Source organism: Pseudoliparis swirei, chromosome 8, assembly GCF_029220125.1.
Source record: "Pseudoliparis swirei isolate HS2019 ecotype Mariana Trench chromosome 8, NWPU_hadal_v1, whole genome shotgun sequence".
In the NCBI taxonomy this organism is placed as follows: Eukaryota; Metazoa; Chordata; class Actinopteri; order Perciformes; family Liparidae; genus Pseudoliparis; species Pseudoliparis swirei.
In genome coordinates, this window is record NC_079395.1 from 7164556 (window position 1) to 7234234 (window position 69679).

General features: G+C 41.8%; 6 protein-coding genes, 2 long non-coding RNA genes and 1 pseudogene across 13 annotated transcripts; 4 read left to right on the forward strand and 5 right to left on the reverse strand.

Annotated features, from left to right (window-relative positions):
• Nucleotides 1-1928: 1928 nt before the first annotated feature.
• LOC130197598 (uncharacterized) lies at nucleotides 1929-8449 on the reverse strand. The gene is made up of 2 exons (XR_008832506.1): nucleotides 8170-8449; nucleotides 1929-3679 (listed from the first exon to the last, which is right to left on the reverse strand). It is a non-coding gene; the product is annotated as an uncharacterized LOC130197598 (long non-coding RNA).
• Nucleotides 8450-8631: 182 nt separating this feature from the next.
• On the forward strand, nucleotides 8632-14779 carry LOC130197588 (uncharacterized). Of its 2 annotated transcripts, XM_056420339.1 has the most exons (4): nucleotides 8632-9977; nucleotides 11234-11303; nucleotides 11463-11881; nucleotides 14162-14779. In XM_056420339.1, exons 1-3 carry the CDS (start codon nucleotides 8967-8969, stop codon nucleotides 11777-11779), a joined length of 1398 nt encoding a protein of 465 aa, XP_056276314.1. In that variant the 5' UTR covers nucleotides 8632-8966; the 3' UTR covers nucleotides 11780-11881; nucleotides 14162-14779. The 2 variants fall into 2 exon arrangements, with proteins under 2 accessions (XP_056276314.1, XP_056276313.1); XM_056420338.1 differs by having other exon boundaries at nucleotides 11234-11881.
• A 6986-nt stretch (nucleotides 14780-21765) lies between these two features.
• Nucleotides 21766-26432, reverse strand: loxl5b (lysyl oxidase-like 5b). Its single transcript, XM_056420341.1, has 7 exons — nucleotides 25552-26432; nucleotides 25109-25217; nucleotides 24610-24747; nucleotides 24278-24434; nucleotides 23277-23372; nucleotides 23067-23182; nucleotides 21766-22944 (listed from the first exon to the last, which is right to left on the reverse strand). The coding sequence occupies exons 1-7, from the start codon at nucleotides 26372-26374 to the stop codon at nucleotides 22938-22940; spliced, it is 1446 nt and encodes a 481-aa protein (XP_056276316.1). The 5' UTR covers nucleotides 26375-26432; the 3' UTR covers nucleotides 21766-22937.
• Nucleotides 26433-28260: 1828 nt separating this feature from the next.
• LOC130197596 (uncharacterized) lies at nucleotides 28261-41708 on the forward strand. 2 transcript variants are annotated; one of them, XR_008832504.1, is made up of 5 exons: nucleotides 28261-28342; nucleotides 28571-28761; nucleotides 39015-39141; nucleotides 41089-41134; nucleotides 41620-41708. It is a non-coding gene; the product is annotated as an uncharacterized LOC130197596 (long non-coding RNA). The 2 variants fall into 2 exon arrangements; XR_008832503.1 differs by lacking the exon at nucleotides 41089-41134 and having other exon boundaries at nucleotides 41620-41705.
• Nucleotides 31748-34260, reverse strand: LOC130197593 (nicotinamide riboside kinase 2-like). Of its 2 annotated transcripts, XM_056420343.1 has the most exons (8): nucleotides 34139-34260; nucleotides 33948-34038; nucleotides 33075-33123; nucleotides 32719-32893; nucleotides 32565-32636; nucleotides 32369-32475; nucleotides 32121-32206; nucleotides 31748-32031 (listed from the first exon to the last, which is right to left on the reverse strand). In XM_056420343.1, exons 1-7 carry the CDS (start codon nucleotides 34162-34164, stop codon nucleotides 32121-32123), a joined length of 606 nt encoding a protein of 201 aa, XP_056276318.1. In that variant the 5' UTR covers nucleotides 34165-34260; the 3' UTR covers nucleotides 31748-32031. The 2 variants fall into 2 exon arrangements, with proteins under 2 accessions (XP_056276318.1, XP_056276319.1); XM_056420344.1 differs by lacking the exons at nucleotides 33075-33123; nucleotides 34139-34260.
• Nucleotides 36311-44587, reverse strand: LOC130197592 (caytaxin-like). Its single transcript, XM_056420342.1, has 10 exons — nucleotides 41912-44587; nucleotides 41607-41831; nucleotides 40672-40830; nucleotides 39546-39648; nucleotides 39316-39447; nucleotides 39092-39178; nucleotides 38739-38837; nucleotides 38224-38259; nucleotides 38070-38117; nucleotides 36311-36399 (listed from the first exon to the last, which is right to left on the reverse strand). Exons 1-10 carry the CDS (start codon nucleotides 41994-41996, stop codon nucleotides 36387-36389), a joined length of 987 nt encoding a protein of 328 aa, XP_056276317.1. The 5' UTR covers nucleotides 41997-44587; the 3' UTR covers nucleotides 36311-36386.
• Nucleotides 44588-51251: 6664 nt separating this feature from the next.
• On the reverse strand, nucleotides 51252-52999 carry LOC130197587 (tripartite motif-containing protein 16-like). Of its 3 annotated transcripts, none has more exons than XM_056420335.1 (2): nucleotides 51917-52984; nucleotides 51252-51862 (listed from the first exon to the last, which is right to left on the reverse strand). In XM_056420335.1, exons 1-2 carry the CDS (start codon nucleotides 52982-52984, stop codon nucleotides 51308-51310), a joined length of 1623 nt encoding a protein of 540 aa, XP_056276310.1. In that variant the 3' UTR covers nucleotides 51252-51307. The 3 variants fall into 3 exon arrangements, with proteins under 3 accessions (XP_056276310.1, XP_056276309.1, XP_056276312.1); XM_056420334.1 differs by having other exon boundaries at nucleotides 51896-52984; XM_056420337.1 differs by having other exon boundaries at nucleotides 51252-52999.
• An 8326-nt stretch (nucleotides 53000-61325) lies between these two features.
• LOC130198391 (zinc finger protein 121-like) lies at nucleotides 61326-66542 on the forward strand. Its single transcript, XM_056421543.1, has 3 exons — nucleotides 61326-61536; nucleotides 62992-63171; nucleotides 64865-66542. Exons 1-3 carry the CDS (start codon nucleotides 61326-61328, stop codon nucleotides 66190-66192), a joined length of 1719 nt encoding a protein of 572 aa, XP_056277518.1. The 3' UTR covers nucleotides 66193-66542.
• Nucleotides 66543-69041: 2499 nt separating this feature from the next.
• Nucleotides 69042-69679, forward strand: part of LOC130197591 (tripartite motif-containing protein 16-like) — a 1837-nt pseudogene continuing 1199 nt past the window's right edge.

The following is a 69679-nucleotide window of genomic DNA, read 5'->3' on the forward strand; positions in this document are numbered from 1 at the left end:
TAGAAGACAAGAAAAGGCCGTTTATTTTCTGAAGCTTGAACCTCTCGTGCTTAAAAATATACTCAGATGAATAATTAATTATCAAAATAGCTCCCATTTAATTTAGTGTCTATCAACTAATTAATTAATTACTATGTATTGTACACCTTATTATTGTTTGCAATGTATTGTATGAACTAATCTTTTTAGTATACAGTTTTACAATTAAGATTTACTCAAGTAAGATGCAACACAGTTTTTTTATTTGTATTAATTAAATCCTCCAGGTAGTTGCAGAATAACATACAAAATCAATAGGAAATGTAGGTATTATTTTAAATAATGGGCAGTTGTGTGTAGATTCTTGCCTGACTGGCTATTTCTGCCTCTTCATACATGCATAATAATGTGATTATATGAGAACTACACTTCACTGTAAGCTAAGATAAATGTCTTATCCTTTACTTTGAACAAAGAGTTCTTTTAGTCATGAGAATGCACTCAGGGGTCAACTCAAGTTTGATAAATAACTGGCTCAGACTGGACGTTGCCTCAGACGGTCTCTGTAAGAGCTGCGGCACTAAACAAGACACTGCCTCTTAGGGAAATAAGAGAGGTCGCATAGCTTGAGCCAAAATTGAACATTGTGTCAGCATAGTGTGTTAAACCACACCAACAGATGTGGCTGTTTCTGGAGGTGGTTCAACCAAGGTTTTGCATGAATGCCCATCTTTCTTTAATTAATGTCCACAAAGCATAGAAACACCTCCACTGACCCTCGGTGGCTCTTCTCACGGCAAGTCAACATCAGGACAAGTTTGCAAAGCATCTGTAAATACGACCACAAGGCGCTTTTTAATGATCCTCCGTCTATCTGATCGGGGATCAGATGTGAACCACGTGATGGTCTCAACAGCATCTCCAGAGAACATCAGGGGATGGTTTCCTTTGCCATCTGCTGTACGTTTCCAAATCTCCACAATAAAAGACACTGAGAGCTTCTTTTTGTTTGAGGCTGATTTTAAGTCATTATTTGAAGCAAATGTGAAGCAGTGGGAAGAACATGATGATTTTTACGTTAATTTCGTACCTTGGAGAATTGTATCATAACAGATGTGATATTAAACACAGTACTGTGTAATAAGTGTCTGTCAGGTCGAGCACGGCTTTGAGTTCTCCCTCGGTGCACTGATTTAAGTGCACCGCTATTCATCTCAGATGCAACAATGTGAAGGCTGGAGGCTTCAGTGGTCGTGTTGCACGGCAGGGGCCGAGAAGGAATGATTCAGCTGTTGTTTGTGAGTAGGAGAGATTTCTCTGAACAAATGGACGGCCGTGAACTTGAAGGTCAGGGGAATTGGAAAAATTGACGGTTTGGACCATCGCTTGCTCTGTACTAATGAAACCACACTTTAAAATTCCAGGAGGCTTGGAAAAAAAACAAGAATTGAATGAAGTTTTCTGCTGAATATGTAAGACAGCAAAGAAGTTTGCAGTTATTATATCTCGCCTCAATACACACAGCCTCTCACTCTCGAAATGTTACGTGATCAGTTTTAAATATCTGGATCTTTAAGAAAGAAAAACATCCTTACTGTGCTGTGAACATTTCTCGACTGTTTACTTCATTTTGCCTTTTGAGCTATTTTAACACAGACTTATCTTGTCCTCCACTTAAGATAAGATAAGATTAGATAAGATAAGATAAGATTAGATGAGAAAAGATAACCAAAGGAGATTTCTGGCAGATGAAAACTTCTCCCATGTGAGCTTAATTGTAAAACCAGTGTCACATGAAAGGGGAATTAGCAAACCGGCTAAATAAGTAAAGTTAAACAACTACATGTTTCATCCACGACTATTGTCACAGTGTAGGCAGTGAAAACAAATCGCTAATGCCAGATAGTCCGGCAATCATAGCACAGTAACACTACTAAAGGTCAGATACCAAAGGTTTAATGATTTTTATTGACAACCCCCTGCCCCAAATGTAATTTGCCAAGAATAGCAAGGTATAGCTCATAAACATACCGATTTTTGCAGATGCAAAGATATGCAGGTCATTCCCTTTCTTTACTATGCCTGAAATCAATAAAGGAAAAGAGCACAATCTACTTCAACTTGGTGTAAATGTCAAAAACTTGCACCATTTTGCTCCAACGTTTTCAAATGTCTTTGTTTGTGTTTTTTTATAAAACAGTTGGATCCTTGAAAGCTTCTCTGTGAGGCCTGATCTTAATAGTTTCTGCTACTTTATACTTCCAAAACATGCCATCACCCTTTTACACATAATGCATTGTTATAGATGTAAATACCAAAACATTAAATGAGAACAGTAGCATACCACATTAATGTTAACAGTATTAAGAAATCATATATATAATATAATTATTTAACACTCACAGGTTCCATTTCTTTTTTACTTCATTTCAATAAAGGTTTTGAATGCTTCTTTCACCGTTGCACAAATGTGATAAATGTAATGGATTTTGACAGTGGTCATTTAAAACCTTCTGCCCTGGACTAACGACTACATTCCTTGGCATAGCTGCTTAATGAACATTGGGATGTGGGTTTATCTGGATCAGTGCATGTTAGTGCTCCTGCTTAGATTAGAGTGAAAAGAAGTCTGACTGTATGTTCCTGTTGTAGAATCAGTGTCCTGGTTTAAATGGCAGGCCGGGCTTCCATTTAAAAAAGGTATGTTTTTGTTTCCCTCGTGTTATTTGGCATCCTTTAGTGGGACTTGTATCTGTCAAACAACATCTTGACTCACAAGCTGGTCTTTTGGTACAGAGTAAAATATCTCAACAACTATCTGATGGATTGGCATGACGTTTGACACACACATGTATGTTCCCCCTTACGGTGAATTGTAATAATTTCACAAGTGGCACCATTTTCTGGTAAAGATTGTAATTTGTCCAATTGTTTTGTTTTTTGTCATGGTGATAATTGTGAGCCTGTTACCATTTAGCTGAAAGCACAGCTGTGTAAAGTCTCATCGAGCTGCTAATGTGGCTAACTGTCCTAAAAAAAACTAAACAATTCAGTGTTTACATTTATGTACAGTAAATGTTCTCAAATCTAAATTCATAGATTTATCAAAACTCTCCAGAATTACCTCCATTGCTGCTCAACCTCAAGAAATTTGTGTATTTTGAATCTTGCATTTGGAAAGTCGTTGTACCTCATCGCTTGACTTATGGATATTTGCACTGCTTCTGTCTCGACGTTGTCTCCTCTTCAGCTCACATGGATCTGGTTTTAGAATTGCCGCATATTCATCTGAAGCTTCATTACAAACATGATCTTGTTTTCCCTGTAGGAAATCCTTGGTGACTTAAATCCTATCAACAGGGCTAAATTAATTATTTATTTCCCATTACTTTACTGTCAGCCACGGCAACAGCTCTCTGCAAGACATCCCAGCAGCTGGGCTGCTCGCCACCCACTTTGCCTGTCATTATCCTTTCCATGAGTGCTTTTTGACATTGCCATTTGGATTTCAGGGCTTTTTAAGCTGACTATCATGTCGCTGGACCCAAAAGCAAGGACACGGAGCAGTAATACACAATTATATCTAATACAAGGCCAAAGATGGAAGAGGTGTGGGATCCGTGATGGCGTCCTCTGCGGGCTGGAGGCCGGTTGGGATGATGAGGCATTTCTCCAGGAGAGTTCCAGGGGGAAGCAGAGACTGGGGATGGGAGAGCACAAGTTTACAGACAATAATATACTGAAAATCCAAGAGGCCATAGTAGTCGTTCTGGGAATGTGAACTGATGATCTGGCGAGGAGTTGAGAGAGAACTGAGGGAGATATGCTGTGGGGCTTGATGAAATTTTTTTTTAATGTGTGTGGTGGGTTGATTGGCAGCAGGAGGGGGAAAGGAAGGCCACGCCCGGGCAGATACACACACACACACACACACACACACACACACACACACACACACACACACACACACACACACACACACACACACATATATACAGGACAAACAGGGGACCATGACAGACTCCCGTGTGGTGCCTTTGATACTCCCCATAAAGACAAATTAGCTACACCACCCTGAGGTCTTTAACACTCTGTGTGCAGCTTGTGATTGACCACATGAAATTGTCTCAAGGTCTTGACGCAATAGATTTAGGAAGGAAAAAAATAATTCTTAAGAAAGTCATTTTGATTTGCTCCGTAATCCATTTTAGCGTCCCTTAAAGCATGAACACAGTGTCTCTCAGCTTCTAACGTCACACTAAAACCATTTTGTTCTCCCACAAAAACTCAAAGGATAACTTATCTTATGAATTGCATGACGAAGTATTTTTTATGGCACCATGACGCAATTAGGTTTCCTGTCTCAGGCATGGAAATTGTTTTATATTCCTCTTTGGTATAATGTCACCATTGTGTTCCCGAAGAGCAGGGCAGGCATTGACACACCGAGAGCTGATATGAGATATGACCTCACTGGCTGTTAGATCTAATGTGGCTTTCTGTAAAATAGTCTCGACGCTGTCACTAGTCACTACCCTGTGATGGAGGAATCACTTCTGACTGCAGTTTTTCGTCTTGCCTCAGGGAATCCAATCTCAATGTTTTTTTTAACTCTTTCACACTGCTACTGCAAATTGGCTTTATTTATGTGATTTCTAGCCTTTTTTCGATATTTTACATCACCATTTGCTCTTTTTCCCCCCCAAATAACTAATATAATCGAATTCCAAGACTAGATGGGAATGTAACTTCACAACATGCAATAATTGACTCCCAATTGGAGAACTATTGAGAGTGAAATCAGAAGTGTTCATCCTCATGAAAGCACCCAGTTTGCATGTGCACAATATCAAGGATACTAATAAATAACGGGTAAAGATATTTCTTAATTAATGTTCTTCATTAAAACATTGTAGAAGTTCAATGTATTTTAGAAGGTGAATATGGAGCAGACGAGTACTGCAGTGTCAGCAAGGTGCATTCACAAAAGGATTGCATGGCTTCTGCGTCCACTAAACCTGAACAAATGAGACACTAGCAACGAGTGAAATGTACGCATAACTGCGCTGCCAAGCAAATAGTATCTCCGTGCTCCAGTGCTATTTGCACATAATTAAAATGAGGTACAATGAATTCAATTAGCAACAACCTGACCCTTTCTATGCAAATATGCTTCAATTGTTTGCATATTCATGGTGTTGGTGGTAACTAAATTCATCAATTAAAAGTATTAATACAATGCAGGTATTTAATAACCGCAAAAATTCTCAAATGTATAAAAAAATATCTCTTAAAATGAAAGAATGTAATTCCTATACACCTCATTATCTATGTATAATTCCACCCACCCGCATAAATGTGTGTTTGCGGTGCAGTCGTGTGTATGCGCATAATGAAAGGAGTGAAGTTAAATGAGCCAGAGTTTGACCCAAGTCTGGTTTATAAGGCCCAATCGACTCAGGATGTCAAGCATAATGAAATGGTATGTCACACCTCACAACTGACCGCAACCGACGCATTGAACTGAACCACATTCATACTTTGCCACATGGATAATTGCAAACAGATGCAGAAAAAAGGGCAAATTGCACTTTGTTTGCACCTTTAGTGTAATATCTTTCGTGAATCTGACCTTCAGACACGACAGATAGCGGTTCATTCACGGTCCTATCGGTGGCCACAATATATCCTTTCGTATATTTGTACCTCTGTGTACATAAAAGCAATGATCTGAGTGGCTGCATGAATGAAGTGTCTGCATAGGACTCACTGCGGCTGTGTTTCTTTTGGGGAACGGAATCACTGTTTGCTTCATTATGCAGTGCTATAATTATAATGTACATGATGGGGAGCTTAAATTACTCATGATAATATAATGTTGAAAGAGCATGTGATCAGTGCATTGTTAGAATACTTCTGTTGGCTTTAAAGTTTGTAAACACAATGTCCACAGTAACAGACCCTAGTATATCTTAACACACTGTGGCGGTAAGTATTTTGAGGATCTGTGGTAGGTTTTCACTTAATAGTTATAATGGTTATGTTGCAATTGCATCAGCATAGTATTTTAAATGTGTAAAAAATCTTAACACAAGGCCATAGCAGTAGGCTGTAGACAGGACAATACAACACAGGCTAAATTAATAACGTATACATTAAACACAACAAAACACTCAATGTGAGGGAGGCAACAACTATAGATTGAAACTTAAATACAAATGTTCTTAAAAAGGTTTTACATGATATTTGAACATCTTGGTTATTCAAATATGTTTCAGTTGGTTGATTAATTATTTGACCTAGTCGGATGACTGCAGACCGACTGACAGACAATATGGCTTTAAACGCTCTGTGGATTTTTCATGTTGTGCCCTTGAAGTAACAGCTTCAAATCAATAGGACACACTGGAAGTGATTGTAATGAGGCTAAAAGTAAGCCTTGTTGATATCATAGATGAACATTGATCATATAACGTATTACTTGCAAACTAATGCATTTCTAACAATTTGCATACTGTGTAAATAGGCCACACATCACTGACATCATATTGAGCTCCGGTTATAGGCTAGAAGTATCCATATGTGCTAATGAGGTCATCTTAACCCTGGTGAGGACAGCAGAGCGGCAGAGCGGCCAAGTGTGGCTCCCATTCTCCACTTTGTGGTTGCCCTCCAGTCGTACAGCCAAGCGAGAGGTTTGCAGGCCAACACAAAAGAGTGTGATGTAAGAGCTTCATAAGCTCTGAACTTTCTGAGGCAACACACACACACACACACACACACATGTACAAAACCCGGCAATAGGTAATGGTGCTGGCAGTATGACAACTATAACTTTTGATATTCCTTTTGTAGCTCGGATACAAAGATGTGCCTGAGGAAGCCTGACTGTGAAATACTGAGATTATCGACTTTCGCGTCTTTTTGTCTTTCTCTCTGGACTGTGTACGCATATGTATGAGATAGATAGATAGAGTTGGAGGGAAGCCGTGTAAAAAATACTAAAATGTCCAATATTTGAGAAAAAGTCGAAAATAGTTTTTTAATAGTTCTCCAATCAGAATCAGAATCAGATCAGAATCGGCTTTATTGGCCACGTATATGTGCACATACATGGAATTTGACAGTTAACAGTTAACATCCATATCTGTTGAAAATGTCATCACTTCATCATTTTATCCTATGTGAAATTTTCATAAATAGCATATGAAAATGAGACCGAAAAAATGTTTTGTGAGGTCATAGTTACCTTTGACCACCACATTGTAATCAGTTCCTCTTTGAGCGGAGACGTTCCCAAAGTGGACATTTGTGCCAAAATTGAAGAAATCTGCTAAAGGCATTCCTGAGATATTGCGCTCGCAAAAATTGGAGGGACATGAGGTCACACTGACATTGACCTTCTGATCTCCAGAATCTGAACTTTATACTATATATATATATATATGTATGTATGTATATAGACTTAAAGTAATTTCAGCTGTGTTTCATCTACAATCTTTCCCCGCAGCTGGGACCCGACTGCTTATCCTCTTGCTGGTATGGATGAATCCCCTTCATCCTCCTCTGCTGTTATTCTCAGTAATTTCTTTTTCTTTTTACAACCCATTGTCTTTTTAAAAAGCTACAGTTTTTCATTTAGAATATAAATGTCTTTTCTTCGTGTCTGCGGATTTAGAGCCTCTACAGAGACGCGTTATGCTATTTCTGAGAGAGATCTTGATTGCTCATGCAGCTTATTGTTCCTGTGTTTAGCCTGACATTATGGTTATCTGTAGTGAGCAGAGATTGATTTAGAATGAAAAGGATGGAGAATGTAATATGGCCTGAATAGTTCAAATGGCATGTAAACACCATTGTATGGACTCGAGAGGAAGAAGGCTGTGTGATTTTCGATAGTGGCCTTCCTCAGCAAAGTTAAGTTTCTCTCAACTGTTGAGGTGAAGCCACTTTAACCGTGACAATGAGGGAGTGGGAATGACAGGAATGGCAAAGAGCAAAGAGGGGAAGGCATCGGTGGGGAGAGGTAGAGAAAACAGATACAGAAGAATTGTCAAAACATTTTCCCTTGTACAAAGGCAGTGGCCGTGTCCCCTTGACTCAGAGTGCTATCTACTGCCTCATATGTGTATGTTTGAAACCCCACCTCCCCCAGTGCTTCTCTCCTCTCCTCCCCTCCCCTTCCCTCACCTCCTCCTTCGGTCTCCGGCTGAGGAATCCCAGGCAGCGTTTAATTGCCGAGTGCAAAGGCTTTCGTTGGGCTAATGAGCTCAGCACCGGAGCTGGGACTCTTTTTTCATGCACTCTCTGAGACACAGAAATCCTTCACCGGAGCAGCCTCGCAAGGCGGCTGGATTTTTAGATGGAGGGGAAAAGAAGGAATTCCTAAATTCAGGTACAACCGACTGTGTGAGAGAATATACGAGAGGCAGGAGACGGAGAAAGAGGTGGAGAAAGAAAGGAGAGCGGGAGAGGGGAGGGGAGGAAATGGGAAATACACAGTCACACACACACACACATAGAGAGAGAGAGCGAGAGAGAGAGCGAGAGAGCGAGAGAGAGAGGAAGCCTGCAGCAGCAAATGAGACAGAACAACGAGGCGGGAGAGGTAGAAAGAGAGACGGAGAGGAAAGGAGGTGGAGAGGGGCCCCGTGTAGGAGAGAGGGCTACAGGGTGAGGAAGAAGTAGAGAAAAAGTTAGGAGAAGTAAGAAAAGGAGGTGTTTTAGGGAAAGGAAATAACTGGTGCAGAGATTAACAACTACAGGAGAGAAGTAGCAGAGAAACAACAGACAGGAAGGAAGGGGAGGGAGAAGTCTTGGGTCGAGAGGAAGGGAAAAAAAAAAGAGCTGAAGAAAAGTTTTCTTGTGGGAAGACTCAGATGAGGAAAACAGAGCGAGTGAATGACTGCGCTAGAGAGAGCAGAGAGGGGAGGTAACCAATTGTTTTCTCAGGCGTTTTCCACACAAGCCTCTTGACTTCTTTGGACATGTACACAGAAGGCTCACAAACAACGGGACACCACCGATTTCTTCAGCACATCAACACCAACGCCTCCTGCTCCCGTCAGCACTGCGTCCGCTATGAGCAGCCAGCGTACGGCCATCACGGCGGGCCGGGATCCCAACCAGCATCAGTCAGACAGACAGACCATAAATCACCGGACTGCAGGAGAGACACCCAGTCTCCTCGGCTTAAAGACGGAGGAGGGAGAGCTTTCGTCGCGGACAGAGCTGAGAGAAGCGGCCATCGCAGCCCACAGAGGAGGCCTGTGTTTGCAGGGCCCGGCCCTTACAGCCAGTCAGACGACTTGAGCCAAGTTTGCCCCTGGGAGTTGAACCCTGCCCAGTGGAGCTACCCGCCGGAGCCTGGGGCGAGACACTACCCGTCTGTCAGAGAACAGTGTGGCTGTGTGGTGCACGGCGACACCAGGGCACACCCCTTTAATTCCGGGGTACCACATCCTCTTCCCCATCTTCAGGTCAAAGGTCAAGGGTACAGGCACCGGAGGACAGTCAGGTATGTGTCAATGCAAGAGGAGGAAGAACAGTTTGGATGCAACTCTGAGAGCTATTATTCAGAGCCACACAATCCTCATCTGGGTCAATTACACATGCCAAATGGCCACTGTGGACCAAGGCCTGTCGTCTTTGAGGGAAGGGAGGAAAGAGATAGCCATCAGGTCCAGGGCAGACTGAAGGGTGGATCAGAGGAGGACTGTAATGGATGCTGTGGCTCTCACAAAGGTTTCTTCCCCACTGAAGTCCTACAAAAACACTTGAACCAAAGAAGACAGAAGGAGCCATGCCTCCCACCCTCTGGAACCAGCAGCCCAGAGCCCTCAAAACTGACAACCAACGGGGACCATCAGGTCCACGGTTCGGCTGTGGCGAAGCAGAAGAGGAGGCAGGACTCGGTGAGGGATCAAATCAAACAAGTGGTGACAGATCTGGAGGATGTGTTGGGGGGTTTGAAGCAAGTTCACATGGAGATGAAAGAGGTAGGAAGGTCTATTATTATAGATGTCTATTCTTTACATCAAGGAGACTTAACATGAAGGTCTGCATGTAGACGGCTCAGCCTTTTATCCATACTCCCCTGGATCATGTGGCATTTCAAAGGATTAGATTCAAAGAAAAATTGTCTATCTGTGTGTCTATGTTCATGAGAACATGGACACACAGATAGACAATGTCATGATAGGCTTGTGTATGTGTGTGTGTGTGTGTGTGTGGGGGGGGGGGGGGGGATGCTAACTGCATGTTTGTGACTCACCTATCGTCTCTTACCGAAGCTGTGATTGAGAACAAATTGCACTGACCTTTTGCAGAAAGCTGCAGACATTGGCAGCACAATAAAAAAAGCCTGCCTTAAGACTGTTACCATTTTGCATGCAGCTGTAAAATACCTTTGATTCACAGCTGAATGCATCTGTGCAAAGTCGGACATAAAATACCTTCATGATCGGGATTAGAGACAACTAAAAACCAGAAGATATCAAAATAAACATATACTTTGGCAGTGGTGGAAGAAGTACTGGGATCCAAATGTACCAAGGCCATAACGTAAACACTCGTGAAAAAGTAGGAGAAAGTTGTATCAGCTAAATGTACTAAAAGTAAAAAATAGATAATCATATATGATAGCATTAGATTGTTACTAGTGATCAATGCATGAATCAGAATGTTTCTGTTGTAGCTGACCGTAGCGCTAATGTTAACTACTTTATTTACAGATAGATAGTTTAATTCAGAGGTTTCCAATGAAGTCTTGTGACTCTCTTAAGGGTCGTAAGATACATCTGTGGGGTTGTGAGAGAAAAGTAGGAAAAAGCTAATTGCCACTACACAGATCTATATTCATTTCTGAAAGATATTCTCTGTATTCAGCTTTTTGTGAAAAGACTTACCTCTTCCATTACATGAAACCATCCCAGCAGTTCGAAGGGGATACGATACGTCTTCTTGACTGAACTGTGAACAACTCATCTGAAATATAACAAGGAGCCTGATTTAGACACTTTTTTTTGTGTGAAAGGGTTACAAGCCAAAAAAAGTTGGGAACCACTCTAGTTTTTGTATTTTTAGGAATGCATTGTATTTGATAAGCTTATCAAATGTTTTTCAGTAAAATCTTAATCTGAAAAGTAGTCGTGGAGTAGCAGTGGAGTGGAAGTGGGATTAAATGGAAATACGTGAGTAAAGTACTGTCGTTGAGTAAATGTTCTGAGGACAGAGTCTCTTTATTGTCATTCAGGTGGTCCAGCAGATCGATCGTCTCACAGCCAGAATTGACCTCAGCGAGGAGAAGCCCCGCATCACTCAGGGTGCGTCCATTAATTTTCACGGCTCAACTCAGTCAGGTGACCTGAGGGTGTCCCGGCTGCATGATCACGAGCCTGCTCCAGTCCAGGCGATGCAACACATTTACGAAGACCGCATCATTTTAAGAACTAACTCTCCCTCCCCTGTTCACTTGGCCTCAGTCGTCAAAACCAGCCGCTTCACCCCACCCACCATCACTAAGGACATCAACCATGATAGGCCAGGTGTAAACGGCCACCCGCCTCACCTCTATCCCCGCAGAGACTCCGACCACGTTGGCCAAACTCATCCAGAGCCCCACCCCCAGAGCCTCGACCCTACGGTCATTATTGGCAACAGCACCTCCAGTTCAAGAACTCAGAAGCCTCCTCTTAACCCTCAAAACGGGCGCTGTGGGAAGGGCCCGTACCCGCCTCCCAAGCCTGTGAGGACCCCTGCCTATCCCGCAAGAAGCTGCCAGAGCACCAGCATGGTTTGAGGGAGGGGGGTGATCTGCCCCAGTGCCATGGGGGCCTGAAACGTGAGACCCTGCTGCAGCGAGTGGAGGTCAGAACGGGACCAGGCAGGGGAACAACTCAAGGTAAGTTCAGATTTCTCTCTCTCTCTCTCTTGTTTTACACTGTTGATGTTTCCATCAGCGCTCTCATCTGATGACGTTTGCCATGTTTACCGTAAGCGTAGTTTTCAGTAAATGAGTTGCAGTGTTCCTCCCTGGTACAGAAAAGGGTTTATGTGTGTGTTTGATGTCTGTGTGTGGGCGGCGGTGGAGGGAAGTGGAGGGGGCGTAATGTGTCTGTTGTTGTTGATGTCACATGATTTCCCAGTCTTCACTACACTGCAACATGTGTCTGTCTTGGCAAGTGAAATGAGAAGGGAGTATTTACATTTTAGATTGGTAGCACGCGTTGTCAAAATCAGGCAGCAGGCTGAAAACATTTCTCACTTTTTTGAGTAGATTTGAGTAATATTTGATCTTGCAAAAAAGATTAGACATTAGTTATCAAACATCTGAAAACATCACTCAAAATGAAGGCAAGATTTACTAAAGCAGCTTAAACAAATGTGTTCTTACTTTAATTAGTGGAATCTGACAGCGAAAAAGCAAGATAAAATGTTTTTTGCAGTGTAATTTAGTCATCACTTCGAAAGAACAGAGTTGGCAGGAGCTCAGTCGTTTTTGGCGATGGAAGATCCTGCAGCCGCTCGACTATGACACTAAAGAGGCGTCCTTATATTTAAAGGATGATCATCACTCCGACTCAGAATTGGCAGAATTTACAGTTATCCGGGTTGCTAAAGCTTTTCTTCTCGTGTCACAGTCAGATGTTTCATTAAAGACTGTGATTTAGGAACAGACTTAATAACAACATGACCTATGGGAACAAGTCCTTCTTGCAGTTAGGGGGGAAAGAAGTACACACAGTCCCTTAAAAAAGTCCACCTTTACAGATGTGCAGATACAGTGGATGTTTCTGTACTTCCCTCTTGTGCAGAGTATGCGTAACTGCAATCTGTTTTTCTTTCCTTTGCGAGTTGGGCAAGCACAATCTGGTTTTAATCATAAAACCCTCTGGCCCCACGCCAGAACGGAGTGAGGCAAACTTGGTATATTTGTGACGTCCATATAAACATAAGCACCACTGCACAGTAAAGCGGCTCTTTACATTATGCTGCAGGGAGAGACACGCTCCAAGCGTCAGGTCGAGGCTGTCTGCCAGAGAGACGTGTCGGAAAAGTGCACGTACCTGAGCTTTGATTTATAAAACGAGAGTTTTATGAGTTGTAAGTGTAATGTAGCTTCTCCGTTCAACACTGCCCTTTCTTTTCACTTTCAAAGTCTTTCAAAACATCGATGCATTTGACATTTGACAGCCCTGAATCATCTGAATGAATCACCCACAGCAGGTTCAGTGTTAAAATGACGAGCACAACAGATTTTGTTGTACGTAACCAAGGCCCCCCCCCCCCCCCACACACACACACCCTAACCTTAGTCTTAATACTCAAACAGCTCTTTATTCAGCATTAGCTAATATGGTGTCCTTGGATACACACAAATGAGACATGCTCAAATGAATTAGCTGAACACAAGGCTGGGTTAGTTCCCTGTATAACGCCGAAAACATAAGAAAAGACAGAATTTATAAGCCAATTCCAAATTCATGTTAGAATCAACTTACCACATAGTAATTGGTGCACAGCAGTCTTGAGACAAGGTGTTATTCCTGCGTAGGAGTACTGGTTTCTGCAGCTCTGGGCTGAATGTCACTGGGACCCAAAGGCAACAGCTTATAACATTTCAACTTGTTTTTTTTACTGTTTTAACTCATACACTCTGTGTTCACTAATTTGTACTTTGTATTTACATGCTATGTGAATATGATTTGTGTTTCTGTTGCTGCATAATCAAACTGCCTTTTGATTGCAGAATGGAGTCAATATTGAACCACAGCTCATTTGTGCCTAAGGGCAGTTTTTAGAAGTAGGACTGAGACTCACTTGCAAAGACAAGTACTGGCATAAATGCCCTCACTTCCCACAATGTCCTCATCCTCAAGCGCTAAACCTACATTGGTCTTGACAAAGAAAGCAGTACACAAACACACAAGCAAACAGCTTATGCCACAGCAAAACTTGATGAGATCTGGTTTCCAGTGCTCCTCCCCAGGACGCACATACACAGACCGTCGCTTTCGGTTCAATCGAGATGAACACAGTTTCTATGGCTCCATCCATGAATCATGAAAAGCCTTAAGAAGAAGCACAATCTGTACATATTTCAGCCTGAGCTCACCGAGGTGCTCAGTTCAGAATTTAAATGATATCCCCCCCCCCTCTTTTATCATGATGTTTCCAACAGGAGCTGATGCCACTGAGACAAGCTGTCAGCCGGTGGAAACAGAGCACGGCCTGAAGGTGGGGACATTTCCAAAGGGAAAACTCCCCCCCAAGAGTCGACCTGCAGCTGTACATCACGCAAGCACAGAAGCATGAAGGAGTGGCAGTCAAACCTTCTATTTTTGCTTCTTCATGTGAAGTAGTGGCAAATAATGAGGATGATAAAACAAACTACTACTCAACAGCGCACCAATAGAAAGATAAAATGTATATTTATATGAATATTTCTATTTCTATTACGAATAAATATATTTTCAGGCAGCTTACACCATGTCTGCATCCTACCAAACTTGTTGTATGCTATATAAAGATGTATATCATTAAAATCATTGTACAGACATTTTACAAATAAGGAGCTTGGACAGGTTTCCTCACTGCTACAGTGCATGGTTATCAAAGTATGTCAGAAGCATAATAATCAAGGAGATTGAAAAGTTGGAGAAGCAGAGCTGAGATAACATTGCAAAACAATAGATTATTCTTCCCTTATTCACACAATCTGACGGCTCGAGTTGCGCATTGACCGCTGAATGTCCCACATGTCAATATGAAATAAAAAATGATTGATACCAGCATTTCATTGCCCCTGACTCTGGGACATTATTTATGCATTCACTGAGTCCGAGAGAAGAATCCCAAATGGTTGTGGAAGTTGTGGAAATACTTCTGGGGCTGATCTGGAGATGGCAGTGTGTGATCTCTCATGACCTTATTCTGTCAGGGCGGCCCGGGCCAGTCAGGCCACTGTCTGTGTCTCTTGTTTGTTTAAATCTTGTCTGAGATTTTCACCACTCTGCTCACACAAGCTGCTGCTGCTATTAGAGGACGCCGCCTCCCCTCTGACAACTAGTATAATCCTACACATCACAAAACATCCCCCACTTTCTGTCTCTTTTTGTGTGTGTAAAACAGGCGGGAGAGCTACGATGACAGGAGGAGGATGACACATGCACACTGTTAACTGTCCTGACCACTTTGTCACTCACCATCTGTGTCTGCAGCATATAGCAGTTACAGTTATTGTGTTATAATGGCAAGCGAGGTAGTAGAGAGTCAATAATCTTCTGAAGGTTAGATAGATGGGTGAATTCACGTGCCAGAGGCCTTTATTATTTGTTGAGAGCCAAATACATTTTTATTCTCGGCACCATGAGGCATTATTATTGTATAATTTCATAAAAATAGAGCTGTGAAGATTGTTTTAATGAACAATTAATCCTTTCATTACTTTTGAGTTTAGCTATTATGTAGATTACTGTTTACTAATTATTGTTGGGAAATGGTAATGAATTCAGAATCAGAATCAGCTTTATTGGCCACGTATGTGCGCACATACATGGAATTTGACTCTGGGTAAACGTACACTCTCGTCGTACCTACATGTTATTTACAATATCTATATATATTTCCCGAATCGGGCCCATAGGTCTACCACTGAGGATGCTGCCCCCCACTGTTGCTATGCTCGTTGAGCACTGTACGTATGCAGTTTATGATAACAGTGATTTATTTACCACTTGAAATTCATTCATGGAAGTAGACGTAAGCAACCGTGTCATTTCTAACCAGCAACCATCGATTTTTCGGCTGAAATAACAACTGTCACTTACAATTTGCTCAGTAGTAGCAAGCTAATGTCAACATAAAGCGTTGATGTCACATGATCAGCGTTATTCATTTAAAAAATAAAATAAAATATGTAAAAAATCATGCAGTGGCTGGAATAAATATATTTTATAAAAATCTTTGTCTCACTTTCAGCCAAAGAAGGCAGGTGTTTTCAACCAAAATCCACAAAGAAACCACAGTACTCAGCACCAAACAGCAGACAGAGTCAGTTAGCTAACGTTACCAGTGTTGAACAAAGTGGAACGTTTAGCAGGTAAGAGCCAGATATTTCCCTCAGGAGGTGGTAGAGACCAAAAAAGAGTTAAAAGAGAGTAAATATTGGACAGAAACTCCAATTAAATCAGAATGTAATTGCTGGATGTGTAAATAAACAAGTGTTTGCTCACAAATTCACCATAGCCTATCAACTTTACGGTGATCTCTTCTTCAAACCAAAATAAGGAATAGCCGCAGATGTTATGTTTAATGTAGTGTAATGTTAGAGAGCAGATAAATGAAATTACTCCATATCCCTCGGCCCAGTTTAGCTTGTGTTCTTGGTTCTGGAAAGGTTTAAATAAAAGTTTTTTATAGAAAGTATGTCTCGAAAGACTAGTACACACTTCTGCAACTTGTAGAGGAATCAATATTTTGACTTACCGTACTGATAGGAGAGCATGACAAGAGAACGTAATGAAGGTGTACCTCACCTTACAGTCTACAATGTTGGACCGAGGACATCGGTGGTAATGATGTAGGCCTACCATAAAGTCTCCGGTACATAAAGTCTACATACTATACTTTAATGCTTAGGGTGTGTGAGAGAGAGAAAGATGAGATGGAGAGAAAACTAATGTGGACTCTCTACTGCTTTTACTCTCACATTTATTCAGTCGAAAAAAAGACAAAATAAAATGTGGCTCTCGATGCATTTAAACTATGTAGGTCTACTTAAGCTGCATGGACTCAAACCAGTGATATCAAAGTCCTTTTTAACCATAATATTATATTTAATTCACAATAGCTTATTTAAATGCTAAATTGTGCTCGATTGGAACTTTCCGTCAAAGTGTATTTTCTTTATTTTGTATTAACATATTAGCATGTTACAGTTGTATCTTTTATTTATGATGGAATTTAAATACAAGTCAAAAGGTGTTGCCTAATGTCTGCCTAATGTCTTCCTATCTGCATATATCAATATATATTAATAGTTAAATGAATCTAAACATGTTAAAAGAGGGAATGTTTGTGGTGGGTGGTCAACATTGATTTGTGAGATTGATGCACTGTGAGACAATTTGGACTCTTGACCTCAGTTTTTTAAAATATCTACAGTTACAGAAATGCCCACACCTATTTACCTTCAAATATTATCAAACACAGTACGTCCTCACAGTGACAAGCGTTCACCAGCGAATATTTGTAATGTGTGCTTATTGAATTACTCGACTCAAGAAGAATTACGACTCTCCTAAATTCTCTGTTTTCTAGAGGGAGCAAAAACTAAATATTTTATAGTTTAGTCATAAACTGTGTCATCATATTTTCCAGATTCCAGACACAACATCACCATGCCTGTAATGGGAGAGGTCTGTTTGGGCAGTGAGAGAAAAGCCTTTAAAAAGTTCTTTCTTTCAAATCTTTACACCGAAATCTAACTTTTTAAACAAATAATCTCGTTCAGAACGCTGAATGAATACCACGTTGGAATTACAAGACAACCATCAATCCTCAGAGCGATCACTTTACGGTCTGCAGACGTGGATCTCAGATGTCTGCTGCAACCTAAAGCCTAGTAGACTTTGATAAAGGCCAAGTCTACTGTCCAAGTCTAAGCCTTTCCGCATACTTTGTCTATGAATCTTGTCAGACCGAAGGCTGAGCCGCTGGCCACTCTGTAAATACTGGAGTGACCGAGGAATTTCAGACAGAGTTTCAGACCAAGAACAACACAAACTTTTAGTACTGCCACCTCCTATTGGTCTCATCCACCCAATAATAATACATGAATAGGATGTTGTAAATACCATGAGTGTTCAATTCCTGTCCAGAGGAGTATTGTTTCATGGTTTAGATTCTTGATGGGAAACCACAGCAACTGCAGTCTGAATAACAGCTCGGTGCTAATGGATCCAACCAGCCTCCTAAAACACTGAGCCAGGCTGGAAGAGACAGGACTATGTATATGTTGGCATATATGTTGACCTATAATATTAATGTACACTTAATTGAAATTTAACCCATCCTTAGCTATTAAGGAGCAGTGGGCTGCAGTGAAGCACCCACTGGACATTTCGAGACGCATTGGCACAATGAGGAGAGCGGGGATCGAACCGGGTACGTTGTGGTTGTGGGATGACCACCCTCCCCATGAGCTACAGGCGACCCCCAAAATAACAGGGCAGAAAAGCTGCAAATAAGGGCAACTTAACACCAGTCAGAAAAGCAATTGCGTTACATGCCTGTTTTGTTAGGTAACCACAGACAACAGGGATGTCACGGTCCGTCACTGCCGCAAGATGAGAAGTTCAGAGATCAGCAAAAAAAACGTTTCTCATGGAGATGTTAAATTACTAATTACATTGTTTAAATTTTTCCTTTGCAAATTTGAAATAGATAAAAAAATAGAAATGGATCATAATTCCTCTGATCAATTTTGCCTGTTTGCACACAAACACAAACAGACACCTTTACACATTTCAGGTAAAAACTGTGGCTGTCAGAGGGTGGGGGAAATTATTACTTGAATTTTTTTTTCTTTACCCAAAAATACGAGATGATAGATTTTGTGAAGCCAATCCTGAAATACAAGAGAAAAGTTGCTTTCCCTTTCAACAGAAAACTGTGTACGATCATTTAGGGTTTTTCAGTTTTCTTTCTGTAGTCAACAATTCCTTAAGAAAAGCTCAAAATCACAGCAGTTTTATCATTTCTCTATTTTCCAGAGCTTCCTGTAGGCGTTTTAAAGTGAACAAAACAGATTAATGCACATGTTATGAAGAGCTTACAGTGCACAGTAGATCAACAATCAAAGAAAATCAACCCCTTTGTGCTCTCCCTCCAAATACCACCCAAGTCACGAATACCACCCAGCTTGAAAGAGAAACACAATCCATCATCAGTCCCACTCGAAGATGACTCCTTCTGTTTCAGCGCACAATGTCATTTCCTCTTTATAAATATCTATACGACACTGATGGTTGTGTAAATGACCCCCCGGGTGAGAAAGTAGCCCAGTATGTCTGCCCTACACACCCTCGTTGGTCTACGGCTGACCTCAGCACTGTTCTTAATCTCAACGGGATGACAGAACTGGAAAGGAATTTCTCTGCTCTGTGCCTAAACCAAACTGTCAAGACGCTCATTTTAGGCTGAGCACGTTCCTCTGCTACGCCCTGCCGGCTCTCACGTGGCCCTGCTTTGTTGAATTATGACCTGGAAATACCAAACCCTGGCCTTAGTAACCTCTCCAAACACTGTCCAACTACGTGCAGATGCATCCGGAAAATGTCTCTCCCTGCCACAGTATGTTCAGTGTAGGCTGCAGGCAGATGGCGAGACCCATCCCCTCCTCACCTTACCTACCTGTTCGCTGGATTGTGTTTTTTGAGGCCAAATGAGAAGGTGCCAGTCTGCCTTTTTCTTCTCGGGCTTTGCCAAGGCTTCTCTGTGCTTGTGTAAGGCTAACGAGAGACTACGTCCAGGTGTTGGTGTGAAGCTCCACAGCTGAGCAAACAGTTTCTGTCTTCTCTACAGCGTGACATGTTTAAAATGACATGCTGGTCCAAAAAGGAGGAGACCAGCTGGGTTCCGAGGAACACCGTCGGCCAAACACTCATCACCTGATCGGCTTGTTAGAACAGCTTAAAGTTAAACATCCCTTGAGTTTGTATTGGCTCTGGGGATAGCAATCTTGGTGGGACTTATAAGTGAATAAAAAAACAAAGTCAAGAGAGAGAAAAGTAAGTAAAACATCGAAAGATCCATGCCAAATGGTCGAACAAATAAGGAAATTCTGCAGAATCATTGATTTGATACAAATGGCAACGCAAGAGATCTTTCTTGGTTGGTTTAAATCAAGTGGGAGGCCAGAGATGGAACTTTGTGCCTCATCTCTAGTCTTCATAGTATTGAACAATCACATTAGAGTGGGCTTTGGTGGAAAGAGTTGGACTGCAATGGACGAAATGCAATCTCACAACCCACCGGCTATCATCTAACGATGATTTAGTTTTTTATTGGTTTACGATTAGCTTGTGAACTGGTTACTTGAGAAACAATGAGGTCGTAGACGTCATCTCTTAACTCCGACTCCATGCTAGTATCTGAAGTTGCTAATCAAACTGACACCAATGAGCAGAGCACAGAGAAGCAAGTCTTGGGCCGAGTATCCGTTGGCTACACCGGAACCACACAATTGTAACTGGTAGGCCTCAGAGGCGTATCCGTCATCAGACTGATACCCGAGGGGTCCTGAGATATATGTCTGTTCTGTCTGTCTCCCATTTTCGTCCAGACAGGAATATCTCAACAACTAATGGATGGGTTGCCATGATATTTTGTATAGACATTCATGGTCCCCAGAGGATGAGGCCTACTCACTTTATAGATACACTTGACCTGAATTGGATGGATTGTGATCATCAGGTCAAAAGTAGTCCAATACTTTTGTCTGTGACCTAACAACTGCAATAAAAAGAAGAAAAGATTGTTTTCCTGTCACCCTCAGCTATTCTTTGTGTTGCGTGCTAATTAGCAAATGATAGCATAATGTTGTTACCATTGAGCTTAAAGCGGAGCCGCTTGCATAATGCAGACTCTTGATGATGTAACCTCTGGTCACATCGGACTTTCAAATTAAGACAGATTTAACCCTCTGCTACAGCATTCCTTTGCTAAAATAATCACTGTCTGTAAATATTGTCCTGAAAATTCCCCGACAGACAAGAAGCACGTCGCCTCAATGGGAATCAGGGGATTTTCCAGACACTTTCAATAACATAGACAATCTACTCTGGCAGGGAAGCACCTCGGTGACTTCCAACTTAAACAATTTCAATTGTGCTTAATCTCCCCGGTACGCTGCTTTTTTAAACTTAGACTGAGCTCTGTTTGGTTGTAAATACCCAACATCTGTGCATTTAACAAGGCATACATTGTCTGGAGCTTGTATTTTTTCCAGTACACCGTTCTAAGCTGCTTCATGATTTATAAAGAGAGTGTTTAGGTGGAGGTAAAAGCATCTGAACACGCTGAAGCACCGCCACCTCTCAATCTATAAAGCTTTAGTGCTCCTCCTGTCATTCTTCTGCGGTTTGAAACAGTCTAGTGCTCGCTGCTCAAACACATTTGTCCTTGGTAAAAACATCTTTGGATGAATTGAGATATTCTCTGACGGGTTGCGTTAATCCTCCCACTCAGACAAAATATCCCAGTGCTGTCGCCTTAGACAATCCTCAATGGACTTGAATGATGTGATGGATTTAGTGCTAGGAAGGAGCTGGGAGAGGCACTTCTTTTTACATGCACAGAGACCAGAATGAGAAAAGGCCTCCATTCATGGTGCTCTGGCTGTGTTGTAGTAAATGCCATGGCCATATAAGATCCTGCGGCTTGTGTCTTCACAGAGGCTTGTCAGCAAACATGCGGCCAGCTTCTGCCCGCAGGCCTGTTTGTCTCTGAGGCCACGAGCTCCACGCATCCCTCAAAGTAAAGAACACCATTCAACAGGACAAGGACGGACCACCTATTCAGCCCTCCACAGTGTGATACTTTCTATGAACAAGATACTTTTAAAAGACTATTCTATAATAGATCTTGGCATTTTATGATAAAGCAGATAAAGTCCAGAACGTAACATTTTCAGAGATCGATAGATAAACAACGTTGATGCTGTGGCATTTAAGAAGATGAAACCTGCCTGTGGTTATCATTCAAAAGAAAAAGGAAGAAGTGTTATAATAACAAACTCCATCTTTATTGCATTAAATCCAACACGCCAAGAGAATATAATATACGCTTTTCAACAATGCTTTAACAATATTAGCAGTTTTACAAAACAGTTTCCCCCATTGTTTTCATTCACTTAGTTATACACAAAGCACACATTCTTCAACATACTATTTAACATAAAATGTGATATTTGCAAATTGCTGATGTGACCACAAAGTGGTTAAAGAAATAATTGATATTCTGCATTTTTCATATTGTCAACTCATGAGATGCCCAAAAGCAGCAGTGAATAGATCCGACAGTACAAGCACATACACCATCCTCCAGCTGTGAGTACTCAGTTTCACAGAAATATAATCCCCTAAAAATGCACTATTTGCTCCCATTTGAGTAAAACTTCCAAAGAACTACAGTGCCCGGCTGTTTTTGCCAATTATATCAATTGAAAATTAATGAAAATGTATTTTACCTGTTTTTACGCAGATTTCTCTCTTGAACCAGTGGACTTGAAAACACCGACTGCAGAAGTCATAAAGTATTGAGAGACAGAGGTTTTTCTTTACCTTTAGCTTGATCCGGCCCACGAGAAGTCTTCTGAAATCTTGTAAACTAAGGCCCGGTGAATCACCCACTTCCTACCCCCTCTCTGTTTCCGCCCGACCCAGACTACCCCGTTCCTCGGACCGTCAGCTCGCTGAGCCCCGGAGGGGACTTTTTGATACTTTCATGAGATTTGCTGACAACAACAAAAATAAAGAATATCTTATTCTTTCAATTAAAAAACATACAACACACACACACACACACACACATAATAACAAAACAAACAATAACACAAAGCAGAATAACAAGACAAAACCAACAGGAGGCAAAAACACATTTCAAGCAATAACCAGCATTCAAGAAAAATGTATATGAACACAGTACTTGTTCTTGTTCAGGAAAAAAAGGAAAAATTAAGACATCTTTTTGTAGAAATACAAAATCAAGTAAATGTGAGTATCTCACGAGTTTAAAATACAAAATATGTGTAAACATTGGAATTTATTTCCAGTATATGCAACACTAGACTATAGCAGGAATGTAGCACACAGGTACAATTAAACACTTTACCCTTTGCACTTTGGGTTAGTCATACAGTTGATGTTGCTGCGCAGCACAGGGAGAGGAAGATTTCAACTCCTTAAAAAGGGAAGAAAGAAAATTATTAAAACCTCAGCATCCAAAATGACTTGATACAGAATCTCTCAGTTATCATTTTTGTGTGTGTGTGTAATCGTTGAATATAAACATTCTTACGGTACCTTGATACTCGACAGTTGCGTGTCTGAACATAAGTTCCTGTGTATATGATCTCACATCTCACTATGTTGTTGGTGAAGTCTGACTCCAGAACGTGGAAATTGGGATTGACAGTAACCTGAAATATATAAAACCAGTTTAAGATGCTCTGCAGGCAGGTTAGTTAATAAATAAAATCTCCATGTTGAGAGATACAACAATTGTTGTGTAACCTTCAAGATGTAGTTTCCTGGATGTACGTCAGTGATGTCGATCCATTGACAGTCGATGTTCGCAGCGTAAATGTCATGGCATCCTGGACTCAGTCCCTGAAAACACAACCCAAACAGCCCTCAGTGTGGTTTCAAGCTTTGACTCAGGCTCTTCAGACGACTTTGACTACTTTTTTCCAACAAGCACTGCAAATGAAGCACATTTGAGTTTTAGTTCAACAAACAGTTTTTTGGAAGCAAAGCTGTTACAAGAACCCAGCGCAGAGAGTACAAAGCACAAAGCCCAGACAATAGATGTAAGAAATATTCTCAGGAAGTTTTTATTTTTTATTTGGCATACTGGAGTTAAAAAAAAATGTTGCTCAGAAGTGTAAAAAAGAAAGTAACTGTTCAACTCAGAGCCTTGCTACTTACATTATGTTTTGTTTGACAAAATAAAATGGAATAAAAAATGTACATCTTTGAACTTCACACCGAATAGGTTAGAGATATTGGTCTTCATCTCTAAAACTAAAACTAGAGGTGTGGAGTTTTGAAAGAAGGGGACGTTAACTTAACAGGGAGGAGTGTTATCTTCAGGGTTCTTGACCCAAACCAGAGAATAAAAACCAGGTCCAAGAACTCTGCTGCAAACATTATACAGACCTCAAGATTGACCAACTCTGGTCCTGATCTGAACGACATTTGATTGTTTCTGATTCCTCATTACTGATTTCATCAGGTCTCTCTTGTTAAAACACATCTGGATTACATTACATTTAATTTAGCTGGCGTTCTTAAGCAACTTACATTCATACAGCGTAGACACAGCGACAGGGAGCAATTCAGGGTTAAGTGTCTTGCTCAAGACACATCGATCGGCTAGCTGAACCGGGGATCGAACCGCCGATCCTCTGATTGAAAGTCCGACCTGCTAACCACTGACCCCGATCATCATCCTCCCCGATCGCAGTGAAATCACCTGCTTAATTAAAGGTTAAACAACATTTACTTTACTGTACCTGTGTATGCGACGTACAGGCGTAGCGCCGCCTGAATCCGGGCTCACAGCCCGTGTCCTCCAGGCAAAAACTGGCCTTGTGTCCCTCGGCAACTTTCTGTCCAGTGACGATGTCCAGCAGGTCGTAGTTACTGAAGGCCTCCATGCTGTGGAAGTGTCTGAGGGGATCAACCAGAGAAGAATAAGGGCTTATTATTTATGGGATGGCCTAATTAGGGTTCAGGGATGCTTTTAAACCCACAATGTTAAGTTCTGAAGTGAGGGGGGGGGGGGGGGGGGCTGTGTGAATCATATTATTTAAGTATACAAAGTCATTTCACCGAGTGAACTTACTGGTGACAGCTGTGCCAATCCCACTGATATCTCGGCTTGACAGGAAGAAAGTCTGTGGTGCCTTGGTTCTTTACTTTCTGGGGGAACCGCAGGAGGACTCTGAAGTCGATGTCTCTCACGGCAGGTCCATAAGCCGACCTTGAATGGATCAGAGAGGAAACGGGCGTTAAGCGGCGTTGGAAAGTGCTACTGGCTTAGCTCCCGGGGGCTAGTGGTGTTGAGAGCGAAGGGTTTGTTCCATTGCGCTTAATGCTTTTGGGAAAATCAACCCAGAACATTTACATCTTGGCAGGACATCATGTTGGAGAATCACTGCTCCATAATACATCAACACTCTGAAGAGAACAGTTGTACCACCACATTGAAAACTTATCATCAAACAGCCACATATTGTGCAAAAACAAGTCAAATCCACCTTAAATGAGCAGTACAAACTAAGGAAATACGTGTGTGTGTGTTTCAGTGTCTACATGAAGTGAATCACTTTTGGCATGAATACCTGGCTAGACAGTTCTCCTCAGCGGCACAGCGGAGCGCAAACATCTGCATGCGTTGGATATAAGCACCTGCTTGGATGGCATATGGGTCTGGTATGAGGTCTGGAAGTCCTGGGAAAGAAGGTTAATGGAACAATCCAATTATTTGTTGTCATTCTGCGATCTTAATGTTGCCAGTTTACTAGTGCTGACAACAATTAACTGACAAAAGGCGGAAAATGAGAGTGTTTCTTGGCATAAATCAAAGGGTTTTACATTCCTGAATAATTGCAGTCTGGGATCCAAATCCCCGATCAGATGTTTTTCCATTTTTGCCATTCATTTTTAATTATCAGTGATGGAGACATTAGCTGATTTAAAACTTCATTTCTGTTCTAAAAATATTTAAATCCATGTACATTAAGAAGGATAAACTCATTCCATGTGATTAGGATGCTTAACTTACCATTTTGGAAATAGTTTGTTCCATACCCTGTGCCAGGCGGACGGCGCGTGCGGGCCACTGACCTCCCTCTCGTCGGATAGGAGTTGTATAAAACCGAATTCCTGTGGTTTTTAAACGGGTTTCGAGGGTCGTCATTAACCATGCCCTCTGCATTACTGTTGGCCTCGTTTGAAGCATCCTCACTTCGAGCAGGAGCCTCAGATTCCCTTTCTAGAGTTGTGGGATGCACTGAGGTGGATTGATCTGTCTGTGCGGGTTGCCTGGAGGAAGACATCGCGTCCGGCACCGCGCGTAACTGTTGGTACTGCGTACCAGGTCCTGGTTCTCCTCCTCCGGTGTGCAGTGCAGTCGCATCCACACCGGTACCTCCTCTCCTGCCTGCCACATCTGTAGACCGATAATCTGCAGCTGCTGCTCCGTGAAGCCGCTCGGGCGGCGGCCTGGCCCCTGACGCACGACCATTAAAAGGCGCAAAGTGTCTAGCATCGCGCACTGGCGCAATAGGTCTTGACTCTGCACTGTGACCAGTCCTGGGCTGCCTGGACTCAGCCGGCACGGGACGTACGTGCGTCGCGCCTCTGTGCGCTGTTGGCATTTGGCTCCTGGCGCTGTCCCTCCTGCCGGTAACATACAGTCTGGACTGGCTTCGGGACTGAATTGGAGCCTGGTACTCTGACCCGGTGCTCATTAAACTATAAACCTGCCCGTTGTTCTCCCACTGAATCCGGTGCAGCCAAGGTCCAGCTGCGCGCTGCTGCTGCCCAAAGATGAGGGGAAGTTGTCCATGGAAAAAGAATAAAAACAAAACGGACAATTTTGCCATTGCAATATGAGAGAAATAAATAAATCCCGCCTGTAAATCAATGATAAATTAGATTATTAAATGCACAGAGTTTGCTTTGTGGAAAGTAGCAGAAAAGCAGCAGCGCTCTCAGTTCTCAGGAGGACCGACAAGTGGAGAGGAGAGGAGGACCAGAGACTTCTTCTCGGCTCGGTTATCGAATTCAATTCGATTACGCAAAGTCAAGCTTCCAAGCAAGAAGATTTAACCCATGCCTCGCCGTGGCTAAGTGCTGCTCCACAAGACTTACACGGGGACGTTTGCTTAGTGGACTTTACACTCTGGTGTTAACTGAAGTCATCTCAGTGGTGCCGTTCAATCTGGAAATAGTTAAGAACCACTCAGCCCAGAAGAGGGAAAAACACAAATTATCTGGTTTTGATTTCAGCTACACGTCAGTTTTTCCACTGAAACAATACTCTGAAGTGAATGAAGGAAACTTAAACAATCATAATAATTAATCACGTTCGTAATCATTTTGCCATTGAAGAGCCACATGGTTAGTTTATCGACATAAATAAACACATTTCAGATATATTTCAATATACTAACATATTAGCAACGTTGGAGCCCCCACAGGGCTCCATGGTCTCATGCAGGACCAGACCTCCACCACACGGCGGCAGGATGCCTCTGTGTCACCATCCTGCAAACACTGATGCTCCTCAGAAGGTTGTTTTTTTAAATCATCCTGCATCATCATCTAGTCCAGGTCCATCAAACAACACGCTGTTACCATTGATCATGTTCCTGAATATGAGTTGTGTTTTGCAAACGGTCCAAAACTATATATTCAATATAATTATTGTTTTGGCTAAATTCTATATTCACACACTTTAAAAGAAAAAAATATATGTAAAGTTATTCCCTTTATCATGCAAAAGAAAGTTAACTTACACATTTAAAATCATTAACATCCTTTATTATTATTAATCAGACAGCAGTAGCACATTAAACACAGTTTCAGACATACAACATTAAACAGTGACAGACAATAAAATAAGAACGATACTTTTTGAGATCACAGCATGAGTACAACCCAATAAGACTCAAGTCATCATAAGTTTGCACAGGTGCACATACCTCAGTTAAAAGAGAACCAGTTCCCGTAGACCCAAATCAGTCTGCAGCAAATTCCAAGCCGCAGGAGTAGCACATCTAAAAAAAAAAAGAGCATTTCAGCATTTTTCTGATATATTAACTTATATATTTTGGGAGTTTTTCCTGATCCGATGTGAGGTCCTGGGACAGCGATGTCGTATGTGTACAAATTGTAAAGCCCACTGAGGCAAATTCATAATTTGGGATATTGGGCTGTACAAAATAAACTGAATTGAATTGAATAAGATGGAAGTACGTTAAGAATTGCCTTATAAAAAGGGCATGCCAATGATTTAGTTTACGGATGGACAATGCAGTCCAACCAACCCTAGCATACAGGGAGCAATGGTGAGAATAAGAGCCACTGCTCCCTGTCGTTAATGTAGTTATTTGTATGGATGTGACAACATATTTATTAATAGGGGGCTGCACATGTATACTTTTTAAACTCACTGGTGTTGCCTTTTCAAATATGTTGTTCAATGTGGTTTTTACATAAAGACTATTAAAACCCCACCTTGTTCTCAGGTAGGTAACTCAGGCCGTGTGATGGGTCACATGTATAGAACACACACTGAGTGGGTCCTTGGCACCTCTCACATGAAGAGCCGTGGTGTGTGTTTCCTCAGCCAAATAGGGCATCGGGGTGGTGAGCCTGCATGCTTTTCTATTCTTAGTCAAAGAAACCTTCCCCTGCTCTTGAAAGTCCAACCCCCACACACCTCCCCCCCCCCACCCCGCCTCCCCCCGCTCTCCGCTGCAGTCCAGATTTATAAGAGCCACAGATCCTCGGCACTGGTTTGCTTCAAGACTTCCTCAGCAGGACATGTAACCCACAAAATGTAGCCAGTAAGTATTAACGTTGAATTCAGTCTTTCTTGTGTTTCTGAGCTGGACGTAAACAAATCACAACAGATGTTGCCACAAAAGAACTATTCTGTACTGTAAACTAGGAGTGCTTTGTACATCAAATAAAGTTTCTGGTTGTTTTCATGGTACACCTTCAGCAGCAGCTCTTTCCCCGAGTGAAAGACTAATTATTTTACTCTTTGAATATATCTTATCCCATGAATCTAGGTATCCAGGGCTGCTCACAGCTTTGCTTCTTGAGAGATTTAACGACGATGATGGTCTTAAAATGGTTTTACCACAAGAAGGAATACACCTGTTGTCTTCCCCTGAAGCCTCACACTCACGCCAGTCTGAGGAGATTACAACTATTTGATAAATCCAGAGGGTTTACCACAGATCATGGGGAGACAATGCAGGTGAGATGCTGAAAACAATGTGTGAAGAAAATGAAAATGATTAAACAAATCTGTCGTCCCATTACGTGAGATGTTTAGTTCCACCTGAAAGCAACAAGTATGAATTCTTAAATAAAACCGATGTTTTTTTTATGATTAACCTGAGTTAAAATAGAAGTGTCTCATAAATGATGAATTATATGATATTTGATGACTGCGGATCATCAGGTTTCTTGTGACACGTGTTGCTTATCGTTGATTAACCTTTGCCAAAGTCAGCACGGTCAGCTCTCCTCACATTTCATGTGTGAGCCTCGTGCGACTTTATCTATCTTCACGTTTTGGTTCATCTACACGTGACAAATTAATGTTGAAGGCAATCATTGTGTGAGCTATTAAAAACAGTCTTTTAACCCAAAGTCTTTCAACCCAAGCCCAAACCCAAACTTAAAAGGTAATAAATACCTTCTGATGTTAAGGGCTTTAATAAGCTGTACTGTGTGTGACTGCTCCTTCTTCTATTTTAACACTTGAATTAATTATGCTCTACACAGCATTTATTTCTCTATTATATTTTTGACTTCATGGCAAACCAATGAGGATCGAGTGCCGGTTACCTAATCAACCACTTTCTGACCTTTTAAGGGGAGACACCGGAGGAAAGATAACTTAAAAGTATATATTTAGGTATTTATTTTAGTCGTTAGTTTTTTTGTATCTCTAGATTTCTCTTGAAAAAAAGTTAGCATAAGATAATGCCTTATTTATTATTTAGAGATACTATTTTAGAAAACTTTTAATAAAAAAAAATAGTGCATTAATGTAAGAAATTAATCTTTCATGGTGATATCTATTAGTGAACATCTTTGACTCTATTCACCTGGGATGTCTCCACTAAATACTAAATCAATGATAAACACGGGGCCCACCTGTTCCTGTATCTATATTTAGCATTTAAAAGTAGTATATACTAATATAATACATGGTTTATAAGACACTCTAAGGTAACTGTAAGCAGATATAAGTGTTTATTAATTTATTTCTCTTGGTCTTTTCGTATAAAAACTCTCAGTTAGCCGCAGCTCGTCTAAAATCTCACATGATCACCAAGAACGTGAGCACATTCCTGCGGTCCTTGACCGCTGCATTGGCTTCCTGTGTGTTGAGGGCGAGTATAAATAGATAACGATTGACAATATTGTAAAAAGTACACTGAATAAGATTTGAGACAAATACTTAAAAGGCAGTTAAATTGTCCTTCTATCTGCTTACGGCGACATTATCGGGTGTATTAAATAATGTATGAAATGTTTATATGCAGCTTGTAAATGCTAAATAGGGGGACTTCAGTTGTTCTCATACGTTTAGTCACAGCCGTAAATATTCCTGTCATTACTTCAGTGGCATAACCACAACTGTTCACATGCCTCAGGGGCCCTCGCTCACACACAGGGGGGATTTGTACAGCCTGTGACAGCCGCTCACCTCGTGTCCCTGCCTCTCCACCTAAATATGGATACCACGGCTGAATTTTCGGGGGGGTTGCCATAGCGGCCGTGACGTGGGAGCACGAGGCTCTCACCTTACCAACAAGGTGGTGGTGGCGTGTGGTGTGTCGAGTGGGTGTGTGGCAGTCCCCTGACACTCCAGACACTTGGTCTAAATATAAACTGACTGACCATCTACTCTCTGCTCCGTGCCATCTGATGGCATCTAAAGACTCCCAGAAACGTATCACAAGACCCTGAACCCCCCACGGCACACCCTTCAGGGGATTGCCAGAATAATGTGCAGCGTGCACGACGAGAACGGGACATTCAGAAAAAGCCTACATGACACTAGAGAGGTCAAATGTGCTTTGGCCACAAATCCTTAGTCATCACGGCCGATCGGACATGAGTCATGTCGTCAGCAGACAACCATCAAGGTGATCGCATCTTTTTAATATCAACATATCAATAAAAGTGAAACTGTTCTGCTCTATGTTTCCATTTCCGTGCAGACAGTGTCGGCTGAGGCTCGAGGGATGTGGGAGACTTTTGAAAGGACGTTAGATCTTGTAGAGAAGTAGTAAACTATCAGTAAGAAGGACACACACTTTCACCCCGTGTCTTGATTTTGACGATGACAATAATTGAAAACAATACGGTTGAGTCCTTTATTCTGCAAATACGGGCTAAAATATGAAATTATAAAATGATTATAACAATTTAGAGGTTATTGAGGTATTTTTAATCTGTGGCTGATTCTGACCTTTATGTGTGGAAGGTTTACAGAAATATCATGCGGGCATTTTGTGCTTTGGAGGCGGACGTCATAGCCTAAGAAGTGTTCCTCGTCAGTTGACTATTAAATTTTTCTCTCAGTTTATACATTAATACACTTACTGCTTTATTGGAGAGTGTAGCAGCAGAAAGGCGATTGGGTGAGAGGGATAAGACATGCACTAAGACTAAGGGACCAGCTGGGATCAAACCAGGGATGTTTGTTCTAGGTTGTTCTACCTATTTCATGTACAAAAGCAATATTAATGATATGACAATATGTATTATCATAGAGACATCCATAGGTGCAGCATTGCAAATCCAGTTCCAGGTACTGTCAGTGGATGATTAAACATGAAGCGCCTTTAATAAATGTGGGCTAAAAAAAACACACCAATTTGCAGAGTAAACTTTCTCAATTTAAAAATATCTTCTGTTTGTTTATTTTTTCTGCAGTTGTAGTACATTTTATATTTATAATATCTTCAGATAAAAATGAAGATTAAATGGGATCACCTTGACTAGTTAATTTATTGTCTTTTAGAGGAAAACAAACATCCTCCGTGATGAAGCTTCCAGGCTCTAAATGTAATGTAAAGAGTCTCATTCAAGAGCCACAGGATGTTATCTGTCATCATCAACGTACACAATTGTTTATGTTGTAAAACGGGAGGTTTGTGATTCCTAACAGGATATGGGCGCTACATGGGTGTATGTGTGAAATGAAAAACAGGAAACACAAATTAGTTTCAGTCGTTTCATTGGTTTGCGAGACACAGATCCTCCAGTGGACGTTTCCTACGTTCACAAACAACAAGATCAAAGTGGAGATCTGTCCAGAGGTGGCTTATCTTTTAGAAAAAATTACATAGGACTATACAAAACACGACACTTCTGCCATTAGTTCTTAATAAGTTACAGGATGAACTATTTACAAATTTAGACTAGAAGTGCAGAACCGGTGTTGCACCCGGAAGCAAAGTTATATTTACAAGTCTATACACAAATCCTTGTCGTCCCCGTCTGTCTGCAGAGAGAGAGAAAGGGGAGAAGTTAGTCACACTGACGCTGTCACACTGTCAGAGGAAATGTGGAGGATAATACGTTTGTATTTACCTATAGGTTATTCAGCAGGGAGTTCTGAACACTTTCATGTACTTTGTTGTAGATATCATCCTTTGATGTCATCCCATCAAGGTACTCTGTTCAGAAAAAGACAAATCAGAGGTGAATGAGCTTTATTTTGAAAGGAGAGCGGGATATTTTGCTTGTATTTTGACTTGTTTCTAGGGAGACGGAGCAATAAATGCACATCAGTGGTGCTGGATGTTTAGTTTCAGATGGGAGGATTTAGCTTGACGTACGTATTCTGTCACAGTTGTTCTCCATCTCTTTCCTGTGTTTCAAGTACATGGGCCAGACGTGGCCATCGAACAGGCCGGGGGGGTCGGGCATTGTGTACGTCCTTGTACTGCAGAAACAGAACCAATCAAGTCACTTTACACGCCTCTCATTTCTCCGAAACATTGTCCAATCTGTGTTCGGTCGAGAGTTTGTTACCTTCTCCTCCTTTTGCACTCCTCATAAGGAATGGAAATGTAGAAACATTTGTCATAGATGTCAATCAGAGGCCTGCAGAGGGGAAACGATGCTCCGGTTAGTGAAAAGCTTTAGAGGTCAAAGGGCCTGTTGGTCTCACTCGATGGCGACTCACTTGTAGTTGTAGATGAGGAACCCCTCCACGATGAGGATATGGATCCCCTCCTCCGAGTCAGATACCCCAACCTCAGGTGACAGGCTGACGCCGTGCGAGCGGGCAAACTTGACCGGGTTCTCCTGCCAGCCTTTCACAGTGTTGACCATGGCCTCCATGTCCATGGCGTCGATCACTGATACAGAGGAGAGAGAACAGCAGGCTTCACTACACATGCAACGGACACTAATGAATGTTTATAGCGTTCACAGAATAGATGATGGAATATCACACAGTTTAGGACTGATTTGTTCATGAAAGAAATGTGCAGGAAAGAAAAAGTACATTACTGCATGGTTTTCCTACGCAATTCTTACCATCCCACTGTCTAAAGCCGTCCTCCCCGACTTCTATTTGATCGGGTTTCTGAAATAACAGTCACCAATAAAACATTGATGCAACCTAGTAAGCAGTTGGAGCTGATCACACCTGGACAGGACAGGCCAAGGACTCGTCTCCACCAAAAGTCGCGCACGTTGACAATTTTGGGTATGTTTAAAATTAAAATAATGTTATGTTGCGCTCGCAGAATATCGGTTTCAATAGCTACAAACTTAGCTTTAGCTAAATAACTTATTTAAAAGTATTTTAAAACTATGCGGGAGGGCCGTAAAATGGTCAATGTCGCCTCGCTTCGCCGAAAGATTTCTTAAAGTTGCTCACTCAGCTGTTTATTAGGAAATCACAATTTGGATCCTCTGTAGTCGTTCGGCCCTCGGCGTCACCCTCGATGTATCGCTGAAGCAGTAATACGTCTTTATAAGTGATAAAATTACTCTGATTTACAAAACAAATCGTGATGGCTGTTCAATCAACCTTTAAAGGCCTTGAATGCAGCACGAAGAGATGGATGAGCGAGAGAAACTCTTTGAGCTTTTTTTTTTAGCCAAATGATAGTTAATAATTATGCAATGGATTGACTTTAAGTGGGGACGCTCAGTCCTTTTAGTGACTGTCCAGGAGACAACCAGCCAGATGTATTACTAGGCTGCTGTGATGACAAGACATCTGCAGGTCAGACTGGCGGTTCATTTCTGAACTCAAGAGTAAATTTAACGTAGTAAATAAAATATATATAAAAACAACAGTTACTATAACTGAAAAGTAATACAATGAAATAGTTACTGTAGCTTTAAACTAAACAAATAGTACTTAACGCTTAAAATAAAAATAAATTAAATTCAGCTTACCTTGAAAAAGTCATCCTGGTGCACCACACAGCAGTTGGGTATCTTTTTTAGGAGTCTATTTGTCAGAGTGGTCTTCCCACCGTTGGTCACTCTGAAATTAAGATTAATTTCATTCCACACAGGTGTGAGTTACATCCTAAGTTTTACCACAAGACAAGCAGGAGGAAGTGGATACATTACAAAAGACTTACCCTCCAATGCCAATGATGAACTTCATTTTGACGTTGTTTGTGTCTTGGTCACCTCTGGTGAATTCAGTAAATAAAAGAAGGGAACCCACCCAAACAGTCTACAAAAGGCTTCTTCTGAAAACCCTTTCCTTCTTCTCAGCCACATACGTTCCCCCCTTTTACTACTTCATTGATAGACAATCTCCTTGCCGGACATATATAGGACTCAGACGCAGCGTCACCGCCTCTCAAACCAATCGGCCCCCTTTTTCCATGCAGCCTCTAAGTCACTGCTTTACAGCCGGGCAGCACCAATGAGAGGAGGGGCACTCAGGAGCCTCACAGTTGCATGAAAGGATATCCCAAATGTTCCACCTGCTGTCACGGGTCAGTGAACATATAGATAGATATTAAAGATATGTTGATGGCGCTAAGCTGTTAAATTAACAATTAAATCTCTCTTTGGAAGAGCCCCAGTCTCTTGTCACAGACATACAGGTACTGTACAGTGACAATACTGATAGTTTAGAGCTTGTAACATATTTATTTATTCTTATTTTGAGATACATTTGAAAAAAACTGAAAAGACATGTGATTGAAGTGCAGGTGTGTGTGAGTTCTTCATAGAAAAGGCAACGTGTGAGAGGATATAAGAGCTGTGATACATGTCAGAGTATATAAATCACCTCTTTCTTTTTCTTTTTAGAGAGAAGGTTTTTTGTGCTTCGACGGCTCTGGCGGGGTAAAAACCAGAAGCACAATAGTCGCCTGTTGGGCGCCCGCCTGCTTTGTCATACATTTTTCTGAAGCAACCAGCTGGACTATATGCCATGTGACCACAGGGTATGGATTCATGGCTGTACACTAGGGCTGATAACAGATCTACGTCTTTGAAACTAACGTTTATCAGCCCTGTTCCACACTTCTGGATTCAGTCTAACCTTGTATTCATTATGTTTGGACAGTGTTTTTGAACAAACTCTTATCTCTGACATTGTTCGTGTCAGAGAGGTGAACACAACTCAACCAAGCCCCTAGTAAGAGCGCCGGGCTCTGAAGCAAATTTGGAAGTGGCCAATTGCATCTTCCAGATATGTCATGTGACACCAGAGGGGCCTCAAAATGACTTTTACCCTATAAACTTCCCGGACTATGTCTGTAACTCTTATAACATGCAATACAATAGACAAATCCAGAGTTATTTATCTTCCTCCGGTCGTCCTTACGATTCAACTAAATGGTAAAAATTTCAACAAACATGGAAGAGAAAGGACCGACTATTACTCAAGTACTGGGTATTGTGTTCATGCCTTGTGATCACAGTATCCACGTGGGTCCAACATGTAAAAATAAAGAAGGGTAACCTCAGAAGAACTATGTGACCCTTTCGGAGAACACAGGACTGCAAAAGAACAGTAATAATAAGTAACGGCCTGTCAATAACATTCTGGACCAAACTGAAATACAATAAGAGGCATTAACACGTTTAAGATATAAGATGAAATGTACATGTATATCAAAGGTGAAGGTCGGATACAAGAAGACAATCATGACAATAACTTGTTCTAGTTCATTCATTTGTTTATTTTTTATTACAAACATTAAATGGCACATTTTCATAAATAACACGTTTATCAATTAATGTATATCTCTATTTGTAAATATATTTCATTTGTAACAATGTATGAATTCCATCTTTGTAAAAGTACGTTTTGAAACAAATGAGACAGACGTGGTATAAACGAGCATGCCACCTGCATATCAAACTCTGGAAAACTTGAAGACGGTAACACACGTTTGCATCAGAAACATCTACTGTCGGTCGAAGAAGAACAATATCATTGCACATTAGTTTGAAGTAAACGGCCATGAAATCAAACAATAATCATGCCACTCATATAAAAAAAAAATATTTGAGCAAAACACATTTCTCAAAAATATCTATACAAGTATGTACACTATCCTCCGCCTTGTCTAAAGAAGCTTGATTGTTCATCCGAGTCTTTCATTTTTAATTTCTATAGCTATGTAGTCTTACTGGAGATGAGACTCAAATTTACATGCACTTTTTTTAATGTAGCTATATCTTGAAATGGTTTGGTGTGTATTAACTTTTAGTGAGAAGGAAGCATGTCACTGAAAATATATTATTTGAGAAATAATTGTCTTCCAGCTGATGGATCCAGTCAGGAGATTTGATCTTGTGCCACAAGTGTGTGATGGTGGTGGAGGCTTCCATTGTAATGAATGAATATCGCCCATTGGTTCTTCAATGTAAAGCTCTGTAAAGCAAAGACAGACAGTTTCACAGTCTTTCCTTCTCCCTCCCCTTCAACCTGACATCTGAACGCCATCAATTGTAATCTGCGAAATTACAGAAAAAAAACAATTCCTATATAATCCTTAAATGCGCAGTGTGTCAATAATAAAAATCATGCACTCAATCTAATCTAAATCCAACTTGACACATTGCCTATTTACTTTTCCCCCGCTTCCTCCCTTGGCATTTGGTTAGTGACGGTGCCCAGGGCCATTCCTGGGACGTCAACCATTCCCACAGCTGATACTGTAGCTCCCTCTATACGGAGGCTAAGGGTCAGCAGGACAGCACAGACAGGAGGAAGTTTACTAAATAACCCACCCAGACCTGCTACCGCAGGTATTTCCTCCAATTTCAGGACAGGCTGCAGGACGCGGATCCATTTTCCAGACCTCGGTTGAGCAGCTCATTAAAAATAGAATTGATCGGTTGTGTGCAGAGAGGCTTGAAGAGATTAGCAGCTGTGCTTTACATAACACAGGACGGAGGGAGTTCGATGTTTAAGGATCAGCTCAAACTTCTCGGATGCAAACGCAGTCTGAATCTGAAGACCTGAAACATGACTTGACACATGTGTTGACACTTCTATTTCTGCTGTTTATGATTAAGTGCAAGTTTTTTTTAAGCAATTTGCAACTTTATATTCAAAACATAAAAGTGATTGTGAGTAAAGTAACAAGTGCATGCTTCAACTTCCTCCTGGTGCCAACTATCCATGAACTAGTTGTACTGTCATTAGACTTCTCTTCTAAAACAATATGTGATTGTTTTATGATTTTTTTTCATCTTAATTTTCGGAGTAATAAATATATATAAGAAAACTGTGAAAAATATCCTAAATACCAACAATATGAATTCCCTATAAAACAAAGGAAGGCAGCAATTTATTACTTTTCAGAAGCTAAAGAGTTTCTGTTCGATCACCAACCTATTTATTTTAATTTTTAATTGACTAATCCTTACAGATCGTGTGATTAAAACATAAATGAGCTTTCCATCTTTGAAGAGAATATTTGAGTAACAGATCTGAGTCCCGTCATTCTGTCAGCTTGTCGATTCATTTGACTCGGTGCAATACTGTAAGTTGGACCTCGGTACCCCTAAACTGAGAGATGACCCTTTGGACCAACTTAATGTAATGTAGCTAATTTAATGTATCATGTCTCTTTTGCGCACATAGGTGTGTGTGTCTGTGAGTGTGTGTGTGTGTGTGTGTGTGTGTGTGTGTGTGTGTGTGCGTGCTCAGACGAATGCCAAAGATTAGTTACAGTGAGTTGACATTAAAAACCTGCCTGGAGAAGTTGGTGGTAAAGGGAACCCTTATCTGAATGTCAGATGTCACGGCCAACCTCAGCTATCATTGACTTTGGCCTGAAAATGACGGATTAAAGTTAGCCATCAGTAAATATAATTATTTCGTATGTAGAAACCCACAGATTGATATTCTATTTAGCCCTTTGCATCACATTTTCTTGATATTTATTTCAGTGTCTTAGTTGACTAAATGAAATAAAGTTTCATTGTGTATATGTGAGAGAGAAATGGTTTCTGACCAAATGTCTGGTCGTTTCCCGTGCTGCTGAAGTAGAAAACAAATGGCGCTGGAGTGAATGCACTGTAAATCAAGGTCACCTTTCTTTAGGCAGTGCTGAGTTGCTCTGCTGCTTCTCTTGGTGAAGTCTGTAGGTTAGACAGGCAAATATTAATAACACTACTGAGATGCAGGAAATAGAGTAAGCATCAACACTTAAAAAAAAAAATGTAATCATAGAAATCTACCGCTCACCTTTCCCCTTGTGCTTGTACCTTCTCATCATCATACCTTTAAAAAGGAAAATATAGATCTGGGACTGATGACATTAACATACTCTTCACCAGCAGTACAAGGAGGCTAAAAGTCCATTGCAGTACGCTATTGCCAATCATTTAAGTATTAAACATCCACTGCAGTGCTTCCTAAAGCCTTCAAGGAACCGACAATTACAGTTTGATTAAAAAACAATATTCGGTTTTACTTTTAATAAGTAGAAGAATAAGTTGTTCACTTTGTTTTGACTGCTAGATCTTCATCTTCTTCTGTTTCAGCTGTCCAAGGACAATAACGTAAACAGTGACCCCAGATTTACACAAATGCAAACAGCTAAACTTCCTCAATGTGACTGATGAAACACAGCTTGGATCAGGTTCAGTTTGATTACTGTACTGTGAACATCCTCTTAAGATGGTCTTACTGTAAGCGGGCAACACACACAACACACGATTAGTGTCTCCACAGTGACCCCTGGTGCTCAGAGTACTTACTGCAACACACACTCAGGGATCTGCACATGCTCCATGGGGATGATCTGGCTGAGCTCCTCCAGGGTGTGAACGTAACGGATCTTATCCATGAACTTCACGCTGCAGAACACATCAACGACATGCAATAACCGTCACAAAAGATCCATTCTGAACATGTGAATCATCTCTCTGTCATCAAGACAAGGCCTTGTAGCACAGCTCTCATTATTATCTGTTCTGTGATGATGTGAATCATTGTGTCACAATTCTGTAATCTCTCTGCTGTCTGCTTCTTAGATTTGATAAAAGAAGAGCCTGTATGTGGCTCAACGGAGGGGCTGATGGACTCCAGCCCACACTGAATGTGTTCTCACCTGATGAAAGGTCTTGAGACGGCCAGGATGGTCCGGATGAACCACGTCGGGTGAGCAATGAGGAGACACTTGAGATTCTTCCTCAGTCTGCGGAGAAAATGTCAAGTCTTGAAGCTTTTCTCCTTCTCATAATATTTGTATCATCATTTATCTTCAGCATCGACAACTTTAGTTTTAGATTCCTCGTCTTTATTCTGATTTCCATTCCGGTTGCCCAAACTCACTTCCTATCGATCATCTGGTAGCATCTCTTCAGCCAGCTGATGCCGGGCATCTTCCTGCGGGGAGTAGCTCCGTTCAGGTAAACAATCATGTAATCTTCTGCCACCAGCAGCTCCAGGCTGCTCACGACGTAACTGAGAAGATATCATACAGTACAGTACAGATGTTCACTTTGAGTGGAACCAATCCAGACATGGACTTCACAAAGTAAAGAATACGGGACATAACTTACAAGAAGAGGTTCTCCATGATGTACGTGTAGTCCTCACAGCCGCTGTCGGGAAGGCAGCAGGCTGCGAACACGATGATGGCGTTCAGACCCTCGCCGTAATAACCTGAACGAGGAGGGAGGCACACGCCCAGTATGAGGGCAGCTGGATTGGCAGAATGGTACGACCGCAGCTTTATTACAGAGATCTAAAAAGCTATGAAAACTGAAGATGATTTGCCTTTCATGATTTTCATGTTGTGTTTATCAGATGCTCAAGTATAATTAGTTTTGCTTTGTTGAATTTTCAATGTGTGTTCTTTGCATGCTTGTTGTGAACCGGTCTGATTAATGTTTCAGTTTCAAGTACCTGAGTTTCCCTTGTGCATGAAATGTACTGTGAAAACATGTCTTCATGTTTCAGGCTGAAGACAAGATTATTACAGTCCTGCAGAAAGCTGGTCATAACTAGTACAAAGTACAAAGCTAATCATAATTTAATAAACAGAAGCGCGGAGAAGAGTTTTCACACCACCATCTGTCCAAATGCTTCTAATGTTAAATCTCGTAGTAAATTAAAGAAGAGTACCATCTTCCTCTTATTTGTCCCCTCCATTTATATCAATGAGGATAGGAAAAATAACCAAACACCTGTCACGATAAAGAAGCAAAGTCCAACGGCACTACAAACGACATCCTTTATTTGATTTGATTGTAAATCAGTGTGCCAAATCAATATTGAGTTTAACATTAGGGTTTATTTTTGAAATAACATCAACACTTTAATCCAATTTAATTCAATGATTTCTTTTAATATAGGCAACGTTCCTAGCAATATTTTTAAAAAATTAAGAATTCCCACACAATCAGGACATTGTAAGTATATATGAGAGCACTATACAAGAAGGCTGACATCCTTATGAAAACATCCACGTCTGAAAACATTAACCCGACCTTCCACCAATCTGCATTTTGGATGAATCTTAACATACACCTGGCCCACACACAAACACACACACACACACACACACACACACACACACACACACACACACACACACACACACACACACACACACACACACACACACACACACACACACACACGGATACTATTTGAATAAAAGCACCCACACACTCGTTTGCTAACCTCCATGTGTGACAACCCTCAGGTATGGTCTGATGACCTGCATGTCAATCCTCTGTTCCTGGTCCCCGATGATCACTGTTCGCCACAGCCGACCAGAGGAGTCTCTCTCCTCGTCACTTTCACCTGGAAGACGCTTGGCAGTGGCCACAGGAGTGTCGTCTACACGGACACACACACACACAACGGTTGTCGGTCACAGTGTTTCACAAACATCAGAGGTAGTTCAGGATTGAATTGACATGATTTACAACATGTGACACGTTCTACACATATACAGTATTTATACTCTTAGCCAAGCAGAATCCAACTAATTAAACAATAAAACAATACAATTAAATGTTATTGAAAACATTCAGTAAAGTTAGAAAATTCCACTTTGACTATGATTCTTGACTGATTCTGATTTTTTTTTGACAGCTCCCATATGTATGTCGACTAAAGCTGAAATGAAACCCGAGGACATGTACGACGTAATATAATTTGCTCCTTAACCCTTGTGTTGCCTTCGGGTCATTTTGATCCGATTCAATATTTAACCCTCCTGTCGCCTTCGGGTCAATTTGACCCGATTCAATGTTTAATGTCGGTGTTCTTTCGGGAGTCAACAAACAAACATAAAGTACCTCACACTTAAACTTGGAAAACAATATTAATTCTAATAATTTTCTGGAGATTTTAATAGCTGGGGTCATATTGACCTCAAGGGTAAAATATGTTAGTAAATATAAAGGTAACAGGAGGGTGAAACATTGAATCGGGTCATATTGACCCGAAGGCGACAGGAGGGTGAAACATTGAATCGGGTCAAATTGACCCGAAGGCAACACAAGGGTTAAATAAATTCCAACGTTCATCCCTTGACCTAAACAAGGGACTGTGCTTTCCACAATATTGATAATCTATTCAAAATCAATATCATTTGACCTATCTCTTACTTTCCCACTCCAGCTCGTTGCCATTGTTGAAGAACTCCAGAGAGTCGGTTTCATCAGGAGTCTCCATGTCGTCTACATTGATGTCCAGGTCGTCGGGCGTCTCCATGAACTCATCAGAGAGCACCGACCCCTCGCTCTGATCCAGGGAGAGGTTCATGTCGGGGGCGACCAGAGTGCGACGCTTACGCTGGGCCATGGACTCCACGTTCAGAGTGGTGGGAGGATCTGGACAGGCACGGCAGGAAAGTTTAGATAGAGTATATCTTTAAAGTGTGTACTTGATGCGGTGCATGTGTTCCATTTACTGGTTCTGTTGTCAGTGAGGCCACATGAAAAATCAACATCTCCATCCTCTGGTAGTGGCCTGAAGAGAAGCACATTCATAAGCATTGTAAAGACAATATAGTATCAATAAAACACTACAAACTGAACATAGAATGACATAAAGATGATTCTCCCTTTGGCCTTTTGTTTTTCTGTTTCCAAGTTAAAGGTGCTGTATGCGTTGGGATCATTTCGATTGACTCTAAACGTCTCTCAATATGGCAACAGCTGAGCAGGGAGCATGCAGCTACTGCTGCTAGTAGCGCTAACAGTGCTAACTACAAAGGTGATGACAGAACTAACAGTGTTCACCTGAGGGGGAATCGGAGGGTGGTTGCTATGCGTCCACCTCAACGTCACTGCCCTATATCTTTACATAGCAAACAGCTTACTGCTATATTAATGCTCTGAATCACACATATTGCACCTTTAATGAGTGTTTTGGTTCTTCTTTATGTCATTTGAAGTTATAAGCATTACCATTTAATTGCTATGATCAATTAAAAAATGAAATACTATGAAAAAGGAGCATATTCACTCTTCTTATTTTGCTGTTGGCACTTTTTATTACAGTTTTTGCCTATTGCTTACACACGTTTTGCTAAATTTGGCTCATTGTGTCAAAACTCTACACACAAGCAAAGAAGACACCACACTGGGAAATAAACCATTCACATCTATGTCAAATTGAAACTCTGCTATCAAAACCTAACAATCCTTTGTCAAAATGTCACTCTGATGACAAAATGATGCCCACTTGCATCATATGAATACACTTTCAGATCAGCAGCAACACACTAGTCTACTTAATATAAAAAACTGCCGTCTTTTGTTTTCAATGTTTATATTCAGTTCCATAGAGGGCATATTTTCACAACAACCCAAAAAATTAAATACTGAATTCAAAATCATTACATTAGTATATTTTACAGTACAGTACATTTAGTTAAATCAAAAATAAAACAAACAATACACTACTGTAAACACAGAAAAACACAATTGTGCGCAAGTGGGCTTATGGATCCTGCCGTCTGTTGGGGTCTGGCCACAGGATCTCAACATCACAAGCAATGTCTTCTCTCGCTCAGCATCGGGGGAAACATCCCCTTGTGTGGCGAATCCATCCCTGGATTGACCTCACCTCCATGTCTCCGCAGGCCTGTTCCATTGCCTGAGGCATACGGGCATGTGGTTGGCGGTCATATACGCCCATCTCCAAACGGAAAATAATTCCTCTATAGGATTTAGAAATGGCGAGTAAGGGGGCAAGTACAGAACTTCAAATTGATCATGGTTGGTGAACCAGTTCTGGACCAGAGCAGCCCGATGGAAACTAACATTATCCCAGACAACAACAAACCTGGGCTGCTCTGGTCCATCCTGTACAACTGCATCATGAAGTGCATCTATAAATGTGATTATGGGTTGCGCATTGTAGGGACCCCGTTTGGCATGATGGTGCAGTAGCCTTCGAAGACTCATGGCAGCACACAATGTGATGTTTCCCCCGCGCTGCCCCGGGACGTGCCAAAATTGCCCTTTGGCCAATTATATTACGTCCCCGTTGTCTGTTTTTGCTAAGGTTGAATCCAGCCTCGTCAATGTAAATACATTCATGCGGCTGGGCAGCTCCATCCATGTCCAAGATTCTCTGTAACAAAATGTTTTGTAGCTGGCTGATTGGTGTTCAGTTTTGTCAGTAAGTGTTTTCAGGTGTGTGTCTATGTCTTTTCAATTAACCAATGTGTGTTGTATTTTGTATAGAGGTGTTTTCCCAATGGTACCCTGAGATTTCATTTTTGAACTAAGTGTCTTATGTATGAAATAGTGTGTAGTGTCTAGGAGCAAGTGTGTTGCAGAAAGGAGCAAGTGTGTTACAGAATTGCAACTAAAGTGCAAAGCAGCGCTTTTGTTTAATGTATGGTTACACTTTGTTTAAGGTATAGTAACAACAACTTCAAGTTATGTTATTTTGGTTTAAGCATGTGTCTATAGTGTTCAAGCAACGGACAAAAACTGTATTATCTATCAACAGTGTGTCTTTGGAAGAAATACTTGTTGTTTGAGAAAGCAACATCAGTAATTACCAGCTCCCCTCTGACATTATAATAAGACATCTGAACCCTCAATGCACATGAGGGCCAGATTATAGTCGAGAACACTCACACACACACACACACACCACACACACTCAAACACCACACACCACACACACACACAGACGGAGAAAGACACAGACATTAACCCTGACGTGCACACATAGACAAACACGCCCTAAAACACCACAAGCTTGGGCGAGCTGATGGAGCTGTTTGCATAATTGCTGTTATTGTAGATGTAAGGGGAAGACAGCTCCAGATATAAGAGTGGATTAAACAGGGGGGAAGAGGAACACTATTTACTGTGTTAAAGAATCCTGAAATGTTTCTCCTCTCTAGAACTCAACTTATCTTATATATATATGTGTTGCCAGTAAACGAGTGGCTGACTGACTGTTTCCTCCACTGCAGGACACTGTGACGTGTTTGACTGCTAATTTGTTCACTGACATGAAACAACAGTCACGTAACGACTGCATCAGGGAAAGAACACAAGAACACGCCTGCTGCCCTCCAGCATTCAACTAAACCATCAGAGCTGTCACAAATCAGGCAAAACCGAACAAATCAGACAAACTACTCACACACACACACGCTCTCCAACACCCCCCACCCCCCTCCCACACGCACACACACACACACACACACACACACACACACACACACACACACACACACACACACACACACACACACACACACACACACACACACACACACACACACACACACACAGGACTACCTGGGGAAGTCTTCATCCTGCCACTCATCTTTAACCTCCATGCTGTCCATGCGTAAGTTGGATTCTGCTGCACCCGTCCTCTGCTAAGGAGGATAGGCTTCTGCTAACTGTGTTTGAAAAGCAAATAAGACAATGGAAATCCGTTTGCCAAGAGTTAAAGTCTGTTAAAACAGAGAGTAATTATAGCTGTTTGAAAGGTGCACTCCACCCATTTCATGAAACCCTCATGATTTCATCAGGTTTATCTCAATTATAGCTTGAAACTCATAATTGCGGCATACTTGCGACACACCACTGAAGGTGTGGAGTTTGAAAGGTGTGTGTGTTCATCAGGAAGGGAGGGTTTATCAAAAGACACTTTCCAGTTGCATTGCGGGAAATGTAGGATTCACTGTTTCTGGAGTTTCGACCACACTAGGAATGATACATTATAATCCTTTTGCTTCAATTTGGACCGTTGCTTTCCCCATCTCTTAAAAGTCAAACAACCTTATGGGTGTGGTATACTAAATTGCTATAGTGCCCCCCCCCCCCCCCCCCGTATTAAAGTAAAAGCGGACTTACCACAATATAAAGCTTGAGGAGCTGTACGTGTGAGGTCTGGAGAGCAGCTAAAAGATGACATGAGTGTAATCTCGGCAAATCATCAACATTTATTCTTTTCTAACAAACATGATACATAGCAAATGTATCACATGACAGAAAAGGTCAGTTTCTTAAAACACTAGTGCCAGTGTTCCACGGTAAATGCTTGCATAATGATAATGTTAAGTATTGGCAACACTAAGTCCAAGTGCTTTTCCTTTCCCTACATCCCCGGGGAAGGAGACAAAAATAAAACACAGCATTGCTCATACTCACCCTCAGGGTGAAACAAGCAAATCACATGTACCACCACAGAGCGGATAGTCATCTGAACTACCATATTTTACATAACAAAATAAGAAATGAAACAAAGTCTCCATCCGACGCTGCACGTCATTTTCCTGTCGGTTGCTGCAAACTGTCATGCACAGATTAAACATCCTGTTTGAGTCTCGAGTCAGAACTGCACATATGGGGGAGGAGTGTCCATACTATATGTTTATGCTGCAGCAGACTTTACCACAGTCCATTTGTCCACTGGGATGGAACTGATGTGCTACAGTGAGACACATATGGAGTCTATATGGAAAGAAACTGAAAATGTGGTCTGAAATCCTGAGAGGAGGTTGCAGTGTTTGATATGTGCTTGATGGGGAAATCCTGAACGCCACTTTATTAAAGGTGTTTTTGACACACTCGCCTTCGTCTGTTCTCATCATCTAATCTTCTGAAAAAAGTTTTTTCCATGCTAAATTAAGAATGAAAGAGGGGTTTGACTAGCTGAGAATGAAGTGGAAAATCCACACGGACCAGTTTGTGGTGTGTTGTCAGTGCAGAGGTCTCTTGACAAGCCTCAGCTGCTCATACAGGGAACTGCTGATTGAAGTAAGGTTGCAGTAGCACACGTTTGTAGGGATTTGAGTCCAGATGGCAGAGCAGCCTTCATTTCCCAAACACAATCTTGGGAGCTATTCACTGTATTGTGCCGATTAAAGCAAACCCCTAATAATCTGTCTCAGAAGTGAAACGCAAAATGTTGAAAATTCTATGCTTTTTGCATTTTGTTGAATAAATATTTGTCTTAACATGTCTCTCGACATACATTAAGCAATATGTAAACAGAGCATTAGAGTTCAGTAGATCCGCACAGTGTTCGTTCCTCCTCTGCATTATCAAATTGTATACATGGCTTGCAGCTCAGAGATAAACATCAACAGGGCCACCAATTTAAAAAAAGACAAGGCAATAGGTCACGATACATACTTCCTCCACTTGTTTGACTGCAGATTAACAGACAAGAATATTCCCAGATGTTTGGCTTCAAAACATTAAATATGTATGACCAAATAAACAGCTATCAAAGTAAAACAACAAATGTAGGTATAATTGAATAAACTACTTCTCTTTAACAGGATTGAATTGCTGGTTTGATCAGATTAAATCCTGACTGGTACACAAAGGTAAGTGACCTCCTTTTTCCAAATGAGCCCTGTCCACTTCGAGCAAGTGAGAAGAGCACAGAGAAAGAAGCTTATACGTATGAAAAGATGGCGGAGAATGAACATTTTCAGGGCGTTAAAACGTGTGTGGTAGGAGAAAAGCTATCCTGTCACGGATGCCTCCTTTTCCTATTTGACTAATGGAAACAATAAATGTAATCACCAAACAGGAGCCGAATAAAACAAAGCACTGAAAAGGTCACCGGTTGAAACTCTGTCCCCTGAATTTATTAATTCTGCCAAAAGCAGAACAATCACAGCTCCTGTGAAGGCACTCACATTCCGTCGCTAAGAAGACTTCCTCTTCTCCGTTTTGAAAGCTTCCCTGTTTTGCTTTCAGATGTTCATCTTTATTTTCTTCCTACTCCTCCTTAAGTCAACCTCAGCTGAGTGAGGGTCGTCATTGTTTACATCTGCATCTGGGACACTAGGATCTGGAGCTGCTGGATGATTCTTGCTGTTGACTCATGCTTCTAATGGAGGCTGAGAGAGAAATGTTATCCTCCTGCAGAGAGGACGGTTAGCAGTCAGGGTCATCACACATCAAACGCCATGCCGTGCTCATCGCTTCAGACCCGTCTGCACATCAGATCCCATGCTGCCTTTTGAAAGACAGATAATCCTCGCCTTCAGCTCGTGCCATGATGATCACTCTTTATCACTCTTCCTCCCGTCTACTTCTGCTCATCTCTGCTGAATCCCCCTCTACCCTCCTCCTTCCTCTACCAACGCTAATGCCTCCACCATGGGCTTTAATCCTGATGTGATGATGTCACCCGTGTGTTATGATGGTTATATAATCAAACCTGCCTACCTTCTCTTTGGCTGCGGGAGTCAGGATCAGCTGTTTTCTTTCTCCTCACGTTCAGACAATTTTGACTCCATGATGTAACATTTTTCTAGTCTCCTGCCAGCTGGAAGAAATGGATGTTTCTACTTTAATGCTGTTCCCTGGCAACAGCATCTTCCTCCGTCACACACACACACACACACACACAAAAACAATCTCTCTCTCTCTTGCTATTTCTCACCATCTCCATTAAGCACTCTCGCTCTTTACGAAACCCCACCTCCATATGAATTCCCCTCCTTTTTCCTTGCTCCCTAGCTGTGATGCCTACACCCCCTCCCTCCCTCCCTTTCTCTCCCGCTCTCCTCACAGCTGCACTGAGCTCCGGGCGATGTCATGACACAGAGTGGCTTCGCTTTGGCATTGCACTCATCACCCAGTGGAGGCAGCTACAGTTTCCTATTCTTCTCTTGCCATTGGCTGCTGGGCAGAAAAATACATTTCGGGTGTGTTTACAGTTTTTTATTAATAACGCTACTTTGCACAAATGAAATACGGCAACATGCCCAGACTTGTGACGAAAAACCAAAACAATTGTTTCCCCACAGATCTGGATTTGTGGCAAACGAATGCATTGATGTTGAGAGATGCTGGAAATAGAGTAGATAACGTTGGTTCCATGTGCACTTACAGAATCCAATCAACTATCATGAGCAGTGATATATCTTCAGTGGGCAATCCAACGGAGTCCAACACAAGGATCATGGATACCATGCCGGCCTGTGGGATGCCCGCTGCACCTGTGCTTGCAACTGTGACAATCAAACTGAAGAGCAGAAACAGTGATGGTTATGTAATATTATCTTTGATTTTTTTTGTTTCAAGCATTGATAATACACCAACTCAACGGGAAGTATTATGATGTAAAGACTGTGCTTGATCTGCTAAATCTTAAATTACTCATGTGAATGAATTAATTCAATGATCAACTGAAAACAACAACAGCATTTGACCAATCTGAGCTCAATGTTGAGCTCAATCTTGAACACCTGGAGAGGGTTCAAGTCTGCCTTGAAGAGTGTGTATTCAAGGACTACCCCTACGATGAAGACGTGTTTCATATCTGTGTGGACCTAACGTCAGAGTATAATCTGAAATTAACAAATGATGTGTTTGAAACAGTGAACCTGTATATCAAACGCAGACACCTCATAAAAAATGAACTAGATCTAGATCCTTAACTTTTCTGGGCCAGTGTCAAACTTTATATTTCGGAAATTATATATTTTGTCTCCGTTTCATTCCAGGACAAAAATGCTAACTTGTGATTGCAACTGTCAAAATTATAGTTCATGTTGTAGCCCGTAATAGATGCAAATATAATTGTAGCTAATATATGTACACATAATCGTTGTTGTCCTTACACTGCCTATTTGTAAAAACTGTAAAATAACACACATTATCCACACATTAATTAACCTCAATTATTTATTTTTCAACTTTGATCACAAGTTGTAAACATACCACTTAAAAGAACATGTTCTTAAACTGAAAACATGTTCAATAAAACAAATAATTTCCCTGGAACATTAGCTAAAAATAACCGATTTAGGGCACTTTAACATTAGCGGTTACACTGTATTAACATTAATGGGACTTTTCAGCTGTGATACCACTTACAAAATGTTGTTTAAAGCCCTATGTTGATGTTGATATAACGGTATTCTCCTTTGAGAAACACATGAGACACACAGCTGATTACTGACAGTTTTCATTTTCGTTTACGTAACTTAATTAACGTTATAACGTTAGTTAAGTTACGTTACGACAGGGGAACTCGTTCACGATCATCGACGGTGAAAATAGATTGTTGTTGTCACTCCCTCCAGGAAATACTCGTTCTTGGGTTACTGATGAATTTATTGGAATCATGCGCACTTCAGTCAACCAGCGTCTCAATCCACCGTCGAACTGTAGGCTACACATACATTTAACAAAGGTTGCCGTTCACATTACATAAAACAGTTTGGACAGACATATGCGCGACAAAAACATGAACATAAAACATAAAGAACGTACCTCACAGGCTGCACACAACCAAGAGGGAATGGGTCCACTTTAAAATGATCTTGCAATTACTTACACTTCTTACAAATATCGCTACCACATGGTTTTTTGAGATGGTCGCAACCAAATGCGTCCCAAAGGAAACAAAAATAGTTCCCATCAAATGCAAAATAAAAACAAAATCAATATTCAACAAAACGAGTTGTACAAATAATAATATGCAACCAAACTTATTACGAATGTCATACATCATATTTATGGCCGTTAAAGGTGTCAAAGAGACATTAACTTCAATCTTGTAACGTATTTAGCTGCAACAGTGAACTGATTAAAATACTTTATCGTGATGTATAACATTTTAAATATACAAAAGTCACCAGTAATAGTTACCTTATTGAGAATTGCATCGGGGTACAACGCCTGTGAGGACAATGTGACTGAAGCGCATGCACATATCTTATCTCATTATCGCGACTTTTCTATCTCATAATAATGACTTTTTATCTCATAATTTAGACTTTCTATCTCATAATTAATTTATTTGTGGTGGAAATGGGCTTCCATAGTATATAGAATTATTATTATTATTTTAAAGGTTTTTAAGTGTGTGTGATGAATCTTTTTACGAAAAACACACTCGTGGTTGTAAAAATCAACAAGTGATATCAAACTCTCTCATTTCTCTGTGACAAACATGTTTTAGAGGAAAGTTTAAAGCACAGAGACTGACTGACAAATGCTTTCTGGTCTCAACATGAACTCTGGACTTTGTGGTGTTTCAGGAGGAAAACTGAGTTTTTATCTTATTAGTTTAATATTTTATACATTAGCTTCGTATGAAACCCTGAAAATAAGACAAGAAGAAAGTACTTTGTTCATATTTGTATAATAGTCATGAAAAAAAAAATGGGGTTCTCACATTACAAATGACGAAAACATCTTGATAAATGAAGGTCTGGTGCTTTCTGTCTTCAGAAACATGCAGAGGAAGAGAAACAACAATATAAAGGCATCAATATGAATATTCATCAGACATTTAGAGCTCAGAGAAGTTTAAATGTTCATGCAGATAAAAGTCAGTTCAGTTAAAGAAAGATCATCATGAGCAGTGAGAGCCTCCATGACTAAACACACACAGGAAGGAGCGCCACCTACAGGAACTCAGACATCTACACAACAATAAGGAGAAGATGTACAAGTCCCGCCCACAAGGTTTGATTGACAGGTAAAGAAAAGTCTGCTCTCAGCAACAATGATTGAAACAAAACAAGTTTAATCATAATAATAATAATACATTAAATTTCTATAGCACTTTTCATAGTACTCAAAGACGCTTTACAACACATAATTGAAAAAATCCTAAAAGCTATGCATTAAAAATTACAATAAAAACAAACGATAAAAGCAAATAAGAAAGAACACACAATCACACAATCACACATTAAGTTTTTTTTGGTGGGTTTTGATTAGTGATTTAAACGATGAAAGTTCGGAGCAGTCACGGATGATTTTGGGGAGAGAGTTCCAGAGGGAGGGGGTGGAAATGGAGACTTAAAACACTGACTTTAACCAGCTTTCCCTGAACTCACTTCTGTCTATTTGAGTTTACTGAACTCAGCAGTGTCTCCAGGAGAATAAAACCCAAGTCCAGCATAGAGAGGCTGAGTGAATGTGGTCTGGACTCTGTGGAGGAGAGTCATGGTGTCAGAGACGCTGTAGAAGGACAGAATACCTGCTCTGTGATCCAGGTACACTCCTAATCTGGAGGACCGAGGACCAGAGACGGGAGTTTGGACATCGTTGTGCCAAAATGTAAAACTGTTATTAATATAACGTAACGCCCAAGTTTTGCTATTGGATCCAAACCCACATTCATCCCAGCTTCCTATTCTGCTGATATTCTTGTATGACACTGCTACATAAACTTCTCCTCTCCACTCCACCTCCCAGTAACAACATCCAGTCAGACTCTCTCTACTCAGGACTTGACACCATCTAGTAAACCTGTCTGAGTGACTAGAATAAGACTGTTCCTCACTCATAACTGTTGCTTTTCTGTTCCCATCAGATAATAACAGCTCAGTGTTTGCTGTGTTTGGATCCAGAGTGATGTCACGTGAATACCTTAAGAATCCAGCCCTGGTCTCTGGCTCTGCTTGTGAAGGTGACAGTAAAACGTTCACTTCAGTCACTGCCAGTGAGACGTTTGTCCACTTGTCCCCCAGAACGTCCTGTAGTTTATCTCTGACTTCTGACACAGCCGCCGTCACGTCCTCAAAGTGTCTCAGAGGACGGATATCGATGCCGGACGAGTCTGTAGACTCACCGAGTGGTGACAGTGAGGGGTAGTTGAGTAGAAACTGGTTGAGATCCTCTGTGTGTGACAGCAGCTTCAGCTCAGCGTCATTCCTCTTAAGCTCAGAGATCTCCTGCTCCAGCTTCTCCTGAAGCTCTTTGACTCGACTCACTTCACTTTTCTGCTGGGATCTGACCTGCTGCTTCACATCAGAGCGTTTGTTCTCCATGAGACGGATCAGCTCAGTGAAGATCTTCTCACTGTCCTCCACTGTTTTATCAGCAGAGAGGTTGAGGGCCTCCACCTCCTGATGGAGCAGCTTCAGGTCTTTCTCTCTGTCCTGGATTCTCTGCTGGATGTTGCGTCGACTCCCCTCCAGCTCTCTCTGCCTCTCGGTCCTTTCTGCTGCAGCTGAGACTGTGTCGTGGCCTTTATGTTCATCCACAGAGCAGAGGTAACAGATACACTGCTGATCAGTACGGCAGAACATCTTCATCACCTCGTCATGACGAGAACAGATGTTCTCCTGGAGCTTGTTGGAGGGGTCCACCAGCTTGTGTTTCTTGAATTGAGGAACATCATAATGAGGCTGGAGGTGTTTCTCGCAGTAAGAACCCAGACACACCAGACAGGACTTGAAGGCCTTCTGTCTCCTCCCAGTGCAGACATCACAGGCCACATCTTCAGGTCCAGCATAGCAGTTATCAGCAGGAGCAGCTTGGAGTCCAGTCTTCTTCAGCTGCTCCACTAGAACTGCCAACATGGGGTTCTTCAGCAGGACAGGCCTCGGTGTGAAGGTCTGCCTACACTGAGGGCAGCTGTGGAGTTTCTTCCCATCCTCTTCATCCCAGTGGGCTTTAATACAGTTCATGCAGTAGCTGTGTCCACAGGGAATAGTCACCGGATCCTTCAGGAGAACCAGACAGATGGAACAAGAGAAGGTTTCCCGATCCAGCTGAACTCCTTTTTGCTCCATTTTACCTTTCAGTAGCAACGACTCCGTCACACCGTCACTCTGATGTGAACAACATGTGATGGTTCAGTGAACGGGGCGTGTCAGCTCTATTGGGAGGGAACCAGGAAGTATGTGGACAGAGTGCAGTTGTCTGTGTTTGAGAGCAGGAGCAAGAGGAAGAGAGAGGGGCTTATCAAGCTCTACTTTATTCCTGGAGGAGGAGCAGCGGTGTGAATGTGAACTTTGCTCCTCATTTACAGACAAAGACTCTGTTACAACCTGCTCCATGTTTTAAATCACCTCACTTTCTTCATTTTAACATATTTATTGGCTGCTCAGATCTTGATGATTGCTCCATATTTCTCTACAACTCTTCCTCAAATCCAGTTTGCCTGCTGAGGGTTGTCTCAGTGATTTGTTTGTCCTACTGAATCAGTTTGCTGCCTGTCATTAAAGCAGCCGTTCAGGTAGAAGCAGTCAGTCAGGCGCCTCTCCCTCACAGAGACTAAAGACCCCCCAGCTCGCCCTCTGCATGCCTTCATGTTGTTATAAATCTCTCTGCTGCAGACACCATCTCTACATTAAACTCTCTGGGTCAAAGTCGATACTCTGATGCAAAGCAACTGGCTCAAGTGGAACACAACAGGATCTTACATGAAATGCCAAGGCAGCGAGCAACCAGTAGTGATAATTAATACCGTATCCTTTTATTCTCCACTAGCATGAGGGCTCAGAGGCATACGCTTGTGACTCCTCATTGCGTCTACATATAACATGTATTTTAAAGCAAGACTACAAGTATAATTCATATGTGGAGGTCAGAAGTTGTTCAATTATTCCATGAATAATTCCATCATCTCACACAATATTATTGTTGCCACAGACCAAGAAACCAGTTTGTAGAACAGGAAGTTGGCAAACAGTTGGTTAAGTGTGGGCGTCTCCATGTTGGTAGTTGCTCTTTCATAACGCCTCGGCATAGACGTCATCACTCGTGTCCTCGGGTGGTTTCACAGCGTCTCCACTCAATGACTGCGGCTCATTACGGCTCACTCCTTTGTTTGTCTCAACAGATGTTTTGATGTAAATGTTATAGATGTTTGATCACATGGTATAAGTCATCATGTTATTCAACAGATGATTGTAAATGAATACGTTTGTGAGATGAGAAAAAGACGATCTGTGTGTGTAACGGATCCCCGTATATCAATCGGCGTGAGACTTTACTGCTGGTGAACTTCTTTATTTCTTTTCTTCCGTTGTATAATCATGAACCAAAACAATTGAATTAAAGCCTCCTTGTCACCACCGTAAGAGCGTTAGCCTCATACGGGTCCATTAAAACTCTTCATATAATGCGCATCCGTCCGTCACATTTAGCCGTTACGTCAAGTTTGTATATTAACACAAAATAAAGGTGCGCTTCCTTCTAACATTTCAAAATAAAAGTCAAATTTAGCTCAAACCGGAAGTAGATTAAAACATATACAAAATCATTAAAACAATACAATACAAAAAGGCATACATCAAAACCAATTAAGCAGATACAAAATAAGGCAATCAACACAAAACAATAAACCTTATAAGGGGTTATTTACACTTCCACCAAATTACAGTGTTTTACAAAATGGAAACCTAAAACACAAAATTTCCACTTACAGCATTACCCTTCAAATGTATAGGCTATACCACAGTAAACCATATCACATTTCATAAATGCTTAGTGATTAACAGATTCTAGTAATAAGACTAATTTCTGGACAGGGCGCTCCAAAGCGGGCCTGCTGGTGCGCTCTCCTTTGTGGCTCCGTTCTTTCTCTCCAAACAAGATTTTAACCCTTCTCACAAGTCCATCTTTGTCTTGAATGACTTCTGAGACTGTCCCAAGTCTCCATTTGCTTTGTGGTAGTGTCCTCCGCGTCCGGTACTATACCACCGACCTGCAGGTTCCTTTTAGTGCTACGCCAGCACTGCCTTGTACTCTTTTTATCCACTCTTTATCTACTCCAAAACTGCTCCGTCAAGTACTGCACCTGGTTTCAAGAGATTCAAGATGTTTTATTTGTCACATACACACACAGGGTGTGCAGTGAAATGAAAGTGGCAATGCTCAGCAGGAATGTGCAAGGGCAACAAGTACACACTATTTACAATAAAAAACAACACAATATTTACAGTAAGTGTGTGTGTGTGTGTGTGTGTGTGTCTAAGCGGTGTGTGTGTGTGTGTGGGCCAAGAGGGTGTGTATGGGGTCCTGGTGGGTCGGAGTTCACAGTCCTGATGGCCTGAGGAAAGAAACTCCGTCTCAGTCTCTCTGTTCTTGCAGGCGCCTGCCTGACCGCAGCAGCTGAAACAGTCTGTTGTTGGGTGGTGAGGATCCTTCATGATCCTGCCGGCTCTGGTTCTGCACCTCCTGGTGTACAAGTCCTGCAGGGTGGGAGTCCAGTTTCTGCAGAGCCTTCCTGTCCTGAACCAGGCTGTGATGCTTCAGCTCCAGAGTAGAAGGACCAAGGATCCTCTGGGAACTTTAAATTCCTCAGCTGCCTGAGGTGGTAGGCTGCCTTGCCTTTCTCACCAGAGTGTCTGTGTTTGTTGACCATGTCAGATCCTCGGTGATGTGGACTCCCAGGTATTTATACACCTCTCCACAGTAGTCCCCCAGTGGTGAGTACGTCCTCTGTTGTTGTACCCTCCTAAAGTCCACAATCATCTCCTTAGTTTTGGTGACATTCATGATGAGGCTGTTGTCCTGGCACCAGAGTGACAGATCAGCAACTTCCTCCAGGTAGGCCTTCTCGTTGTCGGAGATCAGGCCCACCACCACTGTGTCATCCGCAAACTTGATGATGGTGTTGAGCTGAACCTGGCCACACAGTCATGTGTGTACAGGGAGTACAGTAGGGGCTGAGGACGCAACCCTGGGGATCCTGTGTTCAGGGTGAGGATTTGAGTGTGTCTGCCCACCTGACCACCTGTGGCCTGGCGGTCAGGAAGTCCAGGATCCAAGCACACAGGGGGTGTTCAGTCCCAGCTCAATCAGCTTGCCGGCCAGTCTGGAGGGACTATGGTGTTGAAAGCTGAACTATAATCAATGAACAGCAGTCTCACATAGCCCCCTCTGGGTGTCCAGATGAGAGAGTGTCGTGTGCAGTAACTGGGGGACGGCATCATCCGTGGATCTGTTTGCGATAAGCAAACTGCAGCGGTCCATGGAGGGGAGGAAGCGCAGATGTAGTCCTTTATCAGCCTCTCAAAGCATTTCATGACCACCGAGGTGAGGGCCACCGGTCGGTAGTCATTCATACATGCTGGAGAAGCATTCTTGGGCACAGGGACAATAGTGGATCCTCTTTTTCATTCTTCAGTCTCAGGTATGTGCATTGGCTGCTGTTTTTACCTGTTAGCAACGAGCTCGGCTGGTGTAATTCTGCTACTTGTATCCTTTCCATCTTAACAAAGTCATCTGGCCATTTCTCCCACTGTGATTTCAACTGCCCCGGAGTTGTGTTATCCCATCCTGTTTCTTGATGGCCCATATCCTGAAGAATATTCTTTCCGTTGAGGAGGTATGGAGCCACGAAGCCCAGCGGGTCATGTACGGAGGTGACAGATGACAGGATGCCACGCCGTGTTGCGGGCTGGTTCTTTAGTGAAACCTTGAAGTTGAAACAGTCACTCTCGATGTTCCAGTTTATTCCCAATGCTCTCTCTAACGCTGGGTCATTGAATCTGAGATCCTTTACTTTGATGTCTGTAGCATGTTCTGTTGAGGGGATGCTCTGGAGAACAGCACAGTTGTTGGACACAAATTTGTGACTCCTTAAACCTTTGTTTGCACACAGCTCATGTGCCTCCTTTGCCATCTGACTGGTCTTTTCAGCAGACTCAACACTGATGCCATCGTTTACATAAAATAATCTGGCAATGACCTGTGACCCTAATGGGTGTGTGTGACTCTGTTCTTTGGCGATCTGCTTTAATCCATGATGTGCATTATGCATTTTATAATGTCCATGTCTGTTTATATTTATATTTCCCTTCTGTTCATCAAGAGAAATCAAATCTTCTTGAGAGACTGTTTTGCCATCTCCTTGATTGTCTCTGAAATCAGTCTCGAGAATTCTTCTTGCATCCATTGGAGTCACTGCAGGCAGCTCCTTCACGTTTACTCTGTGACAGTGACCGTTTGACAATTGTGCATCAGAGTGAGGTGCTGAACAGCCAACAATACTCCACCCTAAGTCTGAAAGAATAGCAAAGGGTTCATCATCTTTTCCTGCTATCACACGTCTGGGTATGAGAGCTCCTGGACAATTGTAGCCTATCAGTAACCCCACTTCGCAGTTAAGAAGAGGCGGTATTTGGTCTGCAATCGCTGTGAGGTGGCTCCATCCTTTTGCCGTTTCATGCGTTGGTATATGTTGTCTGTTCACAGGTATGCCGTCTTTGGTGTAAGTAGGAGGCAGTTTGATGTGCACAGTGGAATTGAAACCTCTCACACGCAGACCAGATATTCGTTCACTTTTAAGGACCATATTTTCACCCATCATAGTTGTGAGTTTCAATTTAACTGGGCAAGTAGTCAGCTGTAGCTCCTTACTTACATCATGCTCAATGAATGTTGTGTCACTTTGAGTATCCAGCAGGGCATACACAAGTTTTTCTCTGGATGGATTATTGTCGCTCGACACCCATACTGGCACGATCATGGAGGTGTTTTCTGACTGACCTTGGCTGGTGACATTGAGGGATAGAGCAGATGTGGATTCCGGTTCACTGCGTTGCGCTGAATGTTCCCTCTTTGTCCATTCTTTGTCTTCACTTTTTCTGTAGCCATCATCGTGAAGGCATGTAGGATGTCGACCTTTGCATGAGTCACACGTGTGGCGATGCCGACACTCTTTTGCACCGTGACCGGGTTTTAGACACCCATAACACAGTCTGTTATCTTTAACATATATCCTCCTGTCTTCCAGTTTTCTTTTCATGAAATCTTGACATTTGCAAAGCTGGTGACTGATATCCTGGCATAGTATGCAAGGTGTCTTGAACTCTTCCTTTGACGTTGTCTGCTTATTATTTCCCACCACTGTTTGTGTGTTGAAGGTGCTGGCTTTGTTTCCTTTGCTTTCCCTTGTACTCCCCTTGTCTTGACAGGATTCAGCTGAATGGAGAGCGAGGAAAGAGGTGATTGGATTGCAGGCGGTTTCGGCCTCCACGGACATAAACTTGGCAAAGTCCTTGAAGCTAGGGAAATCCTTTCCCTCCATGAGACGCAATGTTACTTGCCGGTTCCATCTTGAGGCGAGCCACTCTGGCAGTTTCCGCATCAACTTCTGATTTTCCTCACAATCGTTTAGGATGTTTAAGCCTTTTACATGGGGTATTGCCTGCAGACAGGCATTTAAGAAATCTGAGAAATCTCTCAGTCCTTCGGCATCTTTCGACTGTATCTTTGACCAGTTGGATAACTTTTCTCTAAAAGCCTTTTGAATGATAAATGGCTGGCCATACCTCTGATTGAGCTTGTTCCAAGCGTCACTGTAAGCTTCGCTGTCACAACGATAGAACGTTCCTTCTAGGCATTTGCGAGCTGAGCCGCCTACATATCTCTTGAGGTAGTGCAGCTTATCGGTAGTGGGAATGTTCTTTCTATCTATAAGCGACATAAATGAAGCCTTCCACTCCACAAAGTCAATTGGATTGCCATTAAACACTGTGGGCTCTGGCATTGGAAGTCTGTTAAGAGCAAGGCTGTCCTGAACAGCTTGTGCTAGGCAGGATACATCAATGGGAGGAGATGGAGTGACAACGGTGTGAGTGTCCATTGTGGCAGGGGGAAGGGGGCGTATAGGGTTCTGAAATGACATAACGGACCGGGCATCAGACTCCTCTTTCACTTCTCTGTCATATACTTCAAGTCTGGCTTGGACCGCCTTTACATTTTTTTCAGCTTGCAATCGTTCTAATTCGGCCTTGTGTTTTTCTAATTCCCTCCTATGTTCTTCCTCTAAAACTCTGATCTTTTCCTTTTGTGTCTTTTCCTGCGTTAGCATCTTATATTCAGCCTCCTTAGCAGCTAACTCCGCTGCTGCTTCTGCTCGCTTGACTGCAACGCCTGAGTGCATGGAGCCATGACTGCCAGTCAGCGCTGAAGCAGAGGAGCCATAAATGGACCGGGCGTAGTCGGGCTTAAGTAGCTCACGCAAGCGCTGTCCTTCGTATTCTGCATCATATTCTCCATTTACGCCAGTCAGTCTCTCATACAATATTTTGAGCATGTCAATGGTTACTGCTGCACAAGAATCAACCTTACGCCTTAGCTCAGTATCGGGTGGGCCGCACCCTCTCAGTTCATCGTACACTTTCATGATATCCATTTTCCTTGTATCCAAATTGTCTGCGAGGGATGCCAAGTGACTTTCTGTTAGCTCCGATTTTAGTTCTTGACGTGCTTGACGAGCTTGGGCTTTCCACTGTTCATATAGACTAACAAGTCTCCTTTCCCGTTTGCTCTGATCCTCTTTACGGTATGCTAGCATCTTTTCAGTGGGAACACGTGCCCGGTCATGGCGTCTAACAGCTACATCTGCGTCATCATCTTCATCATTTAAAAGTTCAGCAAGAATGTCCTGTTTGTTTTGCAAATACTCTTTTAGTCCTTGTCTAACAGCACCTTGTTCTGTTTCCTTGTCTAGCATTTCCTTATGTTCTTGAATTACCTTTCGAAGGTTTTCTATCTGTTGCTCTTTATCCTCGCTGCGCAGAGTAGCATCATTTCCCTCCATTTTCGTTAGCCTTCCTCCGTCTCCTTGCTACTTTACCACGTCCCCGTCTTCAGTTCATCGCTGCCCTGCTCCATTCCGTCAGTAGAAGTTGTCCGTTTATTCCGTTGTAGTCTTCTATATAGCAGGTTAGCTGGAAAGGTGACGTTCTTCCTTTGGTGTAACTAGCAGGTAGCTCGAGGTCACGCTCTTACTGTAACGGATCCCCGTATATCAATCGGCGTGAGACTTTACTGCTGGTGAACTTCTTTATTTCTTTTCTTCCGTTGTATAATCATGAACCAAAACAATTGAATTAAAGCCTCCTTGTCACCACCGTAAGAGCGTTAGCCTCATACGGGTCCATTAAAACTCTTCATATAATGCGCATCCGTCCGTCACATTTAGCCGTTACGTCAAGTTTGTATATTAACACAAAATAAAGGTGCGCTTCCTTCTAACATTTCAAAATAAAAGTCAAATTTAGCTCAAACCGGAAGTAGATTAAAACATATACAAAATCATTAAAACAATACAATACAAAAAGGCATACATCAAAACCAATAAAGCAGATACAAAATAAGGCAATCAACACAAAACAATAAACCTTATAAGGGGTTATTTACAGTGTGAATATCAATCTGAGACACGGCCCACCGTGAGGCTACACTGCCCTCTAGCGGCATCGGTGGTAAGGCCCCTCTATTCATACCCTAAGTTTCAGAATAACAGTTGGATAGATAATGTTAGTAATAACCTTATATTTACACATCATTTCTGTTTGTATTGTGTTAAAATGGGTTACCTGCATGTTATATATATATATATATATGAAACTGGCCAGTGATCATTGTTTCTCTTTCTTTTAAAGATAGAGAAACAGGGCGCTTCATAATTAATATAATAAATATTTGATCTTATTAATATATCAAATATATTGTTTAATGATATATATTATTATTATTATTATTATTATATAATTTCTTATCTTATCTGATATTATTTGGTATTTTTTGGACTGCTTTTGTTTTACGAAAATCTGCAAAACCTTTATTTTAATAACTATTTGCAAATAACCAAAATGTAATTCCAATATGAGTTGTACAACATTAAGTATTTAAAGATATTTTAATGTTTCCCAGTGCATGCATTTTACCAGGCTTTACACCCACGTGCAGCCCTCTATGTTGTTTGTGTTTTAGTCTCCACGCTTCTACTGGTTAACCCGTGTTTAACGGCATATTGCAATGAATTGTGGGTAATTATTTTGGTGTCATGTATGCATATAATGCTGATCCACGGAAAGGGTTCACAAAGGGCTCAAAGTAGCTCGTTGGAGATGAACTGCTTCTCACCTGGAAAGCAGATGAGAGCCGGCGGCAGCAGAAGGGGGCGTGACCAAACAGCGTCATCACGTGGGACAGTCTCCAGCTGCCTGTCAAGAAAACACAGGAAGTCACTCACTTCCTGTTAGTTCATTCTGTAGACAACTTGTAGTTTACAGACCTCGTTGGGTTGCAGCGCCTCGCTCTCGTGAGATTATCGGTGCCCAACGTGATCATGACGTCAGGGCCAATCGGACACACATCTAACCGCGCATGCGTGGTTCGGAGATGGGCTCCGCGGACCTTCTCCTCTCCCACGAGCCTCCAGTGTTGGTCTCCATGTCTCCAGGAGAAATGCTGAGACTGTTGGTGAAGCAGCAAGTCCACGCGGCTTCTGGAGACACTTTGGGGCTGATTGACAAATTAATATCAGATTATGAGGAGGACGTTTCTCGTTTTAGAGAACATGAGCGACACAGATCAGGTTGGTGCTTCTTCCTGGTTCTCGGTCTTCATGCTCGTTTTACGGCTTTAAGTCACATTTAGTCCGTTTCCAGCTCATTGATTGTAGTTAGCGAGAGTTTTGGTGAACATGTTTCGTCTCCAGCTCTCCTCCTCTGACCACCTTCATCAGGGAGGAACTTTACACACCCGACGGTCCTCTAGTCAAACCTCTCCGGAATCTCACTGAAAATGTTTCTAGCCATATAATAACCGTGTGTGTGTGTGTCTGTTAAGAGGATCTAGCTGATCTAATTTGTTGCAATTGTTTGTGTGTTAATATAAAGTGGTCAACGTTCTATAAAACGATCAGAATGACGTAAAGTGGTCAGTGACTTAAAGTGGGCAGTGACGTACTGATCTCTGAGGTGTTGTTCTGCAGCCTCAGTCTTTGATTTGACTTCAACTCCAGAAACTGTGATGAAAGGGTTAAACTGCATTTAGTGCAGCTGGTCCTTTTGTCTGAGTCTTGTTTCTGATGATCATCTTTTGAATCAACATGACAACTTAAAATACTATCAAGTCAACACTTCTAGGTCACACTGAGTTGTGGTGTTTCATAATCTATTGTGATAAGATAATAATCTGCATATAAACCATAACAACACAGAGATGTGAGACATTGTTGGTGTGAGAACGTATTTAATTCAGCTCTTGAAAACTGAACAATGAGACCGTTTAGTAGCTTTGTTCTCTGTGACACTCTTGGTTTCACCTTTATATTCTTCTTTAGATTCTATTCCAACCTTGTTAATAAAGTAATTCTTAAAATAACCAGGATGTTTATGTTCATTAAGTAATACTTTTAATAACCAGGTTGTTTATATTAATAAAGTAATACTATGAACCAGGTGTTTATGTTAATGAAGTAATACTATGAACCAGGTTGTTTATATTAATAAAGTAATACTATGAACCAGGTTGTTTATATTAATAAAGTAATGCTATGAACCAGGTTGTTTATATTAATAAAGTAATACTATGAACCAGGTTGTTTATGTTAATAAAGTAATACTATGAACCAGGTTGTTTATATTAATAAAGTAATACTATGAGCCAGTTGTTTATATTAATAAAGTAATACTATGAACCAGGTGTTTATGTTCATAAAGTAATACTATGAACCAGGTGTTTCATGTCATCTTGATGACAAAGTCTCTCAGATCTTTTTTGTAGTCCATCTCCTGAACGTTGTAGTTCCACCGCTGCAGACTGACCTCACAAACATGCCGTCGCATCATAACTACGTAGTTTAGTGAGCGTGGAGTCTGATCCTCTAAACACTGCGGTTGTCTTTTCCTAACTCCTCATGAACCCTCCTTCCCATCTCTCCTTGACTCCGTGATGTGTTCCACAGAGGTCAAGGAGAAGTGGTTAGGAAGAGACGTTAGGAAGTCATTATTTGACTGTTGGACTGTGACCTTTTGTCTGTCTCCAGGAGAAATGCTGAGACTGTTGGTGAAGCAGAGACTCCACGCGGCCTCTGAACACACTCTGGGGCTGATTGACAGATTTGCAGCAGATTATGAGGAGGAAGTTTCTTGTTTGAGAGATAATGAGAGACGATACAAACTACTGGAGGCCGTTTTCAACCCTCGAGTTCAGCTGCACAGATCAGGTTTGTGCATTTTCATTATTATTTCAGTCTTCATGCTCGTTTTACGGGTTTACGTCAACATGGCGAGGAGATGTGTCGATTAAATAAGCTTTATTATTATCAACTACGATATGATTTTAGATTAAACCTGGGACTAACGGCCTGAACTATTACAACTACATGAAAATAGGATTTTCTACAACACGTGGTGTATGTCGTCAAATCCAAGAGCCAATCGGCTGCTTGATCTGGCGACAGCCAGGCGTTTCCCATCAAACAGCAAACATTCTCAGAAGTGAATTTATTGATAAAAACATGCACATGTATCTTTAAAAGTGTATAATATGCTCCAGTTTAAATACTTACTGATCTGTAATGTGTTAATTTCATCTCCGCGCGACTGTCTTGGACCCTATTTCTCGTACCTGGCTAACGTAGTTAGCTGGATGATTTTCAGGCTGAGATTACACAAGCGAGGCTTTTCGGTTCCACAGGCTCATTCAGTCTAGCTGGATAATCTGGCCACGCCCCCTGAAGGAACTGGAGCTCACTTCCTCATTGATGAAGCAGCGATATCAGTTAGATTAGAGTTTTATAGGGAGAGAGTTCTTATCACGTCATGATGACTTCCTGTAGAGCGCTATCCATTCTGCCCCAAGGAATCATTTATTTACAGACCTTCTGGAGCACATTGAACACCACACGCTGCAGCCGCCATTGACTCTCAGACTGTATGCAGAGACACGCGCTTTCTTTTGAGATGCGGTATAGTGTGGTACATTGTGGTACATTGTTGTATAGTGTGGTACATTGTGGTACATTGTTGTATAGTGTTGTACATTGTTGTACATTGTTTTACATTCTTGTACATTGTGGTACAGTTTTGTACAGAGCTGCACATTTGTGTACAGTGTGGTACATTTGTGTACAGTGTGGTACAGGGTCGGCGATGCAGAACATCAGTAAAGCCGCTGTATGCCGAGTTGTTCATAAAATGTAGGCGGATCAGCCTTTGAGAAACCGAGAGAGCCTGATGTCAAGTGTAACCCACTGATTGGCTCACGGAGGCAAATCATTTAATTGGCCAATCCAGGACCAGAGTCTTTATAAATATCCAGGTCAAGGAAGGTCACTTCCTGTTTTGATTGGCGTACCGGACAGTGTGGTGTATGTGGCCGACGTACCTTAAATGTTATATCCCTGGCAGACAGCAGTTTTTGAGGTGGTCAGACGCAGATGACCACCACTTGGTATCAGATGGCGAACTACCCACAAGTTTGATCAACATGGGCGACTGCCGATTTGAACCTAAGTTTATTTTTCATTCTAAATATATGCGTGTGTTACTTGATTTATGTTGAAATATCAGTAAAACCCTTAAAATTTAGCTATTTCATTTGATGTTTTTTCCCACAAGAATTGAGCTCCGTAGCCGAACCTGGTGCCTAGTCCATTGGTTACAATTCTTAAAATCGAGCCACAGGTTACACAATCATCTCGTTAATTTAAGCGGGAAAATAGGACATTTGATCGACTTTGTTGAGCCACGTGCGAGGAATAGGTCCCCGCTGCTTACAAATGTTATTGTTTTGTATTTCTGTGTTTGTACATGAAAAGCTAAAAATACACATTCAGTCAGACTCCTTGAACGTCTCCAGTAATGAAAGTTGATATCAGTCTGAAGTCACCGTTGCTCATAATGTGCTCCCTGCAGATGTCCAGCAGCTGGTTTGGATTCAACCAAATGTCCCCCCTGAGGACCAGGACCAAGAGGACCCGGAGCCCCTCCACATAAAAGAGGACCCGGAGACCCTCCAGATAAAAGAGGACCCCGAGCCCCTTCAAATAAAAGAGGAGCTGCAGGATCTCCGGACCCGTCTAAAGGGAGATCAGCTCATTGTGCTGGAGGAGGCCGATATCACCACGTTCTTTTCCACTGCTGTTACTGTGAAGAGTGAAGATGATGAACCTCAGACCTCACGGCTTCATCAAAGCCAGACGGACGACGACAGAGAGGCGGAGCCTCCCGTCTGGAGCTCAGCTACAACAATACAAACAGAAACTGATGGAGAGGACTGTGGGGGATCAGGATCAGACAGGAACCTCAATCCACATCGCCATTCACATCCAAATGCTGATAATGAAGAGGCTTCAGAATCTTCTGAGACTGAGGTCAGTTGTGGTGATTGGCAAGAATCTTTGTCAGATTGTGGACCTGAAAGTGAAGACGGGGACAATGTCTGGAAGGAGACCAGGGCACCTGAGTCTGCTGCACATGCCCTGAAATATAAGGAAGCTCTTGTAAGTCATGTGGGATGTAACACTGGCAACAACTCCAATGAATCACAATCAAAAGAGCTCATGAGAGTGAAAGCAATCAGTTGTGATGTTTGTGGGAAACGATTTACACAACAGGGAAGTCTGAATACACACATGAGATTCCACACAGGAGAAAACACATTCAGGTGTGATGTTTGTGGGAACAGGTTTACACAACAGCGACATCTGATAACACACATGAGAATCCACACAGGAGAGAAACCATTCAGTTGTGATGTTTGTGGAAAAAGATTTACACAACAGGGAAGTCTGAATACACACATGAGAGTCCACACAGGAGAAGAACCATTCAGTTGTGATGTTTGTGGGAAAAGATGTAAAAAACACAATAATCTGAAGAGACACATGCTTGTCCACACAGGAGAGAAACCGTTCACTTGTGATGTTTGTGGGGCACGATTTAAATCACTGCAAGGTCTTCAGTCACACATGAGAGTCCACACAGTAGAGAAACTATTCAGTTGTGATGTTTGTGGGAAAAGATTTAAAGTCCAGGGAAATCTGACGTTGCACATTAGAGTCCACACAGGAGAGAAACCATTCAGTTGTGATGATTGTGGGAAAAGATTTACAAACAAGGGAAGTGTGAAGTCACACATGAGAGTCCACACAGGAGAGAAACCATTCATTTGTGATGTTTGTGGGAAACGATTTACACAACAGGGAAGTGTGAAGTCACACATGACAATCCACACAGGATAGAAGCTATTCAGTTGTGATGTTTGTTTGTGGGAAAAGATTTACACAACAGGGAAATCTGAAGTATCACATGAATCAACACAGGAGAGAAACCATTCCGTTGTGATGTTTTTGTAAAAACATTTAGAGCACAGCAATGTCTGAAGTATCACATGAGAGTCCACACAGGATAGAATGTGTTGCTTCCAGTAGCGACAAATTAACTCTGTGAGTTGTTCTCTTTCTGTTGTGTTTAATACAAGTAAAAAGTTAAATGTTTTTAATTGTTTCCTATGTAATTTTTTTGTAAATAAGATGGAAGGCAAAGTGTTTTCTAATCATTTGATGAATCTTTATAAAAAACAATAACAACATACTGAGTGAGTGTCTTTGATGGAGGAAACTAAAAACAAACTAAAAACTGCACAAATACGTCTATTTAAAATACATTTTCCCTGTAATTGTTTACAATCTACATAGAGACTTTTGCAAGTCCACTTTGTGTTACTTAAACTTTGTTACACTTTCACTTACAGATCCCATTGTTGTTGTTTTGTTTTACACACATGTTAAAAACTCTACAGGTGAAGAGGGTAAAACATGTTTTTCTCCATATATCACCATGAAACTTCTCCAGTTGATTACTGACATTAAAACCATAGTTTTAATTATTTTTTCAAAATTCAAAAGTGTTCTGAAGTGTTATATTTAAATATGCAACTGAGGTTTTAACTAATGCTAACTGTTGGTGCTAAAGGAGAAATCTACAGACACAAATAGACAAAGCAGTAACATTTGACAATATCTTGTATTACATCGTGAGAGAAGAATCAGAATGGGAGCTGAAGGGATGAAGATGATTAGCTTTGATAAATGAGGATGAAATGACCTTCAACCCAACAGGTGACAGATTGTATGGACACTCAAATGTCAAATAATCATTGAAATTCAGACTTATTCAATAAGTGACCAGGGCTTCATTCCACAAGGACACTGGACGCTGTCTTCAGATTATTTTATTTTTTACTTCAAAACATGAACTCTGGACTTTGTGGTGTGTCAGGAGAAAACTGACTGAGTTATTCTGTCATATTAGTTTAATAATTTATCCATTAGCTTCATATGAAACACTGAAAATAAGACAAGAAGAAAGTACTTTGCTCATGTTTGTTTATTAGTCATGTAAACATTCATTTTGTTCTCACATTACAAACGACAAAAACATCTTGATAAATGAAGGTCTGGTGCTTTCTGTCTTCAGAAACATGCAGAGGAAGAGAAACAACTATATAAAGGCATCAATATGAATATTCATCAGACATTTAGAGCTCAGAGAAGTTTAAATGTTCATGCAGAGAAAAGTCAGTTCAGTTAAAGAAAGATCATCATGAGCAGTGAGAGCCTCCATGACTAAACACACACAGGAAGGAGCGCCACCTACAGGAACTCAGACATCTACACAACAATAAGGAGAAGATGTACAAGTCCCGCCCACAAGGTTTGATTGACAGGTAAAGAAAAGTCTGCTCTCAGCAACAATGATTGAAACAAAAAAAGTTTAAGAATAGAAACACTGACTTTAACCAGCTTTCCCTGAACTCACTTCTGTCTATTTGAGTTTACAGAACTCAGCAGTGTCTCCATAATAATACAACCTAAATCCAGCATAGAGAGGCTGAGTGAATGTGGTCTGGACTCTGTGGAGGAGAGTCATGGTGTCAGAGACGCTGTAGAAGGTCAGAATACCTGCTCTGTGATCCAGGTACACTCCTAATCTGGAGGACCGAGGACCAGAGACGGGAGTTTTGACTTTGTTGTGAAAAAATGTAAAACAGTTATCGTCACAATCTAACGCCCAAGATTTATTATTGAATCCAAACTCACATTCATCTTCGTTCTCTGTTCTGCTGATATTCTTGTATGACACTGCTACATAAACTCCTTCTCCTCTCCACTCCACCTCCCAGTAACAACGTCCAGTCACACTCTCTCGACTCAGGACCTGACGCCTTGCAGTGAACCTATTGTAGAACAGACATTTGGCAAATAGCCAGACTCAGTTGGTTAAGTGTGGGCGTCTCCACGTTGGTTGTTGCTCTTTCACAACGCCTCGGCGTAGACGTCATCAGTCGTGTCCTCGGGTGGTTTCACAGCGTCTCCACTCAATGACTGCGGCTCATTCCAAAATGTTCTGTCTCTCTCAGGGAAATTAAATGCTTCCCTTGTGGATGTTCACCAGGAATTGAAAGAATTTGCAAATGTTCATCTGTGTGCTGCAAAGTCATCGCCAGAGGAAATGCATGAACATCTAGGAGGGTTTTAGGTGACCACATGTTCGCGTTGGAATGGTCCCCACCATGTTGCATTTGGTTTTTATACTCTTCTGCGATAAATAAAAACTCGGTACTTTGTGGTTTTTCAGGAGGAACATTGAGTCTGAATTACTCTTGATTCATGATTTCATAGACAGATTCATTCATTAAATATTCATGCAGAGAAAAGTCAGTTCAGGTAAACAAGTGTCATGAGCAGTGTGAACCTCAATGGATAAAATGACACAGGAAAGAGCGCCACTGTGACAGCTTCCATGCCATCACCCTTAGGTTTCCCCCCAAAGCACACAGGATGGCAAAGGGGGACGGGGAGCTGGAGCCTAATGGGATGGGGAACTGGGACCGGCCGGGATGGCGACGGGTCACGGGACACGGGGAACTTGTTTTCAGATTTCAGAGTAAAACTTTGTGAATGAGGAACAAAGTTCGTATTCCCAGCGCTGCTTTTCTTCCTGGAATGAACCAAAGCTTTACCCCCCCCCCCCTCTCTTCTTCCTACTCTGCAGCAAAGGGAGCCCTACTCTGTCCACACCTGTCCTTGTTCCCTTCCCTTCAGATCTACAGTTTTACAGATGGGTTTAACCAAGATGGCGGTGAAGTGGAGCAGCTGACAGGCCCCGTTCACTGCAGAGACACATGTTGTTAGATCAGAGCACAAAGTACAGACGCTTCGGAGGAAGTGAAACTCAGACAGTCGTTGTTTTTGTGAGGTAAAATGGCGCAGAAAGGAGTTCAGCTGATCAACATTGTATCTGTTATCTGTTACCTCTGCTTAATGGATTATCAGAAAGGTTGCAACACAGTCTCAGCTGCAGCAGAAAGGACCGGGAGGCAGAGAGAGCTGGAGGGGAGTCGACTAAACATGCAGCAGAGAATCCAGGACAGAGAGAAAGACCTGAAGCTGCTCCATCAGGAGGTGGAGGCCCTCAACCTCTCTGCTGATAAAACAGTGGAGGACAGTGAGAAGATCTTCACTGAGCTGATCCGCCTCATGGAGAACAAACGCTCTGATGTGAAGCAGCAGGTCAGATCCCAGCAGAGAACTGAAGTGAGTCGAGTCAAAGAGCTTCAGGAGAAGCTGGAGCAGGAGATCTCTGAGTTTAAGAGGAACGACGCTGAGCTGAAGCTGCTGTCACACACAGAGGATCTCAACCAGTTTCTACTCAACTACCCCTCAC

What these genes read in the sequence shown, in the direction of transcription:
- LOC130197588 (XM_056420338.1), top strand. Translation starts at nt 8,967, where the DNA reads ATGTACACAGAAGGCTCACAAACAACGGGACACCACCGATTTCTTCAG. An exon ending in TTCACATGGAGATGAAAGAG is followed by an intron (nt 9,978 to 11,233) that starts GTAGGAAGGTCT and finishes ATTGTCATTCAG; the next exon opens with GTGGTCCAGCAGATCGATCG.
- loxl5b (XM_056420341.1), bottom strand. Translation starts at nt 26,374, where the DNA reads ATGGCAAAATTGTCCGTTTTGTTTTTATTCTTTTTCCATGGACAACTT. An exon ending in GAGGAGAACTGTCTAGCCAG is followed by an intron (nt 24,748 to 25,108) that starts GTATTCATGCCA and finishes GATCCATTCAAG; the next exon opens with GTCGGCTTATGGACCTGCCG. An exon ending in CAGGAAACTACATCTTGAAG is followed by an intron (nt 23,183 to 23,276) that starts GTTACACAACAA and finishes TATATATTTCAG; the next exon opens with GTTACTGTCAATCCCAATTT.
- LOC130197593 (XM_056420343.1), bottom strand. Translation starts at nt 34,164, where the DNA reads ATGAAGTTCATCATTGGCATTGGAGG. An exon ending in TTCCTCATCTACAACTACAA is followed by an intron (nt 32,637 to 32,718) that starts GTGAGTCGCCAT and finishes TCCCCTCTGCAG; the next exon opens with GCCTCTGATTGACATCTATG. An exon ending in GAGTGCAAAAGGAGGAGAAG is followed by an intron (nt 32,476 to 32,564) that starts GTAACAAACTCT and finishes CTGTTTCTGCAG; the next exon opens with TACAAGGACGTACACAATGC.
- LOC130197592 (XM_056420342.1), bottom strand. Translation starts at nt 41,996, where the DNA reads ATGCTTATGAATGTGCTTCTCTTCAGGCCACTACCAGAGGATGGAGAT. An exon ending in CAACGAGCTGGAGTGGGAAA is followed by an intron (nt 40,831 to 41,606) that starts GTAAGAGATAGG and finishes GTGTCCGTGTAG; the next exon opens with ACGACACTCCTGTGGCCACT. An exon ending in GTCTCAAGACCTTTCATCAG is followed by an intron (nt 38,838 to 39,091) that starts GTGAGAACACAT and finishes TGTGTTCTGCAG; the next exon opens with CGTGAAGTTCATGGATAAGA.
- LOC130197587 (XM_056420337.1), bottom strand. Translation starts at nt 52,984, where the DNA reads ATGGAGCAAAAAGGAGTTCAGCTGGATCGGGAAACCTTCTCTTGTTCC.
- LOC130198391 (XM_056421543.1), top strand. Translation starts at nt 61,326, where the DNA reads ATGCGTGGTTCGGAGATGGGCTCCGCGGACCTTCTCCTCTCCCACGAG. An exon ending in ACATGAGCGACACAGATCAG is followed by an intron (nt 61,537 to 62,991) that starts GTTGGTGCTTCT and finishes GTCTGTCTCCAG; the next exon opens with GAGAAATGCTGAGACTGTTG. An exon ending in AGTTCAGCTGCACAGATCAG is followed by an intron (nt 63,172 to 64,864) that starts GTTTGTGCATTT and finishes TGCTCCCTGCAG; the next exon opens with ATGTCCAGCAGCTGGTTTGG.